The sequence below is a fragment of the Phyllobates terribilis genome, unplaced genomic scaffold, assembly GCF_046119375.1.
Source record: "Phyllobates terribilis strain yellow unplaced genomic scaffold, ASM4611937v1 Scaffold_2__4_contigs__length_985480577, whole genome shotgun sequence".
Taxonomy (NCBI): domain Eukaryota; kingdom Metazoa; phylum Chordata; class Amphibia; order Anura; family Dendrobatidae; genus Phyllobates; species Phyllobates terribilis.
Window position 1 is genome coordinate 658,637,032 of NW_027362762.1, and position 72,089 is coordinate 658,709,120.

The 72,089-nt window shown below is 44.4% G+C and overlaps 1 protein-coding gene across 5 annotated transcripts; it reads left to right on the forward strand.

Annotated features, from left to right (window-relative positions):
• The first annotated feature begins 1,823 nt into the window (after positions 1 to 1,823).
• NFYA (nuclear transcription factor Y subunit alpha) lies at positions 1,824 to 57,800 on the forward strand. 5 transcript variants are annotated; one of them, XM_073666753.1, is made up of 11 exons: positions 1,824 to 2,001; positions 16,411 to 16,513; positions 19,473 to 19,556; positions 20,120 to 20,263; positions 20,540 to 20,671; positions 21,159 to 21,264; positions 21,543 to 21,709; positions 21,791 to 21,964; positions 36,100 to 36,201; positions 52,176 to 52,217; positions 52,302 to 57,800. In XM_073666753.1, exons 2-10 carry the CDS (start codon positions 16,436 to 16,438, stop codon positions 52,191 to 52,193), a joined length of 1,005 nt encoding a protein of 334 aa, XP_073522854.1. In that variant the 5' UTR covers positions 1,824 to 2,001; positions 16,411 to 16,435; the 3' UTR covers positions 52,194 to 52,217; positions 52,302 to 57,800. The 5 variants fall into 5 exon arrangements, with proteins under 5 accessions (XP_073522854.1, XP_073522855.1, XP_073522858.1 ...); XM_073666754.1 differs by having other exon boundaries at positions 19,473 to 19,553; XM_073666755.1 differs by having other exon boundaries at positions 1,829 to 2,001; positions 21,561 to 21,709.
• The last annotated feature ends 14,289 nt before the right edge of the window (positions 57,801 to 72,089 follow it).

The window sequence follows — 72,089 nt, forward strand, 5'->3', positions numbered from 1 at the left end:
ACGGTCCGTGTGTCCGTTTTTACCATCAGTGTACGGTCCGTGTGTCCGTTTTTACCATCAGTGTATGGTCCGTGTATCTGTTTTTACCATCAGTGTACGGTCCGTGTGTCCGTTTTTACCATCAGTGTATGGTCCGTGTGTCCGTTTTTACCATCAGTGTATGGTCCGTGTGTCCGTTTTTACCATCAGTGTACGGTCCGTGCATCTGTTTTTACCATCAGTGTATGGTCTGTGTATCTGTTTTTACCATCAGTGTATGGTTCGTGTGTCCGTTTTTACCATCAGTGTACGGTCCGTGTGTCCGTTTTTACCATCAGTGTATGGTCTGTGTATCTGTTTTTACCATCAGTGTATGGTTCGTGTGTCCGTTTTTACCATCAGTGTACGGTCCGTGTGTCCGTTTTTACCATCAGTGTATGGTCTGTGTATCCGTTTTTACCATCAGTGTATGGTTCGTGTGTCCGTTTTTACCATCAGTGTACGGTCCGTGTGTCCGTTTTTACCATCAGTGTACGGTCCGTGTGTCCGTTTTTACCATCAGTGTACGGTCCGTGTGTCCGTTTTTACCATCAGTGTACGGTCCGTGTATCTGTTTTTACCATCAGTGTACGGTTTGTGTGTCCGTTTTTACCATCAGTGTACGGTCCGTGTGTCCGTTTTTACCATCAGTGTATGGTCTGTGTATCTGTTTTTACCATCAGTGTATGGTTCGTGTGTCCGTTTTTACCATCAGAGTATGGTCCGTGTGTCCGTTTTTACCATCAGTGTATGGTCCGTGTGTCCGTATTTACCATCAGTGTGTCATCAGTGTATGGTCCGTGTGTCCGTTTTTACCATCAGTGTATGGTCCGTGTGTCCGTTTTTACCATCAGTGTATGGTCCGAGTGTCCGTTTTTACCATCAGTGTACGGTCCGTGTATCTGTTTTTACCATCAGTGTACGGTCCGTGTATCTGTTTTTACCATCAGTGTATGGTCCGTGTGTCCATTTTTACCATCAGTGTGTCATCAGTGTAAGGTCCGTGTGTCCGTTTTTACCATCAGTGTGTCAGTGTTAATCAAGGATGGATAACTAAGTCACAAAGCTTCTATCTTTTGCAATGTTAAATTCAGACAGCACACTGATGCTATCGGTGTACTGTACGCGTTTTTCACGGACCCATAGACTTGTATTGGCCCTTGTCATCTGTACTGCCGAAAAAAATAAAGGACATGTGAATAGCACCATGGATTATAATGGGTATGTGCTCCCTGCGTGAAAAAAGGTCAGAACACGTATGTGTATGAAGCCTAGGGAAATCATGGTCCGTGTACATTGGAAAAGGGCAATACACTGCCTGGCATCCATGTGGCACATACATCATGAGCTTCCATAGTGTTAGGTTGTACAGATGCCGTCATGGCCGCCTCTCAGCGGTAGCTGGTATAGCATCTCCTTTCATTGGAAGCCACAGTGTGAAAGTAGGCTAATGGCGCCTTCTTTTACATTAGCACAATCCAGCCTTCCTCCACAGCAATGGCAACACAATACTGGCTGCTGCACTGCGCATGCACCTGCTCCCTATGGAGGATATGAAGGCGCCATCTTGTGCACTCTGCACACTTGTACTATGAAGTATAGATTACTACTTCCTCCACAATTAGACCATTCGCGCATCAGCAAAATTCCCGCCTTTTTCCTACACCGCCGGTTACGGATGGTTTCTAGGAGGAAGGAACCTATAAGCACCGCCTCCATGGCGGACATACGATTCTCCCGGAGAGAAGGAGACACTCGATGATGCGCATGCTCCAAGAATTCGTTCTGAAGGCTGGGTCCGGTCGTCCTCACCATGCACATGCGTAATGTGGAGGGCGTGGTCTACTGCGCAGGCGCATGAAGTGCAGCTTTACGGAGTCTTTGTCCTTCCGCCATTTTGCGTGTCCAAAGCGCTGATTGGGCTCCGTGCTCCGGTTCTGGAACCAATCAGAGCGGAGAGGAGAACCGAGACCGGGAGAGGTGGTGAGTAGGACCGGGGGAGAGAGCCAATAACACCACGGGGAGGGAGAAACATGACCTAAGCCGCACAGCCAATAACACCAATGTATCAGGCAGTAACATAAATAGCCAATCCGGGAAGACAAAGCCGATGTCTCCCGGAGAAGAAGCGCCATTACCTAGTAGTCAGGCTGCAGTGTGCGGAGGCTGCTAGCTGGCGCCATGCTGAGGACAGGCAGGGCCGGCGCGGAGGAGTGCTGGGCGGCAGTGTAGTGAGGCCGGCGCGGAGGAGTGCTGGGCGGCAGTGTAGTGAGGCCGGCGCGGAGGAGTGCTGGGCGGCAGTGTAGTGAGGCCGGCGCGGAGGAGTGCTGGGCGGCAGTGTAGTGAGGCCGGCGCGGAGGAGTGCTGGGCGGCAGTGTAGTGAGGCCGGCGCGGAGGAGTGCTGGGCGGCAGTGTAGTGAGGCCGGCGCGGAGGAGTGCTGGGCGGCAGTGTAGTGAGGCCGGCGCGGAGGAGTGCTGGGCGGCAGTGTAGTGAGGCCGGCGCGGAGGAGTGCTGGGCGGCAGTGTAGTGAGGCCGGCGCGGAGGAGTGCTGGGCGGCAGTGTAGTGAGGCCGGCGCGGAGGAGTGCTGGGCGGCAGTGTAGTGAGGCCGGCGCGGAGGAGTGCTGGGCGGCAGTGTAGTGAGGCCGGCGCGGAGGAGTGCTGGGCGGCAGTGTAGTGAGGCCGGCGCCGAGGAGTGCTGGGCGGCAGTGTAGTGAGTGCTGGGCGGCAGTGTAGTGAGTGCTGGGCGGCAGTGTAGTGAGTGCTGGGCGGCAGTGTAGTGAGGCCGGCGCGGAGGAGTGCTGGGCGGCAGTGTAGTGAGGCCGGCGCGGAGGAGTGCTGGGCGGCAGTGTAGTGAGGCCGGCGCGGAGGAGTGCTGGGCGGCAGTGTAGTGAGGCCGGCGCGGAGGAGTGCTGGGCGGCAGTGTAGTGAGGCCGGCGCGGAGGAGTGCTGGGCGGCAGTGTAGTGAGGCCGGCGCGGAGGAGTGCTGGGCGGCAGTGTAGTGAGTGCTGGGCGGCAGTGTAGTGAGTGCTGGGCGGCAGTGTAGTGAGTGCTGGGCGGCAGTGTAGTGAGTGCTGGGCGGCAGTGTAGTGAGTGCTGGGCGGCAGTGTAGTGAGTGCTGGGCGGCAGTGTAGTGAGTGCTGGGCGGCAGTGTAGTGAGTGCTGGGCGGCAGTGTAGTGAGGCCGGCGCGGAGGAGTGCTGGGCGGCAGTGTAGTGAGTGCTGGGCGGCAGTGTAGTGAGTGCTGGGCGGCAGTGTAGTGAGTGCTGGGCGGCAGTGTAGTGAGTGCTGGGCGGCAGTGTAGTGAGTGCTGGGCGGCAGTGTAGTGAGTGCTGGGCGGCAGTGTAGTGAGTGCTGGGCGGCAGGGTAGTGAGGCCGGCGCGGAGGAGTGCTGGGCGGCAGGGTAGTGAGGCCGGCGCGGAGGAGTGCTGGGCGGCAGGGTAGTGAGGCCGGCGCGGAGGAGTGCTGGGCGGCAGGGTAGTGAGGCCGGCGCGGAGGAGTGCTGGGCGGCAGGGTAGTGAGGCCGGCGCGGAGGAGTGCTGGGCGGCAGTGTAGTGAGTGCTGGGCGGCAGTGTAGTGAGTGCTGGGCGGCAGTGTAGTGAGTGCTGGGCGGCAGTGTAGTGAGTGCTGGGCGGCAGTGTAGTGAGTGCTGGGCGGCAGTGTAGTGAGTGCTGGGCGGCAGTGTAGTGAGTGCTGGGCGGCAGTGTAGTGAGTGCTGGGCGGCAGTGTAGTGCTGGGCGGCAGTGTAGTGAGGCCGGCGCGGAGGAGTGCTGGGCGGCAGTGTAGTGAGTGCTGGGCGGCAGTGTAGTGAGGCCGGCGCGGAGGAGTGCTGGGCGGCAGTGTAGTGAGGCCGGCGCGGAGGAGTGCAGGGCGGCAGTGTAGTGAGGCCGGCAGTGCTGCCTGCATAGGCCGGGCATATATAGTGTCCTCACTGAGCCTCGCACCTGCTCTCTGCCTGGCCAGTTACCTTGGAGCCCTGTGTAGGTGATGAGCAGCCTTCGGAGACCTGTCATGGGCGGCCATGACACCCTGTGTGATCTAGGGACACGTATTGCTGCGATGTCCAGGGTATGGAGTCTGGGGCTGTAGTCAGCTGTGATGGTGCTGTGTAACCAGAAGCTGCCCCCCCAGCTCCCTTTTAAGCCCCCATACACACTAGATTTGTCTCTCCATACACAGCAGTGCACTGTGGTGATTCTCGGTGTCTTATGCGATATGCAAATTCCCGGCCACATCCTGACTAGACATATCTGGCCTCGCTCAATACACCTACATTGAGCAAGGCTGCGCCCGTCTAGTCGGAATATGGCCGGGAATATGTGTACTGCCACAGCATGCAGTGCACATGATCTGAGGATCACAAGACTACTGTCACATAGAATGACTGCAAACTTGTAGGTTAAAGCACCACTCCAGTATTTTTTTTTTTTGTTTCACCGCTGGAGTGGTGCATAAAATCCAAGTCCCCTGCCCCCTTTCTGATGCTCGCCTTCGGGCATTTTTGCTGCTTCTTTGGTCCATCTCCTGCAGTTTGTGACCTGTCGGCAGCTCCAGTGTTTCATGGGGCGAGCCGGAGGTCACTAAGCAATGTAAGTCTATGAGCGCCTAGTTCTGGCCTGGCTCTGGCTCTCATAGACTTACAATGAGAGCTTGCGATGTAGCTTGTGAGTTCTGACCAGTCACAAGATGGCGCCGTGGGACCTGCACAGATTAACAGTGAAGGCGCCGGAGGGTGCGTGTGTGACTCGGGGCACGGGACTTGCGCTTAAAGGACCACTCCAGCCATGAAAAACAAACAAACGCTGGAGTGGTGCTTTGAGGGCAAACAACCCCTTTAAAAAGAACCCGTCACCAAGTGAAAACTCCCGAGATTTTTTTTTTTTTTTTAAAACCCATCATACGGTTCCAGAAATATGGGCTTGTTTTTTTTATTGCTAATGTTTATGGCCTTTACCAATGCAATTTGTTCACAGGATTCTTTGGGGGATGTCTATAGCCTGCAATGAATAACTGCCCTGTATGCAGCACCCCCTTATAAAGAGCATAATAATTAGCACTAAATATAAAGGAGCCTTTCCCTGGAACTATATGGTGGATTAAAAAAAACTTGCAAACTCCAGGAAGCAGTGGGAACGTTGGGCTGTGTGTTGCTTTGTATTGTTTTCATTGTCTACATGTCAATGTTCAAATGTAAAGTGCTGAGGAATATGTTGGCCCTATAGAAATACTACTATTAAATTAATAGTAAGTACTGGCCACTTTTCGCCTGGTCTACTCTATAATGTCCCAAATAATCAATTGTCCAGGTTCCCCATACGCATTGGTGTCGGCCTATCCCGTCAATATCGGAGGTGGTGAAAGTTGTGTATTGTGAAGTAAGCCCAATAAGTGGTAGACTGGGGGAGGGGGCATACCTACATTAGTGCCGGCAGCGCTTGCATCACCTGTCCTTCCCAACACACTGGGCACAGCAACTCCATGATAAAGACACCGGCAGGATCGAAACTTCTTCTTTGGTCGCCTTATGTTCTTATACTCCGTAACACTTATTTTTGTGCTTGCTTCACAATAAGCAACTTGCAAAAACCTCAGCGTGCGGTGGCTTATTCTATTTGTTTTTTTGTGGCGCAGCACCCCATTAAGCCAGTACTTCCCCATCTAACTGAGTGCACACCAATTATCATCAGCTATCCTGACAATGTCGTCCGTTATACTAAAATCAGCTAAATGTAATGGGGTGGTTTACAAACAATATTTATGAAGGTACATGACTTCAATGCTATGAGCTTCTGTAGCACCCTGAGGATTCGGCTGCTACAGGGGTATTACACCTCAAGCCAGAGGTGTGGTATTCCACTCCCGGGTAAGGATGGAGTGTGGAGCTGAGCTCAGAAGGCTGCATGCACTACACACATCCCATTTCCGGAGGGCAGACCAACGGTACTCCCACTTAGAAATGTGCAGGTACGACCGAGTCTGTCCTTGGCTGGAGTGGGAGGGGGGTGGACCATCCCAGTAGTGTAGGGGCAGATAGGGGGAGCAGTCTGGGTAGTGCTAGGAGCTCATTGGGTGCTGGTCACCTGAGCTCACACATAGAGGGAGTATAAAAGGTGGGAACCATCTAAGATCAGGGTCAGTCTGTGAGAAGTCAGTCAGTAAGTCTTTGCAGAGCAGTGGAGGAAAGCAGAGGAGCAGAGCAGCCCCAGAGCCAAGAGTGAGAGAGGAGAAAGAAGGACCCAGAGGGGGAGAAAGAAGGAACTCTGAGAGCCCAAACTAAATCAAAGGGTGAAGAGTTGGCAACAGGGTACCGGATCCCAAGCTGGCAGAGGCTACAGCACACCTTAGCCAGGAACCGGAGGCCGTGGGCAGAATCTGCCACGGCCACCCACTATATCCACCCGGAAGGCAGACCACGCATAGGGTCAGGGAACCCAGAGACAAGGGTTCGCCAACAAGAGGCCCGAGGGAGCCGGACATAGGTGGATCCCTGGTGGGGAAGGCCAGAGACGAGGACAGGACAGAAAGGGAGCTCAGAACCACGCTCCAGAACTACTTGGGGGTTGGCCGAGTCCAGGACCTGGTGGACGCAGCACGGCTCGGGTGGTCACTCAAGGCCGGAGTGACCGGTACAAGAACAGCAGTAAGTAAAGAACCCTGAACTGCACAACCCGACTCTGACTCTCATTACCATCTTCCCTGCACTTCCACAACCACCATCCTCTGCACCTGACCCCCTGAGGCTATACCCTTCCCGTTAGGGGTTATACCACCTAAGCTGCACAAACACCATCAGCCTCAGCGGACCCTGCTGCAGCGGCGGCCGAAGTGACCGCAATTCAACGGGTGGCGTAGTCGACATAAAGAACTTTAGTAACATCAGTAAGGACTGCCACACACTGAGCTTGACACCCTGGGCACGGACCGGGTCACAGCCACTCGGAGACTACAACCCCCATCTGATCCGGCTCCGGGTACCCCCCAAACAACACTGGCCCAGGGGGCGCGTCACTTCCCCACCCTCCCCTGCCTCTGCTGTCCAGCTCACAGCAGACCATTCGTACTCTGTATTTAGTGTTTTAACTGATAAATTAATTTGCAGCAGTGATTAAAGAGAACCGGTTCGCAGGATTTAGCAGTACAGTAAAGGTATAGCCATAATGGCGCTATTAGACTAAGTGCCCATGATGCAGAAATGCTGCAGAGCGTTTCTGCATCTCCCTGGCAGAAAAAACGCATGCGGATTGTACATGCGTTTTTTCTGCCAGGTAGAAGCGTTTATAAGCGTTCTTCACATGCATTTCCGCATGCGGGTGTCAAGCGCTTTTCCAAGCTATTTTAGCATCACTTGGAAAGTGCTTGTCAACTTGGTCACACTATATAAATCCATGCAACCGGCAAAAAAAAAGTACACATTTGGCATCTCCACATCCGGAACGATCAGACCTATAAAACTGTCCCACTAATTAACTCTTTCAGTGAGCACCGTAAAAAAAGAAGGCAAAAAACGATGCTTTATCATTATACCCAGGGCTGTGGAGTCGGTATAAAATGGACCGACTCCTAAAATATATAATAAATTGGGTACAATAATTCAATGCAGTTTGCGGGGAGTATTTTTTCATAAGAATTTGGGAAAGTTATGAATTGTCCTATAAATGTCTGTCCTATTCCTGATCTAAGGGTCTAGACTTTAGCTGAGATTAATCTGGGCTACAGTAAATTTATCACTTGAGCCATGTATGAGTGAGTCGGAGTCATGGAGTCGGTGTCATGGAAATTGAGGAGTCGGAGGTTTGGCTTACCGGCGCCACAGCCCTGATTATACTGCCGACCAAAAAGTGGAATAAAAAGCGATCAAAAAGCCAAATGTAAATAAAAATGGTACCACTGAAAGTGTCATCTTGTCCCGCAAAAAGGCAAACTGCCATACAGCTCCATCAACGGAAAAATAAAAAAGCTATAGCTTTTTTTCTATAAAATATATTTTTTTTGTGTAAAAGCACCAAAACATAAAGAAACGCTATAAATGTGGTACCGCTGTAATTGAACTGACCTGCAGAATAAAGCTGCCTTATCAATTTTATCACATGCGGAACGGCACCCCCCCCCCCCCAAATAAAAAAGAACAATTCCTGAATTGCTGGTTTTTGTTTATTCTGCCTCCCAAAAATCAGAAAGAAAAACATCAAAAAATGTCACGTGTCCTACAATGGTACCAATAAAAACGTCAACTCGTCCTGTAAAAAACAAGCCCTCACATGACTGCAGGCGGAAATATGGAAAAATTATAGCTCTCAAAATATGGCTATGCAAAAACTAGTTTTCTTAAGTCTTTTAGTGTGACAGCAGCCAAACATAAAAACCCTCTATGAATCTGGAATCGCTGTAATCGAACGGACACGAAGAATAAAGTAGTCTTTATTTTGAACGGCGTACAAAATGAACAAAACCAATTCTTCACCCTCTGTTGATCTGTTCATTCTGCCTCCCAAAGATCGCAGTAAGGCTGGGCTCACATTTATCTTGCTCTCTATGCTGAGCGCTTACATTGAGGTTTCTGTTTAAATCTCTTGAAATATGTGATTCAGACTGAACCCCTGGCAGAAGATTCCCTATAATGAGGCAGATGGAGGCACTGTGGATGCCGTCTGGACTATGGTCTGTCGGCGTCCGTCTTTTTATTAGACATGCATAAAAGTGCAGTCGCCTACAGTTTTGTGCACTTCTGAAAAGGACAACGCTGAACAGAGGCCAGATGGAGTACAGAGTAACTCTGCTGCCTCATTACAGTGAATGGATCCCTCGGGGGATCGCGTCACTTGAGATTTACATGGAAACCCTGATATAAGTACTCCGCGTAAAGCGAAGGATAAATGTGATCCAAAATGTTATGTAAAATGTTCCCAACAAAAGCTTTAACTTAATCCACAAAAAAAAGCAAGTCCCCACTTGGGTCCGTCATCTGTTATCGGAAATATAGGGGCTTCCACATTACTAGTGGCACAAAGGCTCTGGAAAAACGCCATGACTCAGCGCCCCCCAAAATAAATTGAGCAATTTCTGCACTCCCAAATCCAAATGCCCCCTCCCTTCTGAGCTACAGTGTGTACCTAAACTGCAGTTAGCATCCACATGTTTGCCATTTCTGTAGCGATGAGAGCCTGCCTAATTTACAGGTGTGTGTCTCCAGAAGCATTAGCTTGGCACAACGAACTAGACACTACAACTTATTGGTCACTACAACGGCAGTTTGCAAGCTCACTCGGCAACATCTGCTACTGCCTGTATCTTAAAAAGACCCATGGAGTCAAAATCGTTACTACACCTGTAGATAAATTCCCAAAGAGGTATAATTTCCAAACTGGGGTCACTTGAGGGGGGATTCTGCTATTCTAGTGCTTAGGTGTTCTGTATATGGAGTCCGCATACTATTCTAGAAAAATCTGCGCTCCAGGAGGCAAATAGCGCTCTGTCCCTCCCGAGTCTCGCTGTATGGCTAAGCAGTACATATGAAGTATTTCTACATTCAGCAGAAATTGTGGGACAGATTTTTGTGTCATTTTACCCATTTCCTAGTGTGAAAATGTAAAATCTGGGGCTAAAACAAAATTTTGGTGGTAAAAATGTAATTATTTTTTTCTTCACTGCCCAATTGTATAAAATACGGTGACCCACCTGTGATGTCAATATGCTCACTGCACCCCTAAATTAATTCATTGAGAGGTATAGTTTGTAAAATGAGGTCTTTGATGGGGTGTCTGCTGTTCTGGCACCTCAGGGGCTCTGCCAATGTGACATGGCACCCTCAAATCAGTCCGGCAAAAATCTGATCTCCAATATGGTGCGTCTTCCCTTCTGAGCTTTGCACTGTGCCTCAAAAGTAGTTTTTGACCACATATGGGGTATTGGCGTATATAGGAAAAATTGCACAACAAGTTTTGGGGTCCATTTTCTCCTGCAATCCTTGTGAAAATGAAAAAATGTGGGGCTAATCAACATTTTTGTGGGAAAAATATATATTTTTTTCATTTTTACAGATCCACGTTGTAAAATTCTGTGAAGCAACTGAGGGTTCAAGGTGCTCACCACAAATTTAAATAAATTCCTTCAGGGGTTTAGTTTCCAAAATTAGGACACTTGTGGGAGTTCTCCACTGATTAGGACATCAGGGGCTCTCCAACGAGACATGACACCCGCAGACCATTCCATCAAAGTCTGCGTTCCAAAATGGCGCTCCTTCCTTTCTGAGCCCTGCTGTGCTCCCAAGCAATAATTTCCTCCCACATATTGGGGTATCTGCGTGCTCAGGTGAAATTGGACAACAGATTTTGGGGTCCATTTTCTCCTGTTGAAAATAAAAAATTTGGAGTTAAAAAAAAAAACTTTTTTGTGGGAAAAATGGTATTTTTTTTCTTTTCACAGCTCCACGTTATAAACTTTTGTGAAGCACTTTTGGGGTTCAAGGTGCTCATCACACATCTAGATAAGTTCCCTGAGAGGTCTAGTTTCCAAAATGGTGTCACTTGTGGGGGTTTCCACTGTTTAGGCACATCAGGGGCTCTTCACGGTGAGGAACCAGGCATGTAGAGTCCATCTGTTCACCTTTTCTGCGTCGCACAAAGACACGGTGGTTGGAACCAAAGATCTCAAATTTGGACTCATCAGACCAAAGCACAGATTTCCACTGGTCTAATGTCCATTCCTTGTGTTTTTAGCCCAAACAAGTCTCTTCTGCTTGTTGCCTGTCCTTAGCAGTGGTTTCCTAGCAGTTATTTTACCATGAAGGCCTGCTGCACAAAGTCTCCTCTTAACAGTTGTTGAAGAGATGTGTCTGTTGCTAGAACTCTGTGTGGCATTGACCTGGTCTCTAATCTGAGCTACTGTTAACCTGCGATTTCTGAGGCTGGTGACTCGGATAAACTTATCCTCAGAAGCAGAGGTGACTCTTGGTCTTCCTTTCCTCGGGCGGTCCTCATGTGAGCCAGTTTCTTTGTAGCGCTTTATGGTTTTTGCAACTGCACTTGGGGACACTTTCAAAGTTTTCCCAATTTTTCGCACTGGCTGACCTTCATTTCTTAAAGTAATGCTGGCCACTCGTTTTTCTTTACTTAGCTGCTTTTTTCTTGCCATAATACAAATTCTAACAGTTTGTTCAGTAGGACTATCAGCTGTGTATCCACCTGACTTCTGCACAACCCAGCTGATGGTCCCAACCCCATTTATAAGGCAAGAAATCCCTCTTATTAAACCTGACAGGGCACACCTGTGAAGTGAAAACCATTTCCGGTGACTACCTCTTGAAGCTCATCAAGAGAATGCCAAGAGTGTGCAAAGCAGTCATCAAAGCAAAAGGTGGCTACTTTGAAGAACCTAGAATATAAGACATATTTTCAGTTGTTTCACACTTTTTTGTTAAGTATATAATTCCACATGTGTTAATTCATAGTTTTGATGCCTTCAGTGTGAATGTACAATTTTCATAGTCATGAAAATACAGAAATTTCTTTAAATGAGAAGGTGTGTCTAAACTTTTGGTCTGTACTGTATGTCAAAAGTCTGGAAGGGGTTAAAGTTCAATGTCACAAAAAAATAGTCTCAAAACTAGAAGGACTTGTAAAAGTATTCCAAAGTTATTGCTATGTAAAGTGACTTGTCAGAATTGAAAAATGGGGCTGCATCACAACTTCCCCACTGTGCCATTTTGGGATAAAGTCAGGCAAACGTAATATAACTTGTTTGGGGTTCTCCTGACTATTCCCCAAATGTAGGTGTTGGTGTTTAGGAAGGTAACTCCTTCCCAGCTATACATGTACAGCGCAAGTTGGGTGTGGGTGTATAGGGCAGGATCAGAGGCTGAGCCCACCACAAATCCAACAGATAAAGGTTGTGTTTCACAGCCAGGATCTGCCTCCAACAGCTGCCGGTGGAGAGGAGCGTTGCCTGCTGCTGTTAACCTGTTCAAGACCGCTGTTAATTTGTACCAGAAGCATTTACAGTGTGCCAACATGGGAGTTCACTGTTTAATTTTCTCATCGCCCCAACTAGACACTATCTCAGGATGATGATGGGTTTCTTCAACAGCCGAGGGAGTTTGTTGAAGACCCCACTATCTGCCATAACGGTGCTTTGTTGAAACTCAGCTTGTGGCTGGGCTTTGAAGAAGACTGTGATTTTTATTATATACGTACAGCGGTATGTAAGTGAAATTATTACTGAATTTCACATTATTCCCTTAACTCACTTTGTTTAGGTGCGGCTCTACCAAACTTAATGCCTCCCTGTGCTGTATTTAACCTCGCAGCCAGAGCTGGCACCGCCCGGCCTCCGTGTCCAGCACCACCCACTGCACCCCCATTAGCTGTCAGAATCTGCCCCAGCATCATCACTCCAGAATTGGAAATAGAGCATTGTCCTCATCTAGGGAAAGCAGCACAATCACTGCACTCCACTCCACAGTGGTGACAGAGCTTCACATGTCCCCACATCACCCTTCACATATGAGTACTGTGAAGTGAAAAGTCTATAGTGATGTGTGTGTATATCTACATACACTTCAGCTGCTGCAGGACCTCATAATGTACACAGCAGCTGCTGCAGAACCTCATAATACACCCCTCGGCTGTAGCAGAACCTCAGTGTATTGTGGTGTGTGTGTGTATATGCATGAGTGTTAATATATGTGTGTATATCTACATATATACCTTATAATACATTTCAGCTACTGCAGAACCTCGTAATACACACCTCAGCTGCTGCAGAACCTCACAATATATCTTGGGTCTCCTTCACATGTACACCTGAAAGTGGCCCGGTCCATTTTTACCACCTGTGTGCACATGTATGCCGTCTGTGTGACATGTACCGGAATAAAATGCTTTCAAGAAATTATTTCAATTACTCACTTATATAGCGCCAATAATTCCACAGCACTTTGCAGACATTATGGGCACTGTCCCCATTGGGGCTTACAATCTACATCCCCTGTCTTTAGAGTGTGGGAGGAAACCGAAGGAAACCCAGGCAAACACGAGGAGAACATACAAACTCCTTGCAGATGTCGTCCTTGGTGGGATTTAAACCCAGGACCCCAGCGGTGCAAGGCTGCAGTGCTAACCACTGAGCCACCATGCCGCTCAAATTACTGATTTTTATGTGTTTAAAGGGAATCTGTCACTAGAAAAAACACTGTCAATTTGCATGTTAATAGCGTAATTAACCTGCCCAGTGTCTGCACTTAGCCAAATGCTGCGAGGAGAAAATGAACTCTATTTCCTGCTCAGAGTCCTGGTTTCACCCCCCCCCCTTTCCATTACAAATAAAAGTATTAAAAAGATTCACAAGTTTGGAATCACTGCATCCATAAAAGTCTGATCTATCAAATTATAAAATTCAATTATATACCCATCTGTAAATGCCGTACACCGAAAAAGAAATCAAAACACCAAAACTGCGGTATTTTGGTCACCACAGTGCTGCAAATAAATGAAATAAGCAATTGAAGGGTCATATCAATCCCAATATGATATTTGTCACATAGATTCATGGACCATCAAATTAAATCATTACAGGTGTTGGAGAATTGTGAACCGCCACACGCAAAAAAAAAATCTTGACCACTAAAAAAATACCAAACTTGTCCAGCTTTTGTTTTTTTTGTTCTTGACAGCACTGATCTGGAGAATCTGGATGCCGGGTCTTTTTTACTGCACAGTGAATCCAAACAATGTTGGATTTTTTTATTTTTTTTTTGCAGTTTCACCATAGTTGGATTTTTTTTCCTTTTTCCAGTTGTTCTTTTTGGTAAAATGGATGGAGCGATTCAAAAGTACAACTCATTCCGCCAAAAACAAGCTCTCATATGTCTATGTGAACGGAAAACTTAGAGTTAGGCTATGTGCCCACGATGCAGAAATGCTCCGGATTTTTCCTGAGCGTTTCTGCATCTCCCTGGCAGAAAAAATGCATGCGGATTGTACATGCGGATTGTACATGCGTTTTTCCTGCCAGGGACATGCGGATGTGAAGCGTTCTTCACATGCATTTCCGCATGCGGGTTGACAAGCGCTTTCCAGGCGATTTTAGCATCACTTGGAAAGTGCTTGACAACTTGGTCACACTATATAAATCCATGCAAACAGGCATGGATTTATATAGTGTGACCGAAAGAATGATAAAAAATAAATCTATACTTACCTTCCGATGGCCCCCGGAGTCTTGCTTCGCTCAGTGCTGACTGCCGGCAGATCGCGGTACACTGAAGAACCTGCTGACGTCAGCGTCGCGTTACCCGTCACATGACTATGACGTCAGCGCAGGTCCTTCAGTCCATCGCGATTTGCCGGCAAGGGAGGATGAGCGCATCGGGGGCCGTCAGAAGGTAAGTATCATATTTATTTTTTATTTTATTTTATTTATTTTTTTTTTTTTAACAGGTTCTATGGTACCCGGCTCCGGAGGAGAGTCTCCTGTCCTCCAGACCCGGGTACCATCCGCACATTAGAATGCATGGAATGCGCATCTACATACAGTGCCTACAAGTAGTATTCAACCCCCTGCAGATTTAGCTGGTTTGATAAGATGCAAATAAGTTAGAGCCTTCAAACTGCAAACGAGAGTAGGTTTTATGAACAGAAGCATAAATCTTACAAACCAAAAAGTTATGTTGCTCAGTTGAATTTTATTAAATTTTAAACATAAGTGTGGGTCAATTATTATACAACCCCTATGTTTAATATTTTGTGGAATAACCCTTGTTTGCAATTACAGCTAATAATCGTCTTTTATAAGACCTGATCAGGCCGGCACAGGTCTGTGGAGTTACCTTGGCCCACTCCTCCATGCAGATCTTCTCCAAGTTATCTAGGTTCTTTGGGTGTCTCATGTGGACTTTATTCTTGAGCTCCTTCCACAAGTTTTCAATTGGGTTAAGGTCAGGAGACTGACTAGGCCACTCCAACACCTTGACTTTTTCCCTATTGAACCAGGCCTTGGTTTTCTTGGCTGTGTGCTTTGGGTCGTTGTCTTGTTGGAAGATGAAATTCTCTGGCCAGGCCCCTTGGCAGAGAAACAGCCCCACAGCATGATGCTGCCACCACCATGCTTGACTGTAGGGATGGTATTCTTGGAGTCGTATGCAGTGCCATCCAGTCTCCAAACGTCACGTGTGTGGTTGGCACCAAAGATCTCGATCTTGGTCTCATCAGACCATAGAACCTTGAACCAGTGTGTCTCAGAGTCCTCCAAGTGATCATGAGCAAACTGTAGACGAGCCTTGACATGACGCTTTGAAAGTAAAGGTACCTTACGGGCTCGTCTGGAACGGAGACCATTGCGGTGGAGTACATTACTTATGGTATTGACTGAAACCAATGTCCCCACTGCCATGAGATCTTCCCGGAGCTCCTTCCTTGTTGTCCTTGGGTTAGCCTTGACTCTTCGGACAAGCCTGGCCTCGGCACGGGAGGACACTTTCAAAGGCTGTCCTGGCCGTGGAAGGCTAACAGTAGTTCCATAAGCCTTCCACTTACGGATGATGCTCCCAACAGTGGAGACAGGTAGGCCCAACTCCTTGGAAAGGGTTTTGTACCCCTTGCCAGCCTTGTGACCCTCCACGATCTTGTCTCTGATGGCCTTGGAATGCTCCTTTGTCTTTCCCATGTTGACCATGTCTGAGTGCTGTTCACAAGTTTGGGGAGGGTCTTAAATAGTCAGAAAAGGCTGGCAAAAGAGATCTTTAATCCACACATGTGAAGCTCATTATTCTTGGTGCCTGAACTACTTCTTAATACTTTTGGGGGACCAAACAGAATTCTTGTGGTTTGAGGGGTTGAATAATAAATGACACTCTGAATTAACTTTTAATGTTTTTTTAAAAAAAAAAAAAAATAAATTTGCTGCAGTGCATTTCCCACTTCCAGGCTGATCTACAGTACAAGTGTCACAATGCCAAGTTAATTCCGCATGTGTCAACCAGCTAAATCTGCAGGGGGTTGAATACTACTTGTAGGCACTGTATACAGTGATGCGGATTCCATGCGTTCTAATGCAAGTCAATGGCGGTGAAAACGCAGTTCTTCCACAAAATAATTGGTAGTGCTGCGTTTTTTTCCGCAATGATAATCCGCAGCGGAAATTTCTGCAGCATGTGCACAGCACATGAGGATTATCATTGGGGAACATGGCAGGCCTTCTACCATGCGTTTTTTAAGCGTTTCTGCAGCGTTTTTGCCGCTGCGGAAACGCTTAAAATACGCATCGTGGGCGCACAGCCTTACAGCTTTTGGAAGAAGGGGAGGAAAAAAGCAAAAATGTACATGACCGGAAGGGGTTAAGCAATGTACACACTTTTACTATTATATTTTCCATTGTGCTTTTTTTTTCGCCCTTTGCTATAGATACTGATAGACTGCAGGCCTGCAGATGGAACAATACACGACAAGTAGCAATGGCTCACCAGAACAGATTGTGGTCCAGGCTGGGCAGATCCAGCAGCAACAGGTGAGATTTTGAACTTGTTTATGATTGTGTAATGTTAGTATAAGGAAGGGATTAAAGGAGTTGTCCACTATTTTCACATTGATGCCCTATCCATAGGATAAGGCATCAATGTATGATCGGCCGGGGTCCCGCACCCGGCACCCCCGCAGATTAGCTGTTATTAGTGGCGGCCGCCGTCCGGAAGTCCTTACCTGCGGTGCTTGGTCGTCCATCTGTAGTGGTCACCATGAGGTACTGCACATCTGTCTCCCATTGAATTGAATAGGAGGCGGATGTGCCTCGTACCGATAGGGCATCAATGTGAAAGTAGTGGACAACTCTTTTAATGTCTTCAGGCCAAATCACCGAGTGTGGTAATTCTCACAGAACTCACTAAAACAAACACTTGCTGGGGGAATACAAGGAGTGTCTGTACATATTATACAGCTATGTATTCTGCTAATTGCTATCATGTGAGAAACTCCCAAATTTATGCATGGTACGCTTATATTTACGAAGGGTGTAAGTGAACAAACTCTTCATAATTTCTTTCCCAATCACATGCCTGTGTATTTTATTCTCACAGGCCAGATAGTGAATCCCAGAAACTTAAGTTAGACTGCTCTAACATTAGGAGTGGGGAACCTTTTTTTCTGCCATCACCCCTAATGTGATGGCCGGAACTGTTTCTCTTTGGTGCGAAGAGGTTAGGGGGTATTAATGATGTTGCTACTCGCAACTGCTTTTCCAGATTTGCATCGGTCTGGAGCACAGTCAACTTTTTGCAATGAATTCTGAAAAGAAGTCGCCGCAGTAAGTTCTGCACACAGATGTATATTACACGGCAGGTCCCCTCACAATAAGAAATTCATCACTGCTCGTAACATTTCTAGAACTCAAGCAGTGGGGGTCTGCACTATATACATCACATAGGGGACAGCTAGACTCTTCTATATACATCACATACAAGTGCTTAAAATAAGTATTTGATACACTACCGATTTTGCAATTTTTCCCTCCTACAAAGAATGGAGAGGTCTGTAATTTTTATTAATAAAAATCTCAGACCTCTCCGTTCGTTGTAGGTGGGAAAACTTGCAAAATCTGCAGGGTATCAAATATTTTTCCCACTGTAGCAGATACAGACTACTGTGTATACATCACATAGGAGTCACTGGGGCTGAAGTATATACATTACACAGGAGATGCTGGGACACATGCTTCACAGGAGGGGCCTGGGGCACACACATCACAGGAGGTGCGGGGGCTGGTACTAGTGTTTGTAGTCTGTGGGAGCGCAGAGCGTGCTGACTCCAGCCACTTAGGATCTCCTGACGCTGGCCTATGTCAGGACATAAGCCTTCATTGCACGCACCACAGCTTTCAGTAGTGAATGCTGCGTACAAACAGTGTCAAGAGCAATTAAAGGGCCAGCATTTTTCCGACCGGCGGCAATTTTAGTTAGAAAAATTATAGTTAGAAAATCTGGTCCGATCATAGCCATGGACAAGAATAGTCAGTGTCCTGCCCCACCTGGCTTCTCCAGTGCAGCACCAAGTGATTGACAGGTCTCTCATTATGGGAAAGACCTGTCAATTGCCTCTAGCGGCGCTGAGAGAAGCGGTCTGGGGTTAGATCTGGGCTAGTCTAGTATCTGGCAATGGTCCCTGGTTGGATCTATTAACTATATTTTCCCTGATACTTTTTTCTCTGAAACACTCCAATGTATTTAGCTGCAATCATGCAGCCAGGCTCTGATTCTTGCTGTCTGCTTCTAACATTTATTGCAGGGAAAATGTTTGAGTACAGGAGTGTATGGTACAAAATAATATAAGTGATAGCTAACACGGTTTTACTAACACAAGTTTTCAAACTAACCTGATTTCTTTTTATGAAGATGTGAGTAAAAGCCAGGACAGAGCGGTAGATGCGGATAGTGTTTTCTGGACTTTGCAAAGACATTTGCCATGGTCATAAAGTTTCTAATGTGTGAAATGAACACGTCCTGTCACCGGGTCAAAAGTGACCTGATTTTTGCTTTTGTTTTTTTCCTACTGTTTCCCTAATTATTTAGCTTTTCTTCTGCTTTAAAATCTGCTGTACGATTCCAGAGATATAGGCCTTTTCATTTAGTTCCCCCAATAGTCAAATTCCTATGGTCTTTACTAAGGGAGCATACACACATGGTTACCTCTGTCCCCCATTGAAGCGATAAAAGAAAGTTAGGATGGGGTACACTAAATAAAAAGGCCAATAGCTCTTTAATTGTATGGCAGAGATTGAAAAAGAGGGAGAATACTCTGGTGAGCAGCAGAGATAAAATAATAGCAAATACTGGCCACTTTAGTCTTATTAATAGGTTTTCTTTAAGGTCTACAGGTTTAGAAATAAAGGTTTTATAATTTGATCTAAAACTGGCTCATACACCGAAACCAGAGAGTCATGGCGAATGACTGCTAATCTTGATTAGTCTCTGGGTTGCAAGTGGTCTCCAAGGTTTAGTGCTGGGTTCACTAATTTTCAACTTATTTATTATATAAAAGATGGGATTAATAGTGTCTGTCCTATTTTTACAGATGACACCATGCTATGTAGTGTAGTGTAGTTCTATATTAAAAGTGTTCATACGTTACAAGCTGACTTGGCCAACTTTATTGTTTGGGCATCCGTGCGATGAGGTTCAATCTGGAGAAATGTAAAGTTGTGCATCTAGGCACTAATAACCTGCTGCCACCATATGTTCTAAGGGGATGAAACTAGGAGAGTCACTTGTAGAAAAGGATCTGAGTGTACTTGTAGATAGCAAACTAAATAGCAGCATGCAATGTCAAATCAAACCAGCAAAATATTATCATTTATTAAAGGGGGTATAAACCTATGGGCCAGAAATGCAAGTATGGTTGTAAATGTTTGTCTCCACACTTGAGCCCTGGTAAGCTCTCATGGTCAGGCTGTCTCTTCTTCCTCTCCCTTTTCTCAGCCTGGTGCAGTTACTGCTGTCCAGTTACAGACCGAGGCTCAGGTGGGAGCAGCCTCTGGACAGCAAGTACAGACCCTCCAGGTAGTTGTGTCTGACGAATGCATGAGCGCTTCATGCACATTGTCATTGCCTTCACAGTCTTGTGTAGAAGCATGGCCATGTTGTCTTCATGTTTATTATCCAGTCTACGTATACTTCGTCTTGTGCATGGAGTTGTACACGGCAGGCAGCATGGATCATGAGACTCTTGCTTTCGGATCTTGCATGACTCGCTCTGCTCTATTCATTTCTGCCATTGTACAAAGCTTTGTAATGTTACAGTGTATGTATTGCCATAAAGAGGCTGCTTTATTTCTGGTGACGTCCATATACAGTACACCTGCTTTCTATGTAGATTGATCTGTTGCAGAAACTAGCTTTTTTATTGTTTTTATTTTTATAAATAATGGATGGAAGGCAATTATTTCTTTTCTCTGAAAACATCTGTGATATGAGATCACCTTTATGGTAGGAAAGACCTAGTATTTATGCAAATGAAGATAACAAAGTGCCATTATTTCTGGTTATATATTTCTCTAATCTTGGCATTATACTCATTGGTTGGCATTGTATTTCTTTCATAACCCTCGTTTACTTCCTCCATGCAGGTACAAGGACAGCCACTGATGGTCCAAGTCAGTGGGGGACAATTGATTACTTCTACTGGCCAACCAATTATGGTTCAGGCTATGGGTGGGCAAGGTCAAACTCTTATGCAAGTCCCTGTATCTGGATCCCAAGGACTACAGCAGGTAGGTTTAATGGAATTTTATTACTTATGTATCACAAAAATCTGAAAACTAGAAGACGCTGCTAATACCGTTCCATTATTATTAGGTTGTTTTCACACTTCATGTATAGGCTATTTAGGAGGATATCTTTGCATACCATAAAAACCTTGTGCAAATTTAAGATTCATAACATTTTAAACATTTTTTTTTTTCTTTGAAAAAAAAAAATATTCCTCAATTGTATGCCAAATATTTTGTGTAAAAGGGTTCTCATTGTGACAATTACTATTCTAACAGATACAATTGGTCCAGCCGGGGCAGATTCAGATCCAAGGAGGACAAGCTGTTCAGGTGCAAACACAGCAGGGTCAGCCCCAGCAAATAATCATTCAGCAACCACAGACTGCGGTCACAGCAGGGCAGAGTCAGGTATGGAGTATACTAATACTATGGTCTATGCTAGGGGTCTGTTCACATACTTATTGGAGCAGAGGTGGACCTGCAAGCTGTGCAGTTTTACCGGGTTTTGAGACAAAATGGGGCCCATTTCCACCTTCAAAGCAGGTGGATTTGTGCATTGTGATGAACTATTGGGCTGCAAAGGGCCCATTACTGTTCTCGCACAGGGGCCCTCTTCGGTGTCCAGCATTGCATTGGAGGTTCCTCTGTTGCTGATCCAGACAAAATGTTGCATTTTTCTGTGCAATTTTGTCTGGCTCTGTGATAAAAACTCTACGGACCCCAATTTAAGTCAGTGGGATTCATCAGGCACTGGTGTCTGGTATGAAAGGGGTCTAACAACACCAGTTTTGTTGTTCTCCTATAACAGAAGAAAACTATGGTATTGGGGAAACGCTGATGTAAGCCGAGTCTTAGAACTGTAATGTCATCTGCATTTCTTCGTGTTTCCATCCAGACTCAGCAGCAGATAGCGGTCCAGGGTCAGCAGGTTGCACAAACGGCAGAAGGACAAACCATTGTTTACCAGCCTGTAAATGCTGATGGCACAATTCTACAACAAGGTAAGTGCTTTTTTTATTTGTAATAAAAATGTTGTCAACCAGGTGCCCACTTTTTTTTGTTTGTTTTTTCCCCACTTTCACCCGTGATTGTGCACATTTACTTCCTTAACCATCCAATTTGCCAGTTTAGTTTCCTGTGGCTGTTTCCGTCTGTCTGCAAAATGTGCCATCTATTCTAGTCTTCTTGTCCATGGTGAACACTAGAGGTTCCCGGGAATTAATTATGTGACCTCCCTTTCTTTGTCCCTCTGTTTCCTGTTTTGTGTTATTTCCTAAAGTGACAGTCCCTGTTACAGGAATGATTACCATACCAGCCGCCAGCTTGGCAGGGGCCCAGATTGTGCAAGCCGGAGGAAACACCAATACAACAAATAGCAACCAGGGAACCGTGACGGTTACTCTGCCAGTGACGGGAAACGTGATGAACTCGGGGGGCATGGTTATGGTATGTATTAGGATGGGATTTTATTTAGTTTCCTATTGCTGGTGTCTTTGTCTTATTATATAATATGTTCTGCGTATTTAGATGGTTCCTGGTGCAGGATCTGTGCCAGCTCTGCAAAGGATCCCGCTACCAGGAGCTGAGATGCTGGAGGAAGAACCTTTATATGTAAATGCCAAGCAATATCATCGAATTTTGAAGAGGCGCCAGGCACGTGCCAAATTGGAGGCCGAGGGCAAAATCCCCAAAGAGAGGAGAGTGAGTAGCTATGTGTAGTAGGCTGTTATGACGGTACAAATATTGTGCATAAATTCATTCTTTATAAGGCAGTACTCTTAGGACCCGATGCATCAAAGCTTTCATGCTAATATTCTGGTGTAAAAGCTTTGAAAAGTTGCAAAATTTAGGCGCAACTCAGTGTTGCACTTTAAATTTTGGCATCCTCACTCCAATTTCTTTCAGTTCCAACAAAAAGTGTGTAGCTGGGATGAGATGGGGACGTAGTGACCACCGGTCGTCAAATTCATGACAATCTGCAGCATTCTCTACACCACAAATAGGATTTGTGGCGAGGCGCATGCCACTTGTCCTTCACCCCTGATTCATGCCTCTTCATGAATCTGGAGCAGCTGACGTCAGCATACCCCCTCAACCAGATCGGCCTGAACAACACTGGTCTTGATGAATCGGACTGGATATTCTCATACTGCATTTTCATTTTTAGGCCACGGCCCCACTATCAGTATTTGGTCAGTATTTTTTCCCAGGAGTGGGTGATAAATACAGAATTGGTGACGTGTTTCTATTATACCTTTTCTCTAATTGTTCCTCTCCTGGTTTTGGCTCCCACTTCTGAGATATTGACAGAGTACTGACCAAATACTGATAGTGGGGCCGTGGCCTTAGACGATATATAAATAATTGAGAGTGGTGTTCCAAACTCTGGAAATCCTCCCTTTTGAGAGAAAGCAGGTCCCATTTTCCAGAAGTGGGATGTGGTCAGCGGTATCCACATGCAGATTGAATGCGTATGTGCCTGAGTTTCTCCATTGAAATCTGTAGGAGTTTGGGAATTTTCATACTAAGCTTTCTCCCATGCTGCAGACAACTGTGGTCCCATAAATGTCTAAAATGGATTCCCTTTAAAAGAATTTCTCAGTCACCAGGTTTTTGCTGCGGCATGTGAGAGCAGCATGATTTGAGAAAGAGACCCTGATTCTAGCATTGCGTCACTTAGCCTACTGGGTGCAGCAGTTATGACACAATCAGAGTTTTTAGATGTATCACAGCTGAGAAAGCTAACCTCGCCCACACCAGGCTCTCTATGTACATTGTCTATTGACAGTGAGCTGCTCATTAGAGGAGGGGAAAAAAACACACCATTAGAAAAATACTTTATAAAAAGTAAAAAGATAAAAAAAAAAAAAAAAAAAAAAAAAAAGTCCCATCGTTGGTATTGCCACATCAATAATGTTCAGATCTAATCGACACATTTTTTTCAAATTAACCCACATGATTAACCCCTTCACGACCTTTGAGGTACTTTTACGTCAAGTCATGTCTCTGCCTTTGATGCGGGCTCGCAAATTGAGCCTGCATCTGTCCTCGCACATGAATGCTGATTTAATCAGTTATCATGTGCCTCTAACTGTTGCACGTGGAGTGGAAGTCCGCCCGCTGCCGTTAAGCTGTTAAACCCCGCTGCCAATCTCACAGCTGCATTTAACATGCGGGGGGCACATCATTCCACGTGTCCATCGGTGCACCCGTGATGTGATTGCAGGGCGCCGATGGGTTGTCATGACAGCTGAGGGTCTGCTGAAGACCCCCATGCCTACCATTGCAATTCTTCTATGAAAGCCAGCCCATGGCTGACGTTCATAGGACACCATGATTTTAACTATACATATGAATAGTATAAGTGATCAGACTATCACCGCTTCAAGTGTCCTAAGGGAACAATAAAATTAGGTAAAAAGTTAGAAAAAAAAAAATGTAAAAATGAAAAAAAAATTATTTTTTTTGACAGCCGCAACATTGTAATAAAATGCAATAACAAACAATCAAAATATTGTATGTACCCGAAAATGGTATCAGTAAGAGTGTCAAAATATAAGCCAGTACACAGCACTATAGCCCAAAAATGGAAACCTTGCCGGTCTCAAGAAAATGGCGACACAAAATTTTTTTTTTTTTCACCAGTTAATAAAAAAATAAAAATATTCACGTTTGGCTGTTACACACTCGTACTGACCTGGAGAATCATATTGCCAGGTCAGTTCTACCATATAGTGAACATGGTTCATTAAAAAAAAAAAAAAAAAAAAAAAAAAGAGCAATTGTGGAATTGCACTTTTTTGCAATTTCAACTCTCTTGGAATTTTTTCCCCACTTTCCATTGGAACACATGATAAAATCAATGGTGTCATTCAAAAGTACAACTCATCCCGCAAAAACAAGCCCTCATATGACTATGAACGAGAAAATAAAAACGAAATAGCTCTTGGAAGAAGCGAGGGGAAAAAGGCCAAAAAATTGCAAGGTTGTAAAGGGGTTACGATTGTCGGAATTGCGATTTATTTATTTATTTTTGTTTGTTTGTTTGTCCGACATTCCTACACGCTGCAAAATGGCAGAAATAGAAACGTCCATTTGTGGTGCAAAAAGCGCAAAGCCCTCACACAGTTTTAGTAACTCGCCTTAATAGTTTGTTTTTTTCCTTTCTCATAAATCAATAGTAGACTTAAAAAATATATATTTTTTTAAATACCTCATTAGAGTAATCCATTTTTATTAGATAGGGTCTCATAGGAACAATTCGGGTTAGTCCACGTTGAGCTGGGGAGCCATGTCGTCTACACTAGGGTGCCAACCTCTGTGGACAGGGTAGGGGTACCTAAGGGTACAATTAGGGGTATATAGATCTGCACCCCTTCCTATCACATGACCCGTCCTATACGTTGTCACCTTGTGTTTTGTCATTGGTTTGTCTGTCCTCCTGTATTTTAATATTCCTACAACAAAGATGACATTTTATAGGTTTTTTTTTTCTAGTTTTATAGATTATTCTTAAATCTGCTAGTAAATCACTTCTGACAAATGCGTAGTGTATTGGTGAGATGGAACATTCTCAGTTGCAGGGGGCGACAAACCAGCCCTTGTAAAGGTGATGTCATTAAGGATATTTGTTTGGCTGGCCACTAAGACACGTGGGTGAATCGAACTTGCCGTCAAGTGACGCATTACACAAGGTATAGATAAGTGAAACTGGAAACTTCAATAATGTTTAATAGAAAACTTATAGTTTACCCTTATTAGGTTATTAGGATGTTTTTAGGTATTCAACAGTATTTTTAACGAAGCTCATCTGCACACGCAAAATCCGGTGAGAAGTCTCTAAATTTCAGTATTAACACTTTATTTAGGGAATACTTAAAGGGTTGGTCCAGCGTGTAAAATGTGTTTTCTAACTATCCTTGCACTCTAACCACTTTTATTATTTGCTTTATTGGGCAACACCCTACACTGTTTTTTTGTTTTTTTTGACTATTTGTTTGAGGACAGTGCTAGAAGCTGTGTGATGCCACTGCTGTCACTCACTGTTTCTATCTCCTAAACCTGATGATTAGCTATGGTGGCGAAGATAGAAGCAGAGAGCCGGTGCTGCACTCATATCTGCCACAGCAGCCATCACCCAGGATGTCTTCAGAGGGGGCAGTAAAGCAACAAACTGGGGAGTAACTGCAGCGCTGCCCCCTTTGATGTTCTGTTCCAGCAGGGGCGATGGACACTGCCGGGGAATGAGTTTAGTCCCAGACTCCTCTCAAACTTGACTTCGCAGAAGTACAGTAAAAAAAACACATTTAGAGATTAGGGAGAAGTGTGTTGTATAATAAAGCAAATTACAAATGTGGTTAGGGTGTAACGATAGTTAAAAAATACATTTTAGGTGCTGGACTACCCCTTTCACCCTCCAGCCTGTTTTCACCTTCCTGACTAGGCCAGTGTCGTTGTGTGGTAAGAACTCTGGAACGCTTCAGCGTATCCAAGTGATTCTGAGATTTTTTTCCTTACACATTGGTAAACTTAGGTCGATATTTTTTTGCGTTCCTTTGTGAAAATATCGGAATTTTGGCCAAAATGTTTAAATTTTTTTCATTGTTTGCCCTTAAACCAGAATCACACAAAATGGTTTATAAATAAAATTTACCACATGTAGGAAGTTAGCAGGGTTCCAAGGTTATCGGCAACAACATTTACAAAACCAATTTTTATTTTTAGGGACCACATCACATTTGAAGTGATTTTTGGGAGGCCTATGTGACAGAAAATGCCCAAAAGTGATGCCATTTTAAGATCTTCACCCCTCAAAGTGCTCAAAACCACATTCAAGAAGTTTATTAACCCTTCAGGTGCTCCACAGGAATTAAAGCAATTTGGAAGTAAAAAATGTAACCCCTTCACCTCCTGGCCATTTTATGTTTTTGTGCTTTCGTTTTTTGCTCCCCTTCTTCCCAGAGCCATAACTTTTTTATTTTTCTGTCAATATGGCCATGTTAGGGCTTGTTTCTTTGCAGGACGAGTTGAACTTTTGAATGGCAGCATTGATTTTACCATATAATGTATTGGAAAATGGGAATTCCAAGTGCGGTGATATTGCAAAAAAAAAAGTGCAATTCTACAACTTATTTATTTTTTACCATGTTCACTAAATGCTAAGACTGATGCTAATTATGATTCTCCAGGTCATTACGAGTTTGTAGATACCAAACATGTATAGGTTCTTTTTTTTATTTAAGTGGTGAAAAAAAAATACAAACTTTGCAAAAAAGAAAAAAATGACGCCATTTTCTGAGACCCATAGCGCCTCCATTTTTTTGGGATCTGGTGCTGGGTGAGGGCTTATTTTTTGCGTGCCGAGCTGATGTTTTTACTGATACCATTTTGGTGTAGATACGATGTTTAGATCGCCCATTATTGCATTTTATTGCAATGTTGCAGCGACCAAGAAACTGTAATTCTGGTGTTTTTTGATTTTTTTTTTTTTTCTCGTTACACCATTTATCAATCAGATTAATTTTATATTTTGATCGGGCGTTTCTGAATGCAAGGATACCAAATATGTGTATTTTTTATTTTTATTTTGAATAGGGTGAAAGGGGGTGAAGTGAACTTTTATATATTTTTAAAATATTTTAATATTTTTCAAAACTTTTTTTTTTTGTTTTTACCTGCTTCAATAATCTTCATAGGCGACTTGAAGCTGCGATCTTCTGATCACTTGTGTAACACATAGCATGCTGCAGCCCTGCTATGTGTTTCAGAAATGCTCATCTGCTATGAACGCCGACTGCTGGGCGACACTCATAGCAGATCGGCTATGACAGCCACAGGGGTCTTCTGCAAACCCCGAGTTGTCATGCCAACACATCGGCACTCCATGATCATGTGACGGGTGCGCCGAAGGGCAGATCTTATGACACTCTTCCGGTGTGGCCATGTTAAATGCCTTTTGTCGGAGATTGACAGCGGCATCTAACATGTTAACAGCCACGAGTGGATCACGATTCTACCGCAGCTGTTAGAGGCACGTGACAGCTGATCAGATCAGCAGTCATGTGCCTGAAACAATGCGGACTCTGCGCCAAGGCCCACATCATAGTGAGGGGGAGGCGACATATGACGTATATATATGTCATATGTCGTGAAAGATTTAAATTTTACTTGTTGCTTTAGCATCAAAATTTGGATTTTCACAATGGTAACAGGAGAAAATTACCAACAAAATTTGTTGAGCAATTTCTCCTGTCTATGCAGATACCCCATATGAACTACTGTTTGGGCGCATGGCAGGGCTTGGAAAGGAAGGAGTGCCATTTGAATTTTGTAGCTCAATTTTGGCTGGGCTAGATTGCAGACGCCATGTCACATTTGAAGAGCCCCTGACATGCCAAAACAGCACAAGTGATCCCATGAGTAAGGTTATGTGCGCACAATCAGTGTTCACTCCAGATTGGACGCAGTGCAAGTGCGCTGCTTGCAATCCGCAGCGGCCAGATGTTACAGCATATATGCGTCTGCAGCTCACCCGCGGAGACTGACATGCTGCACGTTTTTCCAGACCGCTGCATGTCAATTTCTCTGGCGGGTCCGCATGCGGGCATTCCCCATAGACCTAATCTCTATGGGGAAAGTCTGCATGTGAGGGGAAAAAAAAAAGTTCAGCGCTCATTTGAATAATGAACGGAAACCAAAGGCGGCTTCGCCGCAGCCTCGGGGCAGCAGCTGGCTCCGGATAGTCTCCACATACCCTAAATGGAAAATTACTATTTTTTCCACGAAATTGTTGCTTTAGCCTCAAGTTTTTAATTTTCAAAACGGATAATAGGAGAAAATGGACCGTACAATTTGTTACACAATTTATCCTGAGTACGCCAATACCTCATATGTGGTCGAAAACTACTTTTGATGCACAGTGGAAAGCTCAGAAGGGAAGACACACCATATTGGAGATCAGATTTTGCTGGAATGGTTTGAGGGTGGCAAAAAAAAGCACCTTTTATAAGTTAACCCAACTTTTCAAACTGTTACGTCCCGTCCCCTCCCCCCCCACCATTGAATTCATGTACGGGTGCAGAGAGCATGCTGACACCACTTGTGCCTCAGAATTTTATGCCATTGAGCGGTGAAGAAAGAATAATTACATTTTTACCACTAAAATATTGTTTCAGCCCCAAGTTTTAATTTTTATAAGGGCTAGTAGGAAAAAATGAACCTCATAGTTTTGTTCTGTAATTTCTCCTGAGTGCGCCAACACTCTACTTGTAATCGGGAAATACTCTTCAGGCACAGTCCAAAGCTCAGAAAGGAAGGCGCGCCATGTTAGAGTGAAGATTTTGTTATTGTTTGGGGCTGCAATGTCACATTGGAAGAGCCCCTGAGGTGGCAAAACCAACCCATAAGTGATCCCATTTTACAAACTACACCTCTCATTTGATTCATGTAAGATGGCAGTGGTCATATTGACACCACAGGCATGTCACAGAATTTTCTACCATTGGGCAGCGAAGAAAAAATAGTTACGTTTTTACCACAAAAATTTAGTTTTAGCCCCAGATTTTACATTTTCACACAGAAAAATGGGTAAAAGTGTCACCAAAATTTGTCACACAATTTTTACTGAACATGGAAATACCCCACATATGGTTTTACAGTACTGCTTAGCTATACAGCGAGACTCTGAAGGAACATTATTTGACTCTTGGGAGAGCACATTTTTGTAGAATAGTTTGTGGACTCCATATACAGAACCCCTAAGTGCCAGATCAGCAGAATTTCCCCCTCAAGTGACAACATTTAGGAAATTACACCTCTTTGGGATATATCTACAGATGTAGTGACCATTTTGACTCTGTGTTTTCCAGAAATGAGCAGCAATGGATGTTGCTGAGTGAAAATTTCAAATCTGCTATTGTAGTGCCCATACATTGTGCCCAGCTTGTGCTCCTGGAGACACGCACCCCGTAAATTAAGTGGGCTCTAATCACTACAGAAATGCCAAACGTGTGGACGCTAAATTTAGTTTAGGCAGTCTGGGGCTCAGAAGGGAGCGGACATTTGGATTTGGGAGTGCAGTATTTGTGCTACTAGTAACGTGGAAGCCACCTATATTTCCATTAACAGATGACAGACCTGAGTGTGGGGTTCCATTTGCATCACGTATTTCAGAGATTTACACGAAAACCGCCGGTGTAAGCGCTCAGCATAGAGCGCAGGATAAATGTGAGCTGAGCCTTACTGCAATCGGGAGGCCGAATGAACAAGTCAACAGAAGTTGAAGAATTAGATTTTATTTTTAACTCTGTTCCTCGTGCGGTATAAGTGATTAGACAACTTTATTCTTCGGATCGGTGTGATTACAGCTTTAGGGCAGGGACACACTGCGATATTTCTCTTGCGAGTATCACATCGCACTGAACGGACTGGCCGGCAACTCTCCTGACCTGAGCATGACAGCATGATGGATTTCTATGCAGCTGTCAAACTCTGGTCAGGAGAGGTGCCGGCCAGTACGAGGTTTACCATGCGATACTGTTTTTTTATGTTTGGCTGCTGTCACACGCTAAAAGACTTTCATTTTACAAAAAAAAAAAGTTTTTGCATTACCATATTTTAAGAGCTATAATTTTTCCGTATTTCTGCCAACTGTCATGTAAGGGCTTGTGTTTTTGGGAGACGAGTTGACAGTTTGATTGGTACCACTTTCGTGCACGTAACATTTTTGATTGCTTTCTATTGCAATTTTGGTAGGCAGAATAAACAAAAAACAGCAATTTAGAAAGTTTTTTTTTGCTTTTTTTTCTTCATTAAATGCCGTTCACCATGTGGTAAAAGTGATTAAAGCAGCTGATATCACATTTTTATAGTTATGTTATGTTTTACCGCTTTTATTATTTAGTTTTGGTTCCTGTCCTTGATGGGAGCCTCTCTAGGTGGTGCCTCGCCTACCTGATCGTGGGGTCTGGAGACGTGGATCCAGGGATCGATGCGGCCTGGAGGCCGTGAAGACGCAGCAGATGGGACCTCTGTTCTCAGCCCCATCTTGCTTGTGCATGGGTCTGCGTGCGGGGGGGGCGCCTTCCAGGGTCCTCTCCCGCGTGCGCCGGGTCCTGCAGCCGGGCTGCGAACGCATGGAGCCGTGGCTGGGCTCGGCGGCAGGCAGGCCTTCCGGGTCTGCGCACGTGCAAGTCGTGTCGCACCCTAGCACGAATGCCCCGGAAGCCCGGGTCTGCACATGCGCAGGATGTGATCGCCATGACACATTCCCGTTCGCAAGCGCGCCGGGAGCCGCTGGGTCTGCGCACGCACAGAGGGGATCCTGCGGTGTAGCGCGCCATCTGGCGAAGTAAAAAGAAAAAAAAAGGATTTATAGATAGACAAAAAAAATAAATAAATAAAAACATATAAATAAAAAGAGAGGGAGAGAGCACGCTGCTGCCGGAAGGGGAGGGGCCCAAAAGGAGGTGGAGCCCCCATATGCTTTAAAGAGATGGGAAGCAGTCAAGATGGCGGTGTCTGCATACCCGTCATCATGAGTGAGGAGCCGCTGTCACCGCCACTGCAGGAGGAACAGCAGCAGCCACAGGCTCCTAAACAGCGTAAACTGCTTAAGCAAAATGTGAGACAACCGGAGCAACGGGAGTTTTCCCATCATCAGAGCCACAGCAGTGGGTGCCGTACGAGTGCCGGCAGAACCGGTCAGAAGAAATCTCGAGAGTCCACCTCCGCCAGATGGGAGCGTTCTTGTGAACGGCAATCACCGCCTCCGGAACCTAAAAAGAGTAGTTCTAAGAATAGGAATAAAGAGTGTGCGTTATGTAAAGTTTGCCTTCCCAACTCCTACGCTAAGAACTTGTGCTCTGGATGTATCCAGAAAACTATAGCAGAGGAGTCCTCTAGTTTTCTATGGATTTAAAAACCTTAATCCAGACGGAGGTCAGGGATTCCTTAAATAACTTGCCTCACGTTAAAGGAGAAAGCAGAAACGGGTTACCTCGGACTCAGAAGAATCAGTAGAGTCCCGTATCGCGAGGGAATCTCCTTCCCCCTCTGACCTCTTGTCATCGTCTTCATTAGTGATGAGCGAGTATGTTTTGTTAACCCTTTCGCCGAGTATACTCGGGCGAGCACCGAGTAGTTACAGCTGCTCAGTGTTATGTTTGAATCACTCCCGTGTGTATGATTTGCGACTTTTTGACAGTGTTGATACATGTGAGGAATGTCTACTTCTTACACATTCCTCACATGTAATAAAGCTGTCAAACCGTCGCAAATCATGCACACGGGAGTCTTCGGATGATGATGGAGTGGGGTAGGCCATGTTTTTCGGTTGACAATACTGAAAGATTAGTCAAGGCTATTAGAGTAACTATGGGGATTGCCGATGCCAAGGCTCCCAGGACAGTTCAGGATGTCATGTTCGGGGGCTTAGATCAGAAGAAGAGACGCACATTCCCAGTTAACGAGAGAATCAAGACTCTTATAGACAGGGAGTGGAAAAAAACAGAGAGGGAAGGCCAGCTGCCTTCTTCTAAGCGGAGATACCCTTTTGAAGAGGAGGACGCAGCTAAGTGGGACAAAACCCCTAAAATTAATGTGGCCATCGCGAAGTCCTTTAAAAGAACCACACTGCCTTTTGAGGATTTAGGGGCCCTCAAAGATCCGCTCAATAAAAAGGCGGAGTCCTTTCTAAAACAGGCCTGGGAGTCCTCAGCAGGGGCGCTGAAACCGGCAGTGGCGGCCACCTGCACCGCCAGGTCTATGATGATCTGGCTACAGCAGTTAGAGGACCAGATGAAAGGGAATGTCCCTAGAGATAAAATTCTGTCGGGTCTTCCTCTTATGCAGGGGGCGGCTGCATTCTTTGCGGATGCATCGGCCGATTCAGTTAGGCTGGCTGCCAGGTCAGCACACCTTTCCTATGTTCCAATGCAGCCCGCAGGGCATTATGGCTCAAGAGCTGGCCAGGGGATGTGCAGTCAAAATCAAAACTCTGCTCAATCCCATGTGAAGGAGACTTTCTTTTCGGAAAGGCCTTAGATGACATCCTGGATAAGGCCGCGGACAAGAAACATGGGTTTCCTACTGTATCTGTTCCCAGATATAAGAGCTCCTTTCGGAAGAGGAAATATCGGAGCAAATTTTCCAGAGACCAAAGTAGTTGGAGAGACAGGAAGCCGAATAACAGAGGCTTCATGTTCGGGGGTCCATCCCCCGAGAATTAAAAAGCCCCTAAGTGACTGGCCTCCCCAGGTAGGGGGAAGGTTGTCCCACTTCCTTCCCTCCTGGGAAAAGATCTCGTCCAGCGCCTGGATTTTAGGAATAATCGGGAGGGGGCTGAAGTTGGAGTTCAAAACCATTCCCAGAGACACAGTCAGGATTTCAGCCCCCAGAGGCCTTAGAGAACAGATGGCCCTGCAGCAGGAAATATCCGCTCTGGTTGTGAAGGGGGTCCTAGTAGAAACACCAGTTCCCAAGCAAGGGAGAGGGTTTTACTCAACTCTCTTCCTAATAAAGAAACCGGATGGCTCCTTCAGAACCATTGTCAACTTGAAGAAGCTGAACGACCATTTAATTTACAGGCCATTCAAGATGGAGTCTATAAAATCAGCCATAAAGATATTGTTTCCAGAGTGTTACATGTGCGTCCTCGATTTGAAGGACGCTTACTACCACGTCCCAATCTTTCCTGCACACCAACAGTTTCTGAGGGTAGCTGTATAGTTCGGCAAGCACATAAAGCATTTTCAGTTTGCAGCTCTTCCCTTTGGCATCTCCATGGCTCCAAGGGTTTTCACAAAGATTAGATGTGCTGTGACTTCCAGGATAAAGGAGAAGGATATCCTAGTCATCCCTTACCTGAATGATTTTTTAGTGGTGGGCAGATCAAAACAACTCTGTGCACTGGCTCTGGCGGAAGTCATGGCTAGTCTAAATGGCCTGGGATGGATTTTAAATTTAGAAAAATCTAGACTAGAACCAAATCAGTTCAGTCCTTTTTGGGTCTCATTTTAGACTCAGAAAGCCAGACTTGTCTTCTGCCAGAGGACAAGAAGTTGAAGATCAGTTCCCTCATCTCACGCGTAATCCGCAATCCATCCAGGACCCTGAGAAATGCAATGTCTCTATTGGGTACGATGACATATTGTATCCCAGCAGTGCAGAGGGCCCAGTTCCATTCCAGACGTCTACAGCAGGAGATCCTGACTGCAGACACACGGCTCAGAGGTCACCTGGATGGAAGAATATCCCTTTCAAGTTGGGCAATCAACTTTCTGGATTGGTGGATGAATCCGGTAAATCTATCCCTGGGGGTTCCTTGGTCTTTCCAGGTGTCAGATACGATTAAAACGGACGCAAGCGCAGAAGGCTGGGGAGCTCACTTGAGAGGGGCCTCTGGCCAGACAGCGAGACAGGTCTCTCCTCCAACATGCGGGAGCTGTTGGCAGTCAGAAACGCGGTAGTAGAGTTCAGTTCTCTTCTTCGTGGTCAACACATCCGGGTAATGTCAGACAACCGAAAGACAGTCGCCTATATTAATCGTCAGGGGGGAACAAGATCCCTTCCTCTGATGTTAGTGACAGATCAGATCCTTCATTTTGCGGAGCGTCATCTATTCACGCTCTCGGCGCTACATATAAGAGAAGAAAACGGAAGAGCCGATTTTCTTAGTTGGCACATCTTGAAACAAGGAGAATGGGAATTGAATCCAGCGGTATTCCAGTAGATTGTCGGCCGATGGGGACAACCTCAGATAGATCTGTTTGCAAGCAAACGCAATCGGAAAACCAAAATCTTTTGCTCCCTGAATCCAAAGGAGAAGCCTTTTGTGGTGGACACGCTGCAAATTCCCTGGAACTTTACCCTGGCCTATGCCTTTCCCCTTCTAATGCTGATTCCTACTATCCTGAGGAAGATCCGAGAAGAACAGGCGAGGGTTATATTGATCGCCCTGTTTTGGCCCAAAAGACCATGGTTCACTTGGATGAAGAGAATGTCCCAAGCGGAACCATGGGTCCTTCCGGACACCCCAGATCTCCTCAGGCAGGGCCCAGTCTTCCATCCCCAGAGATCGGGCCTGCATTTGACAGCCTGGATTTTGAAAGGTCACTACTAACACAGGAGGGATTTTCTCCAGGTCTGGTTGCTACTCTACTGGCGGGTAGGAAGCTGGTGACTACTAGGATCTATGGGTGAACCTTGGCTAAATTTCTGTCTACCTCGGGTCAGTCCGCCAAAGAGAGGGTTCCTATTGGGGCCATCCTAGAGTTACTTCAGAAGGGCTTAAGCATGGGGTTAACCACCAGTACCCTTAAGGTACAAGTATCAGCTTTGTGGGCACTATATAATTGCGACTTGGCAGCAAATAGGTGGATCATCAGATTCATTAAAGCTTGCAGTAGATCTAGACCCATTCCTACTCCAAGGATGCCTCCTTGGGACCTTAATCTGGTTCTAGAGGCGCTAACCAAGCCTCCCGTTGAGCCCTTAGAGAAGGTTTTGGAGAAAATTCTCACCTTGAAAACAGTCATGTTGGTAGCTCTAACATCAGCTCTTAGGGTTAGTGATCTGCACGCGCTGTCAGTAAGCCATCCGTTCACTCAAGTGTGTATGGATAGAGTAACCTTAAGACCAGACCCGGCCTATCTTCCAAAAGTAGTAAGTAATTACTCTCCTTTCCTTCTATCCTGATCCTAGAGATTCTGAGGAACAAAGGCTTCACACTTTAGATGTAAAGAGGGTAGTAGTCCAGTATTTGGAAGTGACGAAAGCCTGGAGGAAAAGTGATGCCTTATTCATCTCATTTCAGGGGGCTAGGAAAGGGCTTAAGGTTACAAGGGAGACCATAGCTAGGTGGGTCAGGGACACCATTGGTTTAGCTTACTCTTCTAGCAATCTGCCAGTTCCAGAGAACCTGAAGGCCCACTCCACCAGGGCTTTAGCTGCTTCCTGGGCTGAGAAGGCGGATGTACCCATCGACATCATATGTAAGGCGGCAACTTGGTCATCCCCTGCTACATTTTACAAACATTACCGTCTTGACCTTTCCTCTTCTACTGATCTGTCCTTTGGGAGGAAGGTGTTGCAAGCGGTGATCCCTCCCTCTGGTGTCTGATCTCTCTAAATCTCTCAGGTGGTGCTGTCATGGGAGAAGGGGAAAAGATCCTAGTTACTTACCGGTAACGGGATTTTACAGAGCCTATGACAGCACCCTATTAATTCCCTCCCCTCTATCACTTATGGTGTGCTCTTCTAAGGGTGTTTTTATAAAGAAATGTTTTGGTGGTAGTTGTGTACTAACCTATTTTTCGGAGGCCCTCTCATGCTCTGAAACAAAAACTGATGCGGAGGAGAGGTACCGCCTTTTTATTCAGTAGGTTCCTGTCCTTGATGGGCGGATACCCTTTCTCAGGTGGTGCTGTCATGGGCTCTGTAAAATCCCGTTACCGGTAAGTAACTAGAATCTTTTTTTGCTATTTTTTTTGTACCTTGTCAACGGCAATACCAAATATGTACTTTTTTATTTGTTCTTTATTTTTACATAAATCTATGTATTATTGGTATAATAATCAGGTTGCCATGACGACGATTGGCAGCCTGCGATGACGTCGTGGGGGTGCTGACCGCGTGGCAGAGGGAGCCCCCTCCTTCACCCAGCCTCTGGTATGCTAAGCCATGTTCAATAATATTCTACACAAATCTATTGTGGTTATCGTCATTGTAATGATCCTATTCAATTATATAAATGTATATGAAGAAAAATATATAATTGTGTGTTTTTATATATATTTATATTTTACAAACTTCTTTTTTAACAATCATATTGTCTCTAGAAATATTTGCATGAATCACGTCATCGTCATGCTATGGCTAGAAAGAGAGGAGACGGGGGACGCTTCTTTTCTCCAAAAGAAAAAGAGGGTCACCATTTGCAGGTAAATTCTATAAATATATAAGCTTGAAATTGGGATGTTTAAAATTGAAAAACCTCCTTTCTTTATCTTCACTCTGGTTAACAAGAGGGAGGTCTTAGCTGGGAAATCTCTCTGATATCGATATACCCTTCAAGGGAATCTGTCATGGTGAGCAAATCTTCACCCTCAACCGCTTACAGGGGTATATACAGTAGTTCATTGACAGATAGTCCAATCTTTACCTTTCATTTATTGAAGGGGTTTTCCCATGAGCAAAAGTTGATTTTAATCAATAGATCTTAGAATAATAATAATTTCCACAATTGGATGTATTTAAATAAAATGTTCCTGTGCTGAGATAATGTTATAATGTGCCCCTGCTGTGTACTGTGTAATGGCAAAAAAGTATACAGACATTACTTTCTTTGAGGTAAAACACTGTTTAAAAACAGGCAGTGAAATGTTTTACCTCACAAAAAGAATCAGCTGTGATCCCCTGCTGTAATGTCTGTATACTCTTTTGCTTCCTCCTCTGCCCAGGAGATGTGGTATGATCAGACCATGTCCCTGTATGGTCAGACACAGCCATTACACAGTACATAGCAGGGGCACATTTATAAGATTATCTCAGCACAGGAACATTTTTAACATATCAAATTGTGGAACTTATTTTTACTCCACGATCTATTGATTAAAATTAACTTCTGTTTGTGGGAAAACCCTTTTAAATCCATTGCTACGTAACCGAAAAAGGCACATTTTAATACATAATAAAATGAGGCTTCCATGCCCTGGGTGTTATTTAACCCTTTCGCAACCTTGGGTTTTGTCGTTTTTGCTTTTTCTTTTTTTGCTCCCCTTGTTCCCAGAGCCATAGCGTTTTTATTTTTTGGTCAATATGGCCGTGTGAGGGCTTATTTTTTGCGGGACGAGTTGTACTTTTCAACACCATTACTAGTTTTACCATATCGTTTACGGGAAAACGGGAAAAAAATTCCAAGTGCGGTAAAATTGCAAAAAAAGTGCAATACCACAGTTGTTTTTTATTTATTTTTTTTACCACGTTCACTGAATGCTAAAACTGACCTGCCATTCTTATTCTCCAGGTCATTACGAGTTCGTAGATACCAAACATGTATAGGTTCTTTTATATTTAAGTGGTGAAAAAAAAATTCCAATATTTGGTAAAAAAAAAAAAAAAAAATAGTGCCATTTTCCGAGACCTGTAGCGTCTCCATTTTTCGTTATCTGGGGCTGGGTGAGGGATTATTTTTTGCGTGCCGGGCTGATGTTTTTATTGATAACATTTGGGGTAGATCCGATGTTTTGATCACCCTTTATTGCATTTTATTGCAATTTTGCGGCGACCAAAAAACTTAATTCTGGCTTTTAGAATTTTTTTTCTCGTTACACCATTTACCGATCGGATTAATTCTTTTTTTATATTGATAGATGGGGCGATTCTGAACTCGGCGATACCAAATATGTCTATGAATTTTATTTTGAATGGGGTGAAAGGGGGGTGATTTAAACTTTTATGTTTTTTTTTAATTTTTTTTATATTTTTAAAAAATTTTTTTTTTTCTCTTACTGCATGCTTCAATAGTCTCCATAGGAGACTAGCAGCAGCAGTTGTCTGATGGGCTCTGCTACATACAGGGGACCAGCAGATCCCCTGCATATAGCAGAAATGGTCCTGTGCTATGAGCGCCGACCACTAGGTGGCGCTCATAGTGACCAGATCATGACAACCACAGGCGTCTGCTGCAGACCCTGGGTTGTCATGCCCACCCATCGGTGACCCGCGATCACGTGACGGGGTCGCCGATGGGCGGGGCTTATGACGCGCAACCCCGAAGCGCGCGTTAAATGCCGCTGTCGGAGATTGACAGCGGCATTCAACATGTTAACAGCCGCGGGTGGATCGCGATTCCACCCGCGGCTGTTGCGGGCACATGTCAACTGTAAGAATCAGCTGACATGTGCTCGGTTCAGTGAGGGCTCAGCGCAGCAGCCCTCACTGAACCGGGGGTACGCAAATGTGCGTGCTTAGACGTCATGGGTTGTAAAGGGGTTTTCCCCACGAACAAAAGTTCATTTTAAAAATTGTCTGTATCTGACCATGTAACGGAACATACCACATCTCCTGAGCAGGGGAGGAAGCAATAGACGATACAGACATTACAGCCGGGGATCGCAGAGGATTCATTTTGTGAGGTAAAACATTTCACTGCCTGTTTTTAAACAATGTTTTACCTCACAAAATGAATCCTCTGCGATCCCCGGCTGTAATGTCTGTATTGTCTTTCGCGTCCTCCCCTGCTCAGGAGATGTGGTATGTTCCGTACGCGGTCAGACACAGACTATTTTTAAAATGAACTTTTGTTTGTGGGGAAGACCCCTTTAAGCATTTTATTACAGAGGCAGTTTATTACCCCTTCTGCCTTTGATTTTACCAGCTACACAGCTCTGCGCTCAATGTAGTGTACAGAAGCATCAACATCACCTGGTGTATGGCTGCACAGCAGAACTCCTAGGTCATAGCAGACCCAGATCAGTTCTTAGGAAAAGAGAAAAAGGTGTTTCCAACTCTCAGTAAAAACGTTATTAGAGAAGTTAATACGTGTGGATTCCAAAACATAAGATTATGTAAAGTAGTAGCTATGTGTTTCAGATGCACACCAGCGCCCTTTGTCCAAGCTATACTACAATGGGTCTTGTGATTCTGATATACACCTTGAGATATCAAACATAGGTGTGTAAAATCACCTGAGAAGCATATACCATAATGATCACCTGATATGCAAATCACCCAAGTGCGCAATGAAAGAAAACATAAGAACAACACTAGAAAAAGAAAAAATGTCCGATAAAACCAATTAGAAGAAATATTTGAAAAGTGCTAAAATATAAAAATAATCACTTCCCTGCACAAGTTTAGACCTTTGGGGATGCGGGTGCCTAGATTGTAAGTTTAAAAGGCTTCTGTCATAAGATGATGCCACCATCAAGATGTCCAATAAAGGAGGAGTAGTGCTTGTTATGGACTCAGGACTATAAATCGCAGATATTGGCCATGTTATAGGATACCTCTACGTATAAAAAACTGTCATGTGATCCCACTAAGTTTTTTTTCAAAGCGAGACTAACCAAATTATACAGAAGGGATTTACTGTGGGTGGGTATCCTATTCTACATGTTCTTTCCAAAATCCATAAGGCCACAAATCCTCCTTCCATGAGACCTATTGCCTCAGGAATAGGATCTGTCACGGACACCTGAGTGAATGGCTTGATTCATTAATACAGCCAATAGCCCTAAAGGCCCATGATTTCCTCAAGGACTCGTGACATCTTGGATCATTTTTCAAACAAAATGTGGTTGAGTTGTGTAATTTCACTACACACAGCTATACCTCATCATATAACTATTAAAGGTTTAGAATTTCATTTATCTCATTACAATGGATATTCTTTAGATTTACAGTCATTTATAATACAGGTCACTCATTTCTCATGAATCATAACTATTTATTTTAGTCACTTTTTTTTCTCTAAAAGTCTAAGGAGTTTCGATGGGTGCACTCTCCATCGCTGGCCAATTTAGAGCTTTCATATTGGCATCGTGAATGCCTTTACTCTGTGGACAACCCTTTTTCATCCAGATTGGTCTGGTATGGCAGTCAGTCTATACATCTTCTCTTTATATGGAGGGGCTTTGTGTCTGCCATACCGGACTTCTTTGAATACAGGAATAACAACTCCTCCAATTTAGATTTAGCTCTACCTTCCATGCTTCACAAATCTTCTTTCTTGATCTACATCTTACAGGTATACATAACAATATTTTCAGCAGCAGATGGAAGGAAGGGAGACAGTCATTACTAGTGGGTAAGCGGAGCCCACATAGGATAGAACACCTCAGATTAAAAAAGAGTGTTGTCCGGCCCCTCCAGCTTGGGCTCCTCCTACTCCAGCTCTCCAGTCTAAAATTTGAGGTCACAGAGGATGGTCGCTGCTGGAAGCAGCTCCTCAGAAAATTTTTTTATTTTTATCGGACAGAGACTTGGACCCCCGTGGTCTTGAGGTCTCAGGGGTCTCAGCGCTGCTGGACCCCCACCCCTCCCTTGGCGGATCTGCAATACCCTTTGAGAGAGGTCCCTGCAGAACCCTGCCGGCCCCGGGGGATGAGGGATGCTTCCCTGGCGGGGACGCAAACCGCGCATCTGGGGTCACTGCGTTCTCCGCCCTGGGGGGAAGCTTGGGCACAGCGCCACAAATCCCTGGGGGTCCCTGTGGCGCTCAGCTGGGTGAGTACTCAGCATGTTAATGTGTTTTGAGTGCTTCAGCGGCTGCTGTGGCAGCCGCTGCTACATGTATTCATGTGGTGACTTGTGTTTTTTTGTCCGCAGGTGGATGCCTGCAGGACATGGAAGCGGGGCAGGAGCGGAGAGCGGAGGAGTCGCGCGCGCTTTTTTTGAAGCCGGCGGGGGGCGTGGCTTCGCGCCTTCCCGGTCTTTCGCGGGCAGGAAGCGCTCTGAGCGCACGCTTTCTCCTGCCCCTCTTCCGGTTTCTCTCTCCTCACAGCGCGGCGGCCATTACTGAACGGCTTCCATCGGGCTCCTCACTCTCCTCTCCTCCCGACAGACCGAAGGAACACTGCACCGCGGCCAGCTGGGTGAGTCGCTTCTGCCTGTCAGGGCAGAAGCTTAACCCCTCACCCCCTCAGCGCAGGGCACCTTTCTGAGGCACAATAAGGTGGCAGACTGTGCTGTCCTGCAGCTATTACCTCATATAGAGGTTCCTTTTTTTGTCTGGGGCTCGCACATCCTTTTCATTTCACAGAGGTTGTGGGGAGTCTGCGACATTAACCCCTTATTAGGCGGTCATCCCTTAATTGGGGGTCAGCTGGGGTAGCTCTCTCTTTAAGAGCTTTAACCCTTCAGCTTTCTTTTAAGAAACCACACTGTCCTACTTACTGACAGGTTTAACCTGCCATATACTGTGTGAGGGCATGTCAGATCAGGGTCCAGGAGGTGCGGACCGTCTCCCAGGTCCGCTACAGGATCAGTCTCGCGTGTCTGACACGCAGGAGTCCTCGACGGCGTCAAGCGCAGCGGTCGGGGGTTTCGGTGATGGGGCAGTGGTCAAAATGGAGGCCCTCACTCGTTCTATTGATGGCCTGTCTGACCTTCTAGGTTATTGGGTGTCAGCTAGATCCTCTCATGGCAGGAAGCGCCACAGGCCGGTGCTGCCCTCCCCGCGCAGCGACTCGGAGATCTCTGTTATGGAGGGTTCCCCTTCAAGCTCAGATGGGGAGATGTCCGATTCGGATAAGGAGGATCGGCAGGGGCACTCTGCCTCTTTTTTGGGCCGTGCAGAGGCTTTTATTGGAGCCATGAGGGAGGCGTTACAGTTTCTGGAGGAGGTAACTAGACGTCCTGGTAAGTCGGCCCGGATGTTTCAGGAGTCGCATAGGTCGCGCTTGGCATTACCATCTCTGGATGAGCTTAATGGGGCAGTGGAGAAGGAACGCCTGTGTCCAGATAAACGTTTTCAGGGGACACGGTTTTTTTGAGGCACTGTATCAGTGTTCCACGGAGTTGATTGATAATTGGATTCCTTCTCCTGAAGTGGATGTCCCTTTATCCCAGCTTAGCAAATCCTCATTACTGCCTGTTAAAGGGAAGGCGAGTCTGCAGGATCCGCTGGACAGAAAAACGGAGATGGCGGCGAAATCCATCTACGAGGCCGCGGGTCATGGATTCAGAGCGGTGCTAGGATCCATGTGTGCTTGTAAAGCTTCCCTAAGCTGGTTGGACCATCTACGGACGGCGTGGCAGGATGGATCCCCGCTATCCGAGGTAGATGGGCTTTTCAAGTTGTTGGAGGATGCGGCCCGATATGGCAGTGATGCAGGTTTGGATACCGCGTCACTGCTGTCCAGGGCGCAATCCTCGGCGGCAGTCAGAAGAGCACTGTGGCTCAGACAATGGACCGGGGACGCGGTTTCCAAGCAAGGTTTGCTATCTTTAGCTTACAAGGGTGGTCAGTTATTTGGATCTGACCTCACGGAGCTGATTGTCAAGGCAAAGGCAAAAGAAGCGGCCTTACCACAGCGAAGAACTGTGGCTTCTGCGTCGGGCAGGCCTAGTGCCGGTAGTAGTTGGCGGCCCTTTCGGTCCAGGGGACGGTCCGGTCAGCCCTCTTGGGGATCGGGTCGTCCCTCTTTTTCAGGAAAAAAGGCTTCTCAGAAATCCCGCACTCCCTGGAAACAGAGCTTCCGTCAAGACAAGCGGGAAGCTGACAAAAAGCCCACTAAGGCGGACTGACGCCAGGTTTTCACTCGAGGGCTCTCGAGTGGGGGGTCACCTGCTCCAATTCGAATCGACTTGGGCGTCCCGCGTTTCGGACGCCTGGGTGACGCGGGTTGTGTCAGCAGGCTAGATCATAGAGTTTCTTTCTCGACCCCCGGACAGGTTTTGCCGATCTCGTTTTCCGTCAGAGCCCGAGCTAGTTGCCGCTCTACGGCAGGAGGTCGATTCCCTTCTGCAGAAGGGTGTGGTGGTACCGGTTCCGCCGGAGGACCGGGGAAGAGGGTTTTATTCAAACCTCTTTGTGGTCCCCAAAAAGGAGGACAAATTTCGCCCCATTCTGGATCTCAAAAGATTGAATCGGCATGTCCGCACCCGGAAATTCCGCATGGAGTCGCTTCGCTCGGTTGTGGCGGCCCTGTCGCAGAACGACTTTTTGGTGTCAATCGACATTCGCGACGCTTATTTGCATGTTCCCGTCGGGGCCCACCAACGTTTCCTTCGTTTTGCCATAGGTCAGGACCATTTCCAGTTTGTGGCCCTACCATTCGGGTTGGCCTCGGCGCCCAGAGTTTTTACAAAAATTCTGGCACCTCTCATGGCGATCCTTCGAAAACAGGGGGTTACGGTTCTTCCCTACCTGGACGACCTTTTAATTGTGGCGTCCTCAAAGGAGGAGGCGGTGACGGCTCGCAATCTATCCCTTCAGCTCCTGGAGGACTTCGGGTTGCTGGTCAATTGGAAGAAGTCGTCTCTGGAACCGTCGCAGTCAATCCTGTTTTTGGGGATGCATTTCGACAGCAATGTCCCTTCGAAGGTGTATGCGCCTTTTGGGTTTGATGGTGCGTCAATGGAGGCACTCTCCAAATGCTCATTCTGAACCGTTGGGATCGATCACAGGCTTCGCTGGATCGCAGTGTCATCATCTCCCACAGGGTGCGAGAGTCTCTAGAATGGTGGTTACGTCCGGAAGCGTTATCCCTGGGGAAGTCCTTCCGAGGTGGTCGGTCATAACCACCGATGCCAGCCTGTCAGGCTGGGGGGGTGTCTGGAACGATCTCTGGATTCGGGGAGTATGGTCGTCGGAAGAGTCTGTCCTGCCGATCAGCATCCTGGAATTGAGGGCGATTTTCCTTTGCCTCCAACACTGGACGGTCCCTTTAAACGGTCTGCCAGTCCGAGTGCAGACAGACAATGCGACGGCGGTCGCGTATATCAACCATCAAGGTGGAACGAGGAGCTCCAGGCTCATGATGGAAGTGTCTCGGATCCTGGTATGGGCCGAGGCCAAGGTGCCAGCCATCTCTGCGATTCACATTCCGGGAGTTCAGAATATCACGGCGGACTTCCTCAGTCGCGAGAAGGTGGATCCCGGAGAATGGAGTCTTCACCCAGAAATTTTTGCACAGCTGTGCTCCCGTTGGGGAACTCCTCAAGTGGATTTGATGGCATCAAGGTTCAACACCAAGTTACCGACGTTCATGTCCAGGTACAAGGACCCGAAGGCTGTGGCGGTGGATGCTCTGGTGGCTCCGTGGGACCAATTCGAGCTAATCTATGTGCTCCCGCCGATATCCTTACTTCCTCTGGTGTTGCGTCGGATCAGACTGGAAAGAGTCCCGGCTATGTTAGTAGCCCCAGACTGGCCAAGGAGGACGTGGTTCTCGACGCTGGTGTCGCTTCTGGCTGCGCCTCCACTTCCTCTCCCTCTTCGCCCGGACCTGTTAACCCAAGGGCCCGTTCGTCATCCGGACCTGAAGTCTCTGCGTTTGACGGCGTGGCTCTTGAGACCGAAATCTTGACTCGTCAAGGTTTTTCAGCCGAAGTCATTGCCACTCTGCGAGCTGCCAGGGGTCCTGCCACTACTAGGATCTATCACAAGACTTGGGAGGCCTTCTTTTCATGGTGTTCGGGTTCTTCAAGGAACCCGAGGATTTTTTCCATTCCCAATTTGTTGGCCTTTTTGCAGTATGGCCTGGACAAGGGTTTGGCAGTTAGCACTCTGAGGGGTCAGGTTTCTGCTTTGTCCTTGCTGTTTCGGAAGGCTATCGCCTCGCGTAGGGACGTTCGTTCCTTTTTTCGCGGGGTAACCCGTCAGTTTCCGCCGCGGAAGGCGCTTGTGTCCCCTTGGCGGCTCAATCTGGTCTTGGAGGCTCTTCAACATGGGCCTTTTGAGCCTATGGACTCCGTTAGCCTTTCTTTGCTTTCTTGGAAGGTTGCCTTTTTAGTGGCAGTCACCTCTTTGAGAAGGGTTTCTGAACTGGCGGCTCTTTCTTGCTCGCCTTCTTTTCTGGAGTTTCTCCCGGATCGCGTGGTGCTTCGCACACGGGGCGACTTTCTACCTAAGGTGGTGTCACAATTTCATGTTAACCAGGATATTGTGTTGCCCTCGCTCTGTCCGGAACCGAGGAATGCGAAGGAACGGGCCTTGCACTCATTGGATTTAGTGCGGGCTTTGAAGTTCTATTTGTCTATTACTCAAGGTTTTCGGAAATCGGACTCTCTGTTTGTGATTCCAGCAGGTCGTCGGCGTGGTCAACGAGCTTCCAAGGACACTATAGCTCGATGGATTCGGTCGGCCATTTTAGAGGCTTACCGACTCAAGGGCGAATCTTGTCCAATTAAGATTCGAGCTCACTCCACGAGAGCTGTGGGTTCATCGTGGGCTTTTCATCAAGGGGCCTCGGCAGCTCAACTCTGCCGGGCGGCTACCTGGCGCTCCGTCCACACTTTTACAAAGTTTTATAAGGTGGACGTCAGTGCTTCCGCTGATGCAGCCTTAGGACGTAGGGTCCTGCAGGCGGCTGTAGTTTAAGTTATCGTTAACTTGTATTTAGCGCTAGTTGCGCATTTTTCTAGGTTGTTGGGATTCTGCCTCTGTTGGTTTTTTCCCACCCTTAATTTTTGGACTGCTTTGGGACGTCCCACTAGTAATGACTGTGTCTCCCTTCCTTCCATCTGCTGCTGAAAGACGGATTTTGGTAAGACCTTACCTGTAAAATCCTTTTCAGCGAAGGAAGGAAGGGAGACACAGCTCCCTCCCATGGCAGAAGTGTGTTGTTGTGTTTTCAGATGCAGCGTGACCCTTCTCTGATAGCAATCTGGGCTGAGGTCGGCGCGCTAAGGCTCTGTTCCAGCATTGCCAGCTCATCGCAGTGGTCAGGTCCAGTGAGTAGTACCTGGGACTGTGTGGTTTTTTCTGTTATATGCATAACCTGTCTCTTGTTTTTTCTCTGAAGTTCTTCAGAAGGGGTTATGTTGCTCTGCTGGTGATATTTGCTCTTCCTTAGCTTGTGTACGGACTGGAGAGCTGGAGTAGGAGGAGCCCAAGCTGGAGGGGCCGGACAACACTCTTTTTTAATCTGAGGTGTTCTATCCTATGTGGGCTCCGCCTACCCACTAGTAATGACTGTGTCTCCCTTCCTTCCTTCGCTGAAAAGGATTTTACAGGTAAGGTCTTACCAAAATCCGTCTATTTCTGCTACAACATATATAAAACCTATTACAGGTAATACCATCTTACATGCACACAGTAGTCTTTCAATTACAATTAAAAAAGGTAGCGCAAATTGGAACACCACATTGGAAAAAAGCTAAAAAAGACTGTTTTGTTATTACAATAAAGTCTCCAGTTTAATTTCATCAAATCGACCATTCATAGATTTTTTTTTTGCCTCTTATATGAGGATCCAGCACTTTTTTTTTTTATATTTTAGAATCTGGTTGCTCCACAGTAGCTGCAAGAGCTCCACTATAGGTAGTAATATTTCCTTAAGGCCACAGCCCCACTATCAGTATTTGGTCAGTATTAAGTAAGTATTTTTTCTCAGGAGTGGGAGCCAAAACCAGGAGTGGGTGATAAATACAGAAGTGGTGACTTGTTTCTATTATACCTTTTCTATGATTGTTCCTCACCTGGTTTTGGCTCGCACTCCTGAGAAATAATGCTGATCAAATACTGATAGTGGGGCCGTGGCCTTAGTCTGTCTGTTTTCCTCAGGGACAAATCGTAAAACATGGTTAAATTATAGAGAAGAGATCAATAAGGTATCTTGCTCCAGGATCCGAGGAAACAGGAAAATTTTAAAATGGCAACTTTATTAGAAAAAAATAATTAAAATGACTCCATCCAAAAAATGAAGGAATGAATAAATAAAACTGAGTTACAGGTGCAATTGAATAGCTGTTACTAGGACATTTTCAGCAACGCGTTTCAATCGCTCAAAGGCGATCAATCATTTTTTTTTTCTAATAAAGTTGCTATTTTAAAATGTTCCTGTTTCCTCGGATCCTGGATCTGGATGCCTTATTGATCTCTTCTGTATTGTTGGCGTCTGGTCAGGATGAATTTCCGTGCTCCATTCTTCGGATTGCTCAGGTCATCTGACTGAATCTTTTTATATACTAAGTTAAATTATAGCGGTTTGTACAAATGTGGTGCCAGCCGATGTTGAACATGTGCACATTACTCTGTAGCCAGCAATTTCTCCCATTATAATAATACACAATGATGACATTAAACAATACATAAATTGTAACTCACATGATGTAATCTGTATAATTGTTCCTTATGCCAAAAAATGTATGTGGGTTGTACATTTAGAAAACTCAAGTCCACATATCAGACCATGTTACGGACATTACCAGTACTCTAGCACCAGTCGTGCTATGTCTCATTCAGCCAAACACTTCGTTACTCCCCGCCAACAAAGCACTTCCTCACTACAAGTACTGGGTATCGAAAAGGTTAACAAACCCATCAGCGAGACGTCTTCTTACAAAAGAAGCTTTTGGATTTACAACCTAGGCACTGTGTCCCTGAAGATCTAAACTTGCTCAGGGAAGTTATGTTTCATTATTGAGTTTTATGTTTTAGCGCCTTTTTTAGTTTTCAAATCTGTTCTATTTCTTCTGATTTGGTTTTACCTGATATTTTTTCTTTTTCTAGTGTTCTTATTTTGTGTTATTTCTTTGCACATTTCGGTGATTTGCATATCATGTGATCCATTATGTCATATGTTTGTCACGTGATTCATTTTACACACCTGTTTGATATCTCAATCACAAGATATCCGAATCACGAGACCCATTGTAGCTTAGGTTGGACAAAGGATGCTGGTGTGTGTCTGAAACACATAGCTATGTTTTTTGGAATCCACATCGATTGACTAGTTTTAAATTTCCTAATAAAGTCAGTCTTTTACCAGTCGGTGGAAGCAACATTTTTTTCTTTTCCTATAGACCTACACGTTTAGTCAAAATGGATTTCCGCATTCCCGTTATTAGAACCGCATCGGGTCAGCTGGCTATACGTTTGTTTCTTTTTTTTGCTATATCGGTTCTGCCAGTAACTCATGTCACTGTATTTTGCTTTTTTACACTATAACTGAAGCTCCTGTGGATAGGAAAAAGTGTTCAATAAAATGTAGAAAAAAGTTTAGATATTTATAAAATCTTATACAAAAAAATTGATATAGGACTGTATTAGAAAGGGATGCAGATCCAAGAACTTCAATCAAGTCTGCATATCGATTAAAATATCAGTCGTATGCAGTCCACAAAACAAATTCAGACAAAAGTTTTGCCTTTATTAAGCTGTTTTAGGCCCTCCTGGAACAGCGTGAAAAAGGTTCCAGATGGAGCTGAAACCTTGCTCTAACATGGCGTAATAAAGGCAAAACATTATACTTGATTTTGACGTGCTGCCATTTTCTGATATATTTATGCTGCGCATTGTGTCTGTGTGTATATGTGTATAGATAGATGTGTGTGTGTGTGTATATGTGTATAGATAGATGTGTGTGTGTGTGTGTGTATATGTGTATAGATAGATGTGTGTGTGTATATGTGTATAGATAGATGTGTGTGTGTGTATATGTGTATAGATAGATGTGTGTGTGTGTGTATATGTGTATAGATAGATGTGTGTGTGTGTGTATATGTGTATAGATAGATGTGTGTGTGTGTGTGTATATGTGTATAGATAGATGTGTGTGTGTATATGTGTATAGATAGATGTGTGTGTATAGATAGATGTGTGTGTATAGATAGATGTGTGTGTGTATATGTGTATAGATAGATGTGTGTGTGTATATGTGTATAGATAGATGTGTGTGTATAGATAGATGTGTGTGTGTATATGTGTATAGATAGGTGTGTGTATATGTGTATAGATAGATGTGTGTGTGTGTGTGTGTGTATATGTGTATAGATAGATGTGTGTGTGTGTGTATATGTGTATAGATAGATGTGTGTGTGTGTGTATATGTGTATAGATAGATGTGTGTGTGTGTGTGTTTATATGTGTATAGATAGATGTGTGTGTGTGTGTGTTTATATGTGTATAGATAGATGTGTGTGTGTGTGTATGTGTATAGATATGTGTGTGTATATGTGTATAGATAGATGTGTGTGTGTGTATATGTGTATAGATAGATGTGTGTGTGTGTGTATATGTGTATAGATAGATGTGTGTGTGTGTATACAGTGCCTACAAGTAGTATTCAACCCCCTGCAGATTTAGCTGGTTTGATAAGATGCAAATAAGTTAGAGCCTTCAAACTGCAAACGAGAGTAGGTTTTATGAACAGAAGCATAAATCTTACAAACCAAAAAGTTATGTTGCTCAGTTGAATTTTATTAAATTTTAAACATAAAAGTGTGGGTCAATTATTATACAACCCCTATGTTTAATATTTTGTGGAATAACCCTTGTTTGCAATTACAGCTAATAATCGTCTTTTATAAGACCTGATCAGGCCGGCACAGGTCTGTGGAGTTATCTTGGCCCACTCCTCCATGCAGATCTTCTCCAAGTTATCTAGGTTCTTTGGGTGTCTCATGTGGACTTTATTCTTGAGCTCCTTCCACAAGTTTTCAATTGGGTTAAGGTCAGGAGACTGACTAGGCCACTCCAACACCTTGACTTTTTCCCTCTTGAACCAGGCCTTGGTTTTCTTGGCTGTGTGCTTTGGGTCGTTGTCTTGTTGGAAGATGAAATTACGACCCATCTTAAGATCCTTGATGGAGGAGCGGAGGTTCTTGGCCAAAATCTCCAGGTAGGCCGTGCTATCCATCTTCCCATGGATGCGGACCAGATGGCCAGGCCCCTTGGCAGAGAAACAGCCCCACAGCAAGATGCTGCCACCACCATGCTTGACTGTAGGGATGGTATTCTTGGGGTCGTATGCAGTGCCATCCAGTCTCCAAACGTCACGTGTGTGGTTGGCACCAAAGATCTCGATCTTGGTCTCATCAGACCATAGAACCTTGAACCAGTCTGTCTCAGAGTCCTCCAAGTGATCATGAGCAAACTGTAGACGAGCCTTGACATGACGCTTTGAAAGTAAAGGTACCTTACGGGGTTGTCTGGAACGGAGACCATTGCGGTGGAGTACGTTACTTATGGTATTGACTGAAACCAATGTCCCCACTGCCATGAGATCTTCCCGGAGCTCCTTCCTTGTTGTCCTTGGGTTAGCCTTGACTCTTCGGACAAGCCTGGCCTCGGCACGGGAGGACACTTTCAAAGGCTGTCCTGGCCGTGGAAGGCTAACAGTAGTTCCATAAGCCTTCCACTTACGGATGATGCTCCCAACAGTGGAGACAGGTAGGCCCAACTCCTTGGAAAGGGTTTTGTACCCCTTGCCAGCCTTGTGACCCTCCACGATCTTGTCTCTGATGGCCTTGGAATGCTCCTTTGTCTTTCCCATGTTGACCATGTCTGAGTGCTGTTCACAAGTTTGGGGAGGGTCTTAAATAGTCAGAAAAGGCTGGCAAAAGAGATCTTTAATCCACACATGTGAAGCTCATTATTCTTGGTGCCTGAACTACTTCTTAATACTTTAGGGGGACCAAACAGAATTCTTGTGGTTTGAGGGGTTGAATAATAAATGACACTCTGAATTAACTTTTAACGTTTTAAAAAAAACCAAAAAAAAACAACAAAAACAAAATTTGCTGCAGTGCATTTCCCACTTCCAGGCTGATCTACAGTACAAATGTCACAATGCCAAGTTAATTCCGCATGTGTCAACCAGCTAAATCTGCAGGGGGTTGAATACTACTTGTAGGCACTGTATGTGTATAGATAGATGTGTGTGTATATGTGTATAGATAGATGTGTGTGTGTGTGTGTATATGTGTATAGATAGATGTGTGTGTGTGTGTATATAGATAGATGTGTGTGTGTATATGTGTATAGATAGATGTGTGTGTGTGTGTGTGTATATGTGTATAGATAGATGTGTGTGTGTGTGTGTATATGTGTATAGATAGATGTGTGTGTGTGTGTGTGTGTGTATATGTGTATAGATAGATGTGTGTGTGTATATGTGTATAGATGTGTGTGTGTATAGATAGATGTGTGTGTTTGTATATGTGTATAGATAGATGTGTGTGTGTGTATATGTGTATAGATAGATGTGTGTGTATGTGTGTATAGATAGATGTGTGTGTGTGTGTGTATATGTGTATAGATAGATGTGTGTGTGTGTGTGTGTGTGTGTGTGTGTGTGTGTATATGTGTATAGATAGATGTGTGTGTGTGTATATGTGTATAGATAGATGTGTGTGTGTGTGTATATGTGTATAGATAGATGTGTGTGTGTGTGTATATGTGTATAGATAGATGTGTGTGTGTGTGTATATGTGTATAGATAGATGTGTGTGTGTGTGTATATGTGTATAGATAGATGTGTGTGTGTGTGTATATGTGTATAGATAGATGTGTGTGTGTGTGTATATGTGTATAGATAGATGTGTGTGTGTGTGTATATGTGTATAGATAGATTGTGTGTGTGTATATGTGTATAGATAGATGTGTGTGTGTATATGTGTATAGATAGGTGTGTGTGTGTGTGTATATGTGTATAGATAGATGTGTGTGTGTGTGTGTATGTGTATAGATAGATGTGTGTGTGTATAGATAGATGTGTGTGTGTGTGTGTGTATAGATAGATGTGTGTGTGTGTGTGTATAGATAGATGTGTGTGTGTGTATATGTGTATAGATAGATGTGTGTGTGTGTGTGTGTATATATGTGTATAGATAGATGTGTGTGTATAGATAGATGTGTGTTTAGGATCATTGTCATGTTGGAAAAGTGCACGTCTACCAAGGGACTGTCATTAAGGTCCATTCAGTCTTCGTCATTTAAAGGGTTAAAATGTACTAAATACATTAGTGGTTCATGCTGTTTGATAAATCCTGACAAGACAGTGTAGTCTAAGTTTGTCACCCATTAGTTGGCTTATTTTGTGCCAGAAATGTGTCACAATTGACAGTGTTGCATGGTGAGCGACACCTCTTTTCAGATAAGCCACACACATGTTCAGTGCCGCTACTCCCCCTAGTCAGAAAAGTGTCTAAACACATCAGAAATGTGGTGAGAGTCATGAATAACTTTTTTTTTTGGGGGTGGGTGGTAAAATAACATTATTCTGCTGCATTGATAAATACTCCTCATTGTCATCAGTAATTGTATAATGTTTATAGCAAAGGGGGTCTACAGAATATTTTACCCTGACGAACCTTTTCTAGAGCCTCGGCACACCATGTGAATATAGGAGACTGCATATTCTGGATGAGCAAATGATTTAAACTGTTTTAATTTCTTAACCAAAAAGATGAAACTGAAATAAATGTAAAACTTAATATATACATTTTTTTTTTTTTTATTCAGGATGTGGAGTTTCATTAAACAAAAGATGGAGCCGATACAACGGTAAAAACTTTCCGGAAGCTGTGGTTTTGTTTCTTTTTAGATTTGTTTTTAGGTTTTTGCTGTAATTTTTTTTTGTTTTTGCAGGATTCATCTCAGGGAAGAGAAGTTTACACAGATGATGCGACCATTCTGAGAGCGTCCTAAATGTAGCCGAGATGAAGCTGGAACGTTGTGACCTTAGAACTTCAGAATTATAGCCTTCCTCAACATAGGTTTTGCAAGACAGAACATCTAATTGAGTGAGTTTGTTGTATAATTATCTTATGCCAATGTGCTTCATCAAGGTTACCAATAATGAAGGGAGCTTTTACGCACCTTCCTCCTCTTCAACGTCACTACTTTGCCACTGCTCCTCTGTGTTGACTGGCTGCAGTGGTGACGTCTCCACTGCAGCCTGTAAATACAAGCAGAAGCACAACAACATAAATAACTATACATGGAAATCCCCTTTTGAAGGTAAGCTATCACCAGAAAGTGACCTATTGTTTTAAAGGGATTCTCCAAAAATGTAATAAAACATTTCCTGTCACATAATTCAAATCACAGCGTATCTAAAGAAAAACCGCTCCAGAGTCCTGTGTCTCAACTAACAGAAACAAGATACTGCCCAAATAGTGTGTTCTAGGAGAAGAAATACATTTTTTCAATTGAGAGTAGGGAAATATATTGTCACACACTTCTCCTTGGCTAATGGAGGTATGTTAGCTGTCAATTCTCCTGTAAGTTGAATAGGGATTACAATGAGGGGTAACACCTCTATACACAGCTGATAACATTTGATCCACCAATCACAATAGGCGATGTCCCACACTTGACTCTGCTCCCTTCACAATTGACCTATTGCACACACTCATTATCGCTTCAATACAAAAATAGGGTCAGTCTGTCCAGTGTGGCTATGTGTTTGTGGATTTACTGACCCAGCAGAAAGTTGGTGTGAAAATTTCAATATTTCACGTCTTTCTTTCCAATACAGATTGTGATATGGAAAAAAACTAAACATTTTTAAAATAGTACAATTTAACACAAAACCCTGATTTAAACCATAGAGCATTTTCTGATGATCGCTTCCCTTTAAGGGCTCATGCAGACATCCGTGGTACACTGTCCAAGCACTGACTGCAATGGCACTCTCCATGGGTCTCCTGACCCCAACTCTGGTGGTGAGACCCGCAAACGGCGGTGCATTACAGTTCATGCTGGAACAGAGTTTCACGGATGTCTGCCTGAGCCCTGAGAATGCATTTCCCCCATTTATCAGTTCATTACAAATCTATTGCCTCTTGGTTTAGATTGTTCTCTATATTTCTGCTTTACGGCAAGCACTGTATATGCTTTAATGGACTTCAGATTTTCTGTCAAAAAGGAAATGTTTGTAAAGCTATTAACTGATGTTATGAAAGTCAGTTTTTATTAGTCAGCTACATCAGTTTTCCTATAAGCATTTTTTTTAATCTGAATGGATATATTGTTCACTACAAGGGGGTCCTAATTTTGTCTAGAAAACTGTGAAACACAGTTGTATATAATTTTCTAAGTTCTAAAACACATTTCTTCCTTTTAAATTTGCAAACAGATCTTTTCAGACTAAAAGTTTACAGAACATGAAAAGATCACTGATGAAATGTAGCACCGTGTATAAAAGACCGCGTCTGTCACTTGCCAGTGGGCAGATGTGCAGCTGGTAAAGTGATAGCGGCTCAATGGCTAAACAGCTTTTGTTGTCCTTCCTCGCAGTTACCAGTCAACAAGCCTTCAGTACTAATCCAGGCCTAAAGTGAGCCCCTGTTCTGATCATTGAAGGGAGGATGGGGTTAAAACTAAGGAATTACAAGGACCTTATTTAAAAATAGCAAAGCTTGGGAGTCTACATTGGCAATGGTTTTACCCAGTCCGCTTTTATCACTTATTGTTAATAAAGCCGACTGCCTTTGCCAACCCTATTTTTACCGTCATATTTTCCAGTTTTATTTATTGTTTTTTATCCACTGTAAAAACATGTAATTGAAAATGTTCTGAATTTGTCACTTTAAAAATATATCTTTGTACCTTGTTAGCCAGTAGGCAGAAAAATAGTTAAGACCCTCAGTTTTGACTATTTTTCTGAATTGAACCCATAAGAGGATGTATCTACGCCTATTGCTTTTGTTGAAAAGTGCTTCTAATAGCCCCCAAAATTGCAGAAGTTTCACTATTGATAATATTGTGCCAGTGTTGGCTCCTGTCCACGTTGAGCACATACATACATATATATAAATTTCTGCATGTTTTATCTTAAAGCCCTCAAGTAGAGTAGTAATGTTATGAATTTTGATGAAATATGACAAGAAGAACTTGCTGTTTTCTGAACAAAACCTGGGACTTATGTCAAACCCAGCAGGTTTTCTATGTGCGTGAAGATGTCACTATAACATTTGCATGTGGGGATGTTATATTTCTGACATTGGACATGTCTGGAGAATCAGAGCAAACATAAATTATGCATTTGTTACTTAACAAAATATTTGTACATATCTTCTTTTTATTTTATATATTTTTTTCAGATGGTCTTTTTTTGTTTCCTTTTTTTAATTAGCTGTATTTGTAAGTACTGTGTACCTTGCCCAGCTAATAATAAAACCTTTATAAACCCACTGATTACAATTAATCTTTGTTTTATAAGTAAATAACATGTATAAATATAAGTAAATAACATGTATTAATTACTGTATTTTTTTTATTATTTATAAAGCGCACTTTTTCCCCCCAAATTTGGGAGTAAAATGGAGGTGCATCTTATAATCCAAATGTAGTTTAGCGGGGCAGGGAGGAGCCCGGTGCCCGCAGCATCGCCCCAGTCCTGCTGCCACGTTCTTCCTGCAGCAGCGACCCTGCCTCCTGTGACCCCACTCCACCACCACTTGCCCCCCCATCCCCACCTGGTAATCTACCGTAAATTCGGGCTATGAGGCCGGAGTCGCACTATCTTATAACACGGCCGAGTGCTACGCGATAAAGCATCGAATAGAACTCAACCCAATGTTATACTATGGGGCAGCTCAGATCAGCGATTATTTTCTCATGTGAAAATCGCTTTGCAGCGAGACTCGACTCACTCGCACCCATACAAGTCTATGGGTGCGAGTGAAACATCGGACTGCACTTGCATGTCAGCTTAGTGCAGTCCTATATACAGCAAGTCAGGCCATGGAGGAGATGGAGAAATCACTTTCTCAGATCTTCTCGCTCGCAGCAGAGCAGGAGCCGAGTGTCATTAGCATATCACATCTGATGCTCTCGCATCGCATGCCATACGCTGGTGTGACGCCGGTCTAAGACGGAATCCCATTTTATTAAAACTTTTTTTTTTCCTATTTACATCCTCAATATTTGGGGTGTGCATTATGGTCTGGTGTGTTTTATAATCCAAAAAATATGGTAAATAGCAGGGCTGTTGAGTCGGAGCTGGTTCTCATTTTGGTGGAGTCGATATAAAATGGACCGACCCCTAAAATATATAATAAATTGGGTACAGTAGTTCGATGCAGAATGTGCTGAATATTTTTTCATAGGAATTTGGGAAAGTTATGAAAGGTCCTATAAATGGCTTCTATTCCTGATCTAAGGCTACATTCACACACAGCGTTTTTGCTGCGTTTTTTGAGGATACTTTTTTCACCTGCAAAAGCAGATCAGCTTTTTTAAAAACCGCATCACCTGAAAGGTTTTTGAGCTCATAGATAATGTTTTCAATAGCAAAAGCAGATTAGAAAAACGCCGCACAAACTGACATGCTCATTCTTTGTGAGGATCCATTTTTGAGCCAAAAATGGATCCTCACAAAACGATGTGTCTGAATGTCATATCTTGAAACCCATTGACTTTGCTGGGATGCGCAGAGTCACTGCATTTTACTGCAAAAAACGGATCCGCAAAAACGCTGTGTGTGAATCATGGCCATAGCAAGCGAGGGGCAGGGGGGACAGCTGCCTCCCCCTCCCCCTAGAAGCAGGGGCATGCACCTATCAAAACTCACTTGTATGCTGCAGTGCTCCCGTCCTGCACTGGCTCCAGACTGCAGGGGGCAATCTCCCCTTCTCTGTCCTGTCTTCTGCCGTCTTCACCAGAGAGAGGAGGGGGAGGGGAGCCTGTCCTGTAGAAGATCTGATTCCTGGGCCCTGAGCTGGAGAAAGTGAAAGTACTACTGCTTATCTCTGTCACAGGAAGGTAACAAATCTAATATTGTAGGTGATTATTATGTGCTCTCTGTACAATGTGTGAACTATATGTGCAATGTACTATTTGCTGTCTGTAGCTTTCATCTGTCTATCATACTCTATCTATCCCTCCATGTATTCATCTATCTGTCCCTCCATCTATCCGTTCCTCTATCCTTTCATTTATCCCTCTATCCATCCATCCCTCTATCTACCTATCTATCCATCCTTTCATCTATCCCTCTAGCTATCCATCCATATATTTATCTATCCATCCATCCATCCCTGCATCTATCTATCTCTCCATCTATCCATCCCTCTATTAATCTATCCATCCATCCCTCCATCTATCTATCTGACTTTATCTTATCTATACATCCTTTCATCTATCCCTCCATCTATCCATCCATATGGCTATCTATCCTCTATCTATCCATATATGTATCCATATATGTATCCATCCCTGTATCTATCTCTCCATCCCTCTATTTACCTATCCATCCCTCTATTAATCTATCTATTCATCCATCTATCCATTCCTTCATCTATCTATCCCTCTATGACTCTATATCTATCTATCTATCTATCTATCTATCCATCCATCCATCCATGTATCCATATCTGTCTATCTATATCTTATCTGTACCAAAAAGAATGAAGCTCTGACTGAGGTAGCAGTTAGGATGAGTGGCCTACAGGAGGACTGCCAGGTGCAAGAGGACTTGGGTCCTGACAGTGCTACTGCTGCCATATCTTCATCCTCATCATATGAGGAGTTTGACTTTGACAAGTATTTGGATGACAAGGAGAAGGCAAAGCGTTGCCGCAAGGAAAAAGATTTCACTCAGTCTCCTATAGCAAGCAATTGACCATATTTCAGCAAAATGTTTCACCTGCTCTCGAAGAAATAGAAAAATTCAACCGTTCATCAAAACTGACTGTGCATGAGGCAATTCCTTTATACCCAGAAATTGTTAGAGATGTTGCCCATGTGGTTACTGCTTTGCCTCCAACTCAAGTTAGTGTAGAAAGGTTGTTCTATAGCCTTAAAATTTATTAGGTCAGATTTGAGGTCATCTATGAAGGAGGATCTGATGGAGGCGATACTATTTCTTAGAACAAATTCATAGACTGCACAAATGTTATTTAGTATGTTTTAGTTGAAAATTGTTTTTTGTCCTTACATAGTTTATTACATAGTGATATATATATCACTATCGATATTACATAGTGTATTACATATTTACAATTTATTACAGTTTTGTGTTTTAAAGTTGTATTCCAATAAATATATATTATGTTCTATCTAAATATCTTGATTATTGTATCATAAAAATGATTAAATGTCTGATGTTCACATTGTACTACAATAAATTTTTCACTTATATATTTTGCTTATATTTATGTGGGAGTCGGAGTAAGGGAAATTGAGGAGTCGGAGTTGCAGGTTTGGCTTACCGACTCCACAGCCCTGGTAAATGGGATGCTGTAAATTACCGGAATAGTCAACTATACCAAAAAATAAGTATTTACACAGTTCATATTTATGAAATATATTGGAAATTTTTTTCTCTAGGATTTAATGGCAGAAGCACATTTTAAAGTAGAAATGGAGCCCAAATCTGCCTCCAAAGCATTACATATATGGCAGTATTTATGGCAAATATCACTGGGGTAATAATGTGGATTTTTCTCCCTGCATATTTGCTCCAAGATAAGTTAGTCTTAAGGAAGGTTAAATGGTTTGGAGTGAAGATCTGCTCATCAACCTACCTTCACCATTAAAAGAAAAAAGTTTTGTAGGTGGTGGAAAATTGTTCTGAAGGACTCTTCTTGTAAGTAGTTTTACTTCAAATAGCTTGGAAATTTTGTGGGTGAGTTTGATATCTAAACAGTCTAAGTCGACTGTTAATGGGAAACTTTCATTTCATAACAGGAAGTGATAGGAAGATCTGGGGTGCTGTAGCTATTGCTTGCATATCGAGCCCAAATTTGTGACAGTACATGCATTAGGTTAGGGATAGAAATTAAAGCCTCACTATCACTAATGGTTCAAATAGCAAAGTGTAACTTTGCAATATACTGCTGTCCAGATCCTTGGAGTCCATGATCTAGCCATCTTTAGTACCACTGCGTTCTTTTGATTCTGCATCAACAGCAGGGAGCCCACAGTTTGGACCATTGGCTCAACCATGCTGCTGAATTGAACTGTTAAATTTTCAGGAGTACACTTCACCCCCTGGCAGAGCCCCTGACATGCGAAAACAGCAGAAATCCCCCACAAGTGACCCCATTTTGGAAACTACGGCAAAAATTGGAAGCTGGCACGTTTAGGCAGGCTGCGCTGCGGGAATGAAGAGGCTTGGGATTCCAAGACGGTTTTTATTAATACCAACGCGTTTCTGCGCCGCACTGGCGCCTTTCTCAAGGTATAAACACCCCCCCCCCCCCCCCCCCCAAAAAAAAAAAAGAAACGCGTTGGTATTAATAAAAACAGTCTTGGAATCCCAAGCCTCTTCATTCCCGCAGCGCAGCCCACCTAAACATGCCAGTTTCCAATTTTTGCCATTACCTCTGGAAGAACCATTTCCTCCAGCCACAGGGCTGCAGCAGCGGCTTTGGATGAATTTATAGGTGTTGTGCCTGCACACAACACCTTTAGGTGAGTGCTACCATTGATTATACCTACCCCTTGCCAGACGGTATTGCCCTATTTTGTGTTCGCTTTTGTCACTCTCCAGAAATTCTCATTTTGGAAACTAAACACCTCAAGGAATTCATATAGTGGTGTACTGAACATTTAGATGTGAAAACAAAATATTTACATTTTTTTCCACTAAAATACTGTTTTAGTGGCAAATTTTATAATTTCCACAAGGGGTAATAGGAGAAAATGGATCCTATAATTTGTTATGCATTTTCTCCCGAACATGTCGGTACCCTATATGTGGTCAAAAACTAATGTTTGTGCACATGGCAAAGCTCTGAAAGCAAAAAGCGCTATTTCATTTTTGCAACTCCTATTTGGACACTGTGTTGCATTTGCAGAGCCCCTGAGGTGCCAAAAAAGCAGAAATGACAACCTAAACCCTATATTGAATTCATATATGGGCATGGTTAGTATTTTAACCCACAAACTACATCACAGTTTTATATACACTGCTCAAAAAAATAAAGGGAACACTCAAATAACACATCCTAGATCTGAATGAATGAAATATTCTCATTGAATACTTTGTTCTGTACAAAGTTGAATATGCTGACAACAAAATCACACAAAAATCATCAATGGAAATCAAATTTATTAATCAATGGAGGCCTGGATTTGGAGTCACCCCCAAAATTAAAGTGGAAAAACACACTACAGGCTGATCCAACTTTGATGTAATCTCCTTAAAACAAGTCAAAATGAGGCTCAGTATTGTGTGTGGCCTCCACGTGCCTGTATGACCTCCCTACAACACCTGGGCATGCTCGTGATGAGGTTGCAGATGGTCTCCTGTGTTATCTCCTCCCAGACCTGGACTAAAGCATCTTCCAACTCCTGGACAGTCTGTGGTGCAACGTGGCTTTGGTGGATGGAGCGAGACATGATGTCCCAGATGTGCTCAATTGGATTCAGGTCTAGGGAATGGGCAGGCCAGTCCATAGCTTCAATGCCTTCATCTTGCAGGAACTGCTGACACACTCCAGCCACATGAGGTCTGGCATTGTCCTGCATTAGGAGGAACCCAGGGCCAACCGCATCAGCATATGGTCTCACAAGAGGTCTGAGGATCTCATCTCGGTACCTAATGGCAGTCAGGCTACCTTTGGTGAGCACATGGATGGCTGTGCGGCCCTCCAGAAATGCCACACCATTACTGACCTACTGCCAAACCGGTCATGCTGAAGGATGTTGCAGGCAGCAGATCGCTCTCCACAGCGTCTCCAGACTCTCACGTCTGTCACATGTGCTCAGTGTGAACCTGCTTTCATCTGTGAAGAGCACAGGGCGCCAGTGGCGACTTTGCCAATCCTGGTGTTCTGTGGCAAATGCCAAGCGTCCTGCACGGTGTTGGGCTGTGAGCACAATCCCCATCTGTGGACGTTGGGCCCTCATACCACCCTCATGGAGTCGGTTTCTCACCGTTTGTGCAGACACATGCACATTTGTGGCCTGCTGGAGGTCATTTTGCAAGGCTCTGGCAGTGCTCCTCCTGTTCCTCCTTGCACAAAGGCGGAGGTAGCGGTCCTGCTGCTGGGTTGTTGCCCTCTTACGGCCCCCTCCACGTCTCCTGGTGTACTGGCCTGTCTCCTGATAGCGCCTCCAGCCTCTGGACACTACACTGACAGACACAGCAAACCTTCTTGCCACAGCTCGCATTGATGTGCCATCCTGGATGAGCTGCACTGCCTGAGCAACTTCTGTGGGTTGTAGAGTCCGTCTCATGCTACCACGAGTGTGAAAGCACAACCAATATTCAAAAGTGACCAAAACATCAGCCAGACCGCATTGGTACTGAGATGTGGTCTGTGGTCCCCACCTGCAGAACCACTCCTTTATTGAGGGTGTCTTGATAATTGCCAATAATTTCCATTTATTGTCTATTCCATTTGCACACCAGCATGTGAAATTGATTGTCAACAGTGCAGACCAGACTGTATAGTCCTCCATACAGTATAATGAACCCCATATAATGCCCCATACAGAATAATGACCCCACATATGACTCCATACAGAATAATGGTAATGGGCCCCATATATTGCTCCATACAGAATAATGGACCCCAAATAACGCTCCATGCAGGATACTGGCCCCCATATAACGCTCCATAGAGGATACTGGCCCCCATATAACGCTCCATACAGGATACTGGCCCCCATATAACGCTCCATACAGCATACTGGCCCCCCATATAACGCTCCATACAGCATACTGGCCCCCATATAACGCTCCATACAGGATACTGGCCCCATTCAGGATGTCACCCCCCCATATAATGCGCCATGCATACTGTGCTGCCACATAATGCCCTATGCAGGATGTCACTTCCCCCCACATAATGCCCCATGCAGGATGTCAACCCCCATATAATGCCCCATGCAGGCTGTCACCTCTCCCCCCCCCCCATATAATGCCCCATGCAGGATGTTACCCCCCCATATAATGCCCCATGCAGGATGTCACCTGTCGCCCCATTCAGGATGTGACCCCCCCCCCATATAATTCCCCATGCAGGATGCCACCTCTGCCCCCCCATATAATGCCCCATGCAGGATGTCACCCCCCATATAATGCCCCATGCAGGATGTCACTCCCCCCCCCCCCATATAATGCCCCATGCAGGATGTCACCTCTCCCCCCCCATATAATGCCCCATGCCGGATGTCACCTCTCCCCCCATATAATTCCCCATGCCTCCATACATATAAAGAAAAAAATATATCAAATACTCACCTCACTTCTCACCTGCTGCCGCTGCTCCGGATTCCTCATCGTCGCCGGCGTCCTTCCGCTCTGCACTGTGACTGCTCAGCAGAGGACGCGGTGTAAAGACGTCAACACGCCCTCTGACCTGAGACGTCACAGTGCAGCAGCCGCGGAAGAGACAGGACCTGCTGCGGAGGCACGGGGAGAGGTAAGTATTGTGCCGGGGCCCTGAACAAGCAACCCCTGGCGGCGGGCGCTGGCACCGGCACCGCACCACTCACGGGTCCCATAGCGCGCAGGGGTGCCCGACGGTGAGTGGGCCCCCCCGCCTGCTCAGGGCTCCGGCACTTGCCCGAGTGTGCCGGGTGCTGACACCGGACCTGCTCTCACCACTACAATAATGTCTAATATGTGTCCCTTTCTGCAGTTTAGGCACAGTGGGTAAACTGTAGAATTAATTTAAAGTGGGTGTGTTCAAAATAGTAGCAGTGTGGAGTTCAATTAGTGAGGTCAATCATTCTGTGAAGAAACAGGTATGAATCAGATGGCCCTTATTTAAGGGTGAAGCCAGCATATGTTGTACATGCATTTCTCCTTGAAAGCCTAAGAAATATGGGTCGTACGAGACATTGTTCAGAAGAACAATGAACTTTGATTAAAAAGTTGATTGGAGAGGGTAAAACATATAAAGACGTACAGACAATGATAGGCTGTTCAGCTAAAATGAAGTCCAATGCTTTAAAATGGAAAGCAAAACCAGAGAGACGTGGAAGAAAATGGAAGACTACCATGGGAATGGATTGAAGAATAGCCAGAATGGCAAAGGCACAGCCAATGATGAGTTCCAGGATGATCAAAGACAGTCTCAAGTTACCTGTAAGTACTGTGACAGTTAGAAGACGCCTGTGTGAATTTAATCTCTTAGCAAGAAGTCCCCACCAAGTCCCACTGTTTAAAAAAAAAAAAAAAAAAGACGTATTGAAGTGGATACAATTTGCAAAAGAACACATCAACTGGCCTAAAGAGAAATGGAGAAATATTTTGTGGACTGATGAAAGTAAAATTGTTCTTTTGGGTCCAAGGACCGCAGACAGTTCAGACGACCCACAAACTGCATTCAAGCCACAGTATACTCTGAAGACAGTGAAGAATGGTGGTGCAAGCATCATGATATGGGCATGTTTCTCTTACTATGGTGCTGGATCTATTTACCGCATACCAGGGGTCATAGTCCAGTTTGCGTATATTAAAATGCTTGAAGATGTCATGTTGCCTTACGCTGAAGATGTGCCCTTGAAATGGGTATTTCAACAAGACAACGACCCTTAAAACACCAGTAAACAAGCAAAATCTTTGTTTCAGTCCAACAAAATTGAGGTTATGGAGTGTCCAGCCTAATCCCCAGACCTTAATCCGATAGATCGCTTATGGGGTGACATCAAAAATGCCGTTTCTGAGGCAAAGCCAACAAAAGCCAAAAAATTGTGGGATGTAGTCAAAGCATCCTGAGCTGGAATAACAGTTCATAGGTGCCAGATGTTAGTTGACTCTATGCCACATAGATGTGAAGCAGTTCTAAAAAGCTGTGGTTATACAACTAAATATTAGGTTAGTTATTCACAGGAATGCTTTCTTCAAAAAAAGTATATATTGTGATTTTGTAAAGATAAATGCAGGCACTGCTATTTTTTAGAACAGCCCAAATGTTCATTTTTTGTTATTTTCTGGAAAGTAGTTAAAAATTATATACATTTCTCTTCATGTTTTGAATTAGAAAACGGTGTGCAATGTCCTAATGCATGGAAATAACAACTAGTATAAAGATTTTGTGCTTAACTTGTGTTTTGTTCACACTATTATTTTGAACAGTACTGTAAATCCCACAAAGGCGGAGGTAGCGGTCCTGCTGCTGGGTTGTTGCCCTCCTACGGCCCTCTCCACGTCTCCTGGTGTACTGGCCTGTCTCCTGGTAGCGCCTCCAGCCTCTGGACACTACGCTGACAGACACAGCTAACCTTCTTGCCACAGCTCGCATTGATGTGCCATCCTGGATGAGCTGCACTACCTGAGTAACGTCTGTGGGTTGTAGAGTCCGTCTCATGCTACCACGAGTGTGAAAGCACAACTAACATTGAAAAGTGACCAAAACATCAGCCAGAAAGCATTGGTACTGAGATGTGGTCTGTGGTTCCCACCTGCAGAACCACTCCTTTATTGAGGATGTCTTGATAATTGCCAATAATTTCCATCTATTGTCTATTCCATTTGCACAACAGCATGTGAAATTGATTGTCAATCAGTGTTGCTTCCTAAGTGGACAGTTTGATTTCACAGAAGTTTGATTTACTTGGAGTTATATTCTGTTGTTTAAGTGATCCCTTTATTTTTTTGAGCAGTGTGTGTGTATATATATATATAAACTGATATATATATCAGTTGTAATGCAACGGCTTGCGGCATTACTGTAATGGTCCAGGGTGTGTTTTGGCTGACCATGTACCTTCCCCCAGGTGACTGGTCACATGACTGTGACATCGCGCAGGTCCTGTGCACACAGAAGGTCTGGTCACATGACTGTGACATCAGCACAGGTCCTGTGTGTGTACTAGAGGATATATAAACCCTGGTAGATTTGAGACAGGGTGTGAAAGGTATGAGGCCTATTCCCTGTGTGGGACACCGTTAGCCTGGAGAGGCTTAGAGAGGCCTGGTGAAGCCTGAAAGGCCGAGGCTGGATGTTATGTGTGTAAACATACCAGTAGCCTTTGAAGGTACGAGGGCTGGAGACCCCCATCTGGGAAGCCGTAAAGCCACAGCGGTGGCGGAACAAATCTGACTGAAGCAGCTAAAACCCGGCAAAGGTAAAACACTGTGTTATATGGACATTGATATAAGTGACTTTGCTGAACCATTCTGTGAACTCTCCGGGGGCGCCAGTATTGTCCCAGAGTGCCCGGTGAGGTGGTAAGAGATGTTGTGAACTGCATTGAAGACAGCGAGGTCTGAGAGAACTCTACTGTTAAAGGAGCAGTTGAAGCAGGAAGAGCTTCAGAGATGGGCTGCTGAGAGGCGAGTAGCTGAGCTAGAGGAAGAAGTTTTCGAGCTCAAAGGTCGCCTAGCAAAGTATCACTCAGTGAACGAGGCCTCCTTGGAGAAGGAAAAGGGCAAACAAGTTGCACTAACTCCCTTATACCATGAGAAGGTGGACCTGAGGAGCGCTAAGAGAGTGTTAACAGAAGATAAATATGAAATGGAAGTGGTCAAGACGAAAATTTGTGAATTTGTAGCTGTGAGTCAGCTCAGGGGTAGCATACAGGGTGAAGAAGCTGAAAGTCAGTTGCCTCTGAAACCTGAGCTAGATGATCATTTGGAAACCACTGGTGAGACAGAAACCTCTCGGTATTAGTGCCTCATAGATGTACCCGAGGATTTGAGAGAAGAATGCACCAGTGAGTCCGTGCATGAAGAGTTTAAGAAAGCCGTGGGAGACTGTAAGGTGTATTCGACCTCAGAAGCTAAACAGCTTGTGGTCCTGTCCACAACCAAAGTCCCAGTGAAGAGGGTAGCTATCCTAAGTGACATGCACTTGTGATGTATTCGCACAAAGCGGTTTGTCCGGTTGAAGACGGAACAAGCCATTAGACAACTGAAGCGTATGAGAAAAGCTCAAAGTCTTGCATATATACGCATGCTGATGGCGTACCGAGTGACCTACCTGTGAAAGATGGAACAATTGAATCTCGCCAGACTGCAAATGGAAAGGCAGCATCGCCTGAGCAGCAGAAGGTGGCAGCCATCTAGAAATTGTGAGACCAGACAGAGAAAGGGCCCCCTAAATAACAGAACAGCTACAGCTGAAGTTAGGGACCTTTCAAGATGTCCTGAGAGTAGTGGGCGTGGGTTTAGAGGTAGTGAGACCTCCAGTAACTCAGGTTTGAGAGGCCCATACAAACGACCCAATAGAGTACGGGACAGTACGGAGTCTAACCGGACCTTAGATACCAGGGCGTGTGAGTCACACTGCTGTATGGACCGCTGGAAGCGGGGGAGGTCTGATAAGGTTACAACTGACCGCTGGGAGCGGGGGAGGTCTGACAAGGTTACGACCTGGAAGTGTGACTTGACGAAGTCAGTGACAATGACAGATGGTAGGTCCCTAAGGAATGGGCTAATGTCGTTGACTAATGTTCCAGGGGCTGAACAGCGCAATTGTCAAGTACATGGTCTCTGTGTGAACTGTGGGTTATGATGTGATTGTGTATATTATGTGTTCAACCCCACAAGTTTGAACAGAGGGGGGGGTATGTAATGCAGCGGCTTGCGGCATTACTGTAATGGTCCAGGGTGTGTTTTTGCTGACCATGTATTGTACCTTCCCCCAGGTGACTGGTCACATGACTGTGACATCAGCACAGATCCTGTGCACACAGAAGGTCTGGTCACATGACTGTGACATCAGCACAGGGCCTGTGTGTGCACTAGAGGATATATAAACCCTGGTAGATTTGAGACAGGGTGTGAAAGGCGTGAGGCCTGTTCCCTGTGTGGGACACCGTTAGCCTGGAGAGGCTTAGTGAGGCCTAGAGAGGCCTGGTGAAGCCTGAAAGGCAGAGGCTGGATGTTATGTGTGTAAACATGCCAGTAGCCTTTGAAGGTACGAGGGCTGGAGACCCCCATCTGGGAAGCCATAAAGCCACAGCGGTGGCAGAACAAATCTGACTGAAGCAGCTAAAACCCGGCAAAGGTAAAACACTGTGTTATATGGACATTGATATAAGTGACTTTGCTGAAGGCTGTAACTGGAGCCAAGTGGGCCTGTCTGCCACTTGAAAGGCTCCTGGACACTATATGTGTAATATGTCGGCGAGCCACTGAGTTGGACTTGGTTATAAGCAGTTATGAAGTGTAATAAACCGCTGGATTGTGAAATACTGGAAAACGTGGCTGGTGTGCTTTAACCACTTCGCGCCAGAGCCTGTTTTTGCCTTCGTGACCGGGCCAATTTTTTCAATTCTGACCACTGTCACTTTATGAGGTAATTACTCTGGAACGCTTCAACGGATCCCCCTGATTCTGAGATTGTTTTTTCATGACATATTGTACTTCATGATAGTGGTAAAATTTCTTCCATATAACTTGCGTTTATTTGTGAAAAAATCGGAAATTTGGCGAAAATTTAGAAAATTTTGCAGTTTTCAAACTTTGAATTTTCATGCCCTTAAATCAGAGAGATATGTCACACAAAATAGTTAATAAATAACATTTCCCACATGTCTACTTTACATCAGCACAATTTTGGAACCAAAATTTTTTTTTGTTAGGGAGCTATAAGGGTTAAAAGTTGACCAGCGATTTCTCATTTTTCCAACAAAATTTACAAAAACATTTTTTTAGGGACCACATCATATTTGAAGTCACTTTGAGGGGTCTTTATGACAGAAAATACCCAAAAGTGACACCATTCTAAAAACTGCACCCCTCAAGGTGCTCAAAACCACATTCAAGAACTTTATTAACCCTTCAGGTGCTTCACAGGAATTTTTGGAATGTGGAAAAAAAAAATTAACATTTAACTTTTTTCACAAAAATGTTACTTTAGACCCAATTTTTTTTATTTTCACAGGGGTAACAGGAAAAAATGGACCCCAAATTTTTTTGTGCAATTTCTCTTGAGCGTGCTGATGCCCCATATGTGAGGGAAAACCACTGTTTGGGCGCACTGCAGGGTTTGGAAGGGAAGGAGCGCCATTAGACTTTTTGAATGTAAAATTTGTCTGAATAATTAGCAGACGCCATGTTGCGTTTGGAGAGCTCCTGATGTGCCTAAACAGTGGAAACCCCCCACAAGTGCCACCATTTTGGAAACTAGACCCCTTAGGGAACTTATCTAGATGTGTGGTGAGCACCTTGAACCCCAAGGTGCTTCACAGAAGTTTATAATATTGAGCTGTAAAAATAAAATTTTCACATTTTTCCCACAAAACCGTTTTTCATCCCTTAATTTTGCATTATCATAAGGGTAATAGGATAAATTGCACCATGAAATTTGTTGTGCAATTTCTCCTGAACACGCTGATACCCCATATGTGGAGGCAAATTACTGTTTGGGCGCATGGCAGGGTTTGAAAGGGAAGGAGCGCCATTTGACTTTTTGAATGTAAAATTTGTTTGAATAATTAGCAGACGCCATGTCGCATTTGGGGAGCCCCTAATGTGACTAAACAGTGGAAACCCCCCACAAGTGCCACCATTTTGGAAACTAGACTCCTTAGGGAACTTATCTAGATGTGTGGTGAGCACCTCGCACCCCCAGCTGCTTCACAGAAGTTTATAATATTGAGCCGTGAAAATAAAATTTTCACATTTTTCCCACAAAAAATCTTTTTCATTCTCTAATTTTGTATTATCATAAGGGTAACAGGATAAATTGCACCATGAAGTTTGTTGTGCAATTTCTCCTGAACACGCCGATACCCCATATGTGAGGGAAAACCACTGTTTGGGCGCACGGCAGGGTTTGAAAGGGAAGGAGCGCCATTTGACTTTTTGAAAGTAAAATTTGTTTGAATAATTAGCGGACGCCATGTCACATTTGTGGAGCCCCTAATGTGTCTAAACAGCGGAAACCCCCCACAAGTGCCACCATTTTGGAAACTAGACCCCTTAGGGAACTTATCTAGATGTGTGGTGAGCACCTTGCACCCCCAGCTGCTTCACAGAAGTTTATAATATTGAGCCGTGAAAATAAAATTTTCACATTTTTCCCATAAAAAATGTTTTTCATCCCCTAATTTTGCATTATCATAAGGATAACCGGAGAAATTGCACCATGAAATTTGTTGTACAATTTCTCCTGAGTACGCCGATACCCCATATGTGGGGGAAAACCACTGCTTTGGTGTACGGCAGGGTTCGGAAGAGAAAGGAGCGCTATGTTGGCTGGGATAGGCAGCAGACACCATGTCACATTTGAAGAGTCGCTGACATGCCAAAACAGCAGAAACCTCCACAAATGACCCCATTTTGTAAACTACACCTCTCAAGGAATTCATCTAGGGAAGTAGTGAGTATTTTTTAATTTTTAAATTTATACCATTGGGCAGTGAAAAAATCATAATTATATTTTAACCACAAAAAAATGTTTTACCCTCAGATTTTACATTTTCACACAGGGCAATGGGTAAAAATGGTGCCGAAATGTGTCACACAATTTCTTCTAAAAGTGTCAATACCCCATATGTGGCTGTATCGTACCGCTTAGCCATACGGTGAGATCTGGGGGGGACGGAGTGCTATTTGACAATTGGAGAACAAATTATTGTAGAATAGGCATTTGGATTTGGGAGCACAACATTTTCTGAATTTCTTTTGGGGGGCAAGGGTCATTTTGCTTTTCCAGAGCCTTTCTGCTACCAGTAACTTGGAAGTCCCTTATATTTTTAACAGATGACGGACCTGAGTGGGGACTAGCTTTTTTTGAGGACTGAGTTGAAGCTTTTATTGGGAACATTTTACGTAACATTTATCCGGCGCTCTAGGCTGAGCACTTACATCGGGGTTTCCATCTAAATTTCCAAGTGATGTAATTCAGATGAAACCCCTGCAGGATCCATTCACTGTAATGAGGCAGCAGAGTTACTCTGGACACCGTCTGGCCTCTGTGTAGCGGTGTCCTTTTTTTCAGAAGTGCACAAAACTGTGGCCAACCGCACTTTTATGCACACCTAAAACAAATGACACCGTGGGATCCCAGGCTAGACGGCGTCCACAGTGGCCTATATCTGTCTCATTACAGGGAATCTTCCGTCATGGGTTCCGGCTGAATCATGTATTTCAGAGATTTACACGGAAACTCTGGTGTAAGTGCTCAGCGCAGAGCACAGGATAAATGTGGGCAGAGCCTTACTGGGATCTTTGGGGACATAATAAACAAATCAGTAGCAGGTGAAGAATTGGTTTTATTTATTTTTTACGCCGTTCCTAGTGTGATATAACTGATTAGATTACTTTATTCTTCGGGTCGGTGTGATTACAGAGATACCAGATTGATATCGGGTTTTTATGACTGACAGCTGTCACACACTAAAAGACGCTTTTTTTGCAAAATCTAGTTTTTGCATCACCATATTTTGAGAGCTATAATTTTTCCATATTTCGGCCGACAGAGTCATGTGACGGCTTGTTTTTTGCGGGACGAGTTGACATTTTTATTGGTACCATTTTTGGGGACGTGACATTTTTTGATCGCTTTATATTCCGTTTTTTGGGAGGTAAAAAAAACAAAAACAAACAATTCAGGAATTGTTTTTTGAGTTTTTTTTTTATGCCGTTCTGCGTGTGGTAAAAGTGATCAGGCAGCGTTATTCTTCGGGTCAGTACGTTTACAGCGATACTACACTTACTGTATTTTTTTTATGTTTTGGCGCTTTTACACAATAAAACTATTTTATAGAAAAAAATATTTTTTTTGCATTGCTTTATTCTGAGCGCTATAACTTTTTTATTTTTCGGCTGATGGAGCTGTATGGCGGCTTTTTTTTGCGTAACAAGATGACGTTTTCAGTGGTATCATTTTTATTTCTATTTTGTTTTTTGATCGCATTTTTTTCCACTTTTTGTTTGGCAATATGATGAAAAAGCATATTTTTTTGCTCTGTTTTTTATTTATTTTTATTACGGTGTGCACAGAAGGAGTTAATTAGTGTGACAGTTTTTATAGCTCGGGTTGTTTCGGACGCGGCGATACCAAATATGTGTACTTTTTTTGGTTTTGTAAAAATATACGGATTTATTGGTTTAATATTTTATTTATTTATTTTTATTTATTTTGTGATTTTTTTATTAATAGTTTAAAAACTTTTTTTTTACTTTTTTTCACATTTTTTCTTAGTCCCTGTATGGGACATTAATTTTATTTTTCTGATCTCTGATCTCATGTAATGTAATAGACATATATTACATTACATGAGATCTTCCCTGACTGTTTCAGTCAGAGTCTCCTGTCTGGCTACAGCTGCAGCTGAGCCAGACAGGACACCATATATGGCAGAGCTGGAGGCGGTCATGTGACCTCCAGCTGCCATAGCAACCCCAGGTCCTGGAAGGACTCGGAGGTCTTCGGAGAGGTAAGTTGACGACCCCCTCTCCTCCTGCTGTCTCCTATATGCCGCGATCACTATAGATCACAGCATATAGAAGACAGCTAAGGGTTAACATCACTGGGACCTGATCTAATCAGGTCCCGATGATGTTCCCTGTCAGAGCTAACGCTCTGCACCGGAATCGCAGCGCTTGCAGGACCCTGGGGGTCCTGAGCGCTGCGAGACCACCCACCGTTTTTAAACGTCGGCGCTGCACAGAGCCCGGCAAGCGCCGACGTTTATCTACAGTGGGCGGTCGGGAACCGGTTAATTGACCCAGTGAAGCGAGTGTCCCCCAGCATGATGACTAGCGCTGCCTTACACCATACAGACCAAAAGTTTGGACACACCTTCTCATTTAAAGATTTTTCTGTATTTTCATGACTATGAAAATTGTACATTCACACTGATGGCATCAAAACTATGAATTAACACATGTGGAATTATATACTTAACAAAAAAGTGTGAAACAACTGAAAATATGTCTTATATTCTAGGTTCTTCAAAGTAGCCACCTTTTGCTTTGATGACTGCTTTGCACACTCTTTGCATTCTCTTGATGAGCTTCAAGAGGTAGTCACCGGAAATGGTTTTCACTTCACAGGTGTGCCCTGTCAGGTGGCTACTTTGAAGAACCTAGAATATAAGACATATTTTCAGTTGTTTCACACTTTTTTGTTAAGTATATAATTCCACATGTGTTAATTCATAGTTTTGATGCCTTCAGTGTGAATGTACAATTTTGAAAGTTATGAAAATACAGAAAAATCTTTAAATGAGAAAGTGTGTCCAAACTTTTGGTCTGTACTGTGTATGTATGTATATATATATATATATATATATATATATATATATATATATATATATATATATATATGAGTGTATAATGCCAACGATTTCACATCTTAAATTACATGAGCAATATCTATTGTAAATTCTACAATAGCTCAGAAACTGGTGAATCCTCGCAGCGCACAGTGCAGACCAGACTGTATAGTCCTCCATACAGTATAATGAGCCCCATATAATGCTCCATACAGAATAATGACCCCGCATAGTCCTCCATACAGAATAATGGTAATAGGCCCCATATATTGCTCATACAGAATAATGGACCCCAAA

Coding starts and splice junctions, on each gene's coding strand:
- NFYA (XM_073666753.1), top strand. CDS start 16,436: ATGGAACAATACACGACAAGTAGCAATGGCTCACCAGAACAGATTGTG. Junction 16,514..19,472: donor GGCAGATCCAGCAGCAACAG/GTGAGATTTTGA, acceptor CCCTTTTCTCAG/CCTGGTGCAGTTACTGCTGT. Junction 20,672..21,158: donor TCACAGCAGGGCAGAGTCAG/GTATGGAGTATA, acceptor GTTTCCATCCAG/ACTCAGCAGCAGATAGCGGT.